The 68,828-nt window shown below is 40.3% G+C and overlaps 8 protein-coding genes and 1 long non-coding RNA gene across 14 annotated transcripts in view; 3 read left to right on the forward strand and 6 right to left on the reverse strand.

Annotated features, from left to right (window-relative positions):
- Nucleotides 1-844: 844 nt before the first annotated feature.
- On the reverse strand, nucleotides 845-2,839 carry LOC115743274. The gene is made up of 3 exons (XR_007197598.1): nucleotides 2,171-2,839; nucleotides 1,630-1,951; nucleotides 845-861 (listed from the first exon to the last, which is right to left on the reverse strand). It is a non-coding gene; the product is annotated as an uncharacterized LOC115743274 (long non-coding RNA).
- Nucleotides 2,840-3,385: 546 nt separating this feature from the next.
- Nucleotides 3,386-4,688, reverse strand: LOC115743272 (1-aminocyclopropane-1-carboxylate oxidase homolog 3-like). Its single transcript, XM_048273381.1, has 3 exons — nucleotides 4,468-4,688; nucleotides 3,781-4,009; nucleotides 3,386-3,637 (listed from the first exon to the last, which is right to left on the reverse strand). The coding sequence occupies exons 1-3, from the start codon at nucleotides 4,686-4,688 to the stop codon at nucleotides 3,386-3,388; spliced, it is 702 nt and encodes a 233-aa protein (XP_048129338.1).
- Nucleotides 4,689-11,093: 6,405 nt separating this feature from the next.
- Nucleotides 11,094-14,018, forward strand: LOC115743320. Of its 2 annotated transcripts, none has more exons than XM_030678046.2 (5): nucleotides 11,094-11,316; nucleotides 13,017-13,134; nucleotides 13,259-13,348; nucleotides 13,425-13,523; nucleotides 13,626-14,018. In XM_030678046.2, the coding sequence occupies exons 1-5, from the start codon at nucleotides 11,249-11,251 to the stop codon at nucleotides 13,725-13,727; spliced, it is 477 nt and encodes a 158-aa protein (XP_030533906.1). In that variant the 5' UTR covers nucleotides 11,094-11,248; the 3' UTR covers nucleotides 13,728-14,018. The 2 variants fall into 2 exon arrangements, with proteins under 2 accessions (XP_030533906.1, XP_030533905.1); XM_030678045.2 differs by having other exon boundaries at nucleotides 11,097-11,316; nucleotides 13,247-13,348.
- A 585-nt stretch (nucleotides 14,019-14,603) lies between these two features.
- LOC115743319 (enoyl-CoA delta isomerase 2, peroxisomal-like) lies at nucleotides 14,604-15,568 on the reverse strand. Its single transcript, XM_030678044.2, has one exon. The coding sequence runs from the start codon at nucleotides 15,476-15,478 to the stop codon at nucleotides 14,759-14,761; it is 720 nt and encodes a 239-aa protein (XP_030533904.1). The 5' UTR covers nucleotides 15,479-15,568; the 3' UTR covers nucleotides 14,604-14,758.
- A 4,422-nt stretch (nucleotides 15,569-19,990) lies between these two features.
- LOC115743271 (transcriptional regulator TAC1-like) lies at nucleotides 19,991-20,539 on the reverse strand. Its single transcript, XM_030678000.1, has one exon. It carries the CDS (start codon nucleotides 20,537-20,539, stop codon nucleotides 19,991-19,993), a length of 549 nt encoding a protein of 182 aa, XP_030533860.1.
- Nucleotides 20,540-29,643: 9,104 nt separating this feature from the next.
- LOC115743318 (cellulose synthase-like protein G2) lies at nucleotides 29,644-38,685 on the reverse strand. Of its 3 annotated transcripts, XM_030678043.2 has the most exons (8): nucleotides 33,458-34,134; nucleotides 31,814-31,912; nucleotides 31,529-31,660; nucleotides 31,230-31,442; nucleotides 31,035-31,134; nucleotides 30,750-30,928; nucleotides 30,317-30,664; nucleotides 29,644-30,226 (listed from the first exon to the last, which is right to left on the reverse strand). In XM_030678043.2, the coding sequence occupies exons 1-8, from the start codon at nucleotides 33,716-33,718 to the stop codon at nucleotides 29,678-29,680; spliced, it is 1,881 nt and encodes a 626-aa protein (XP_030533903.1). In that variant the 5' UTR covers nucleotides 33,719-34,134; the 3' UTR covers nucleotides 29,644-29,677. The 3 variants fall into 3 exon arrangements, with proteins under 3 accessions (XP_030533903.1, XP_048130928.1, XP_030533901.2); XM_048274971.1 differs by lacking the exons at nucleotides 30,750-30,928; nucleotides 31,035-31,134; nucleotides 31,230-31,442; ... (1 more) ...; nucleotides 31,814-31,912; nucleotides 33,458-34,134 and adding exons at nucleotides 36,825-37,109; nucleotides 37,204-37,416; nucleotides 37,533-37,664; nucleotides 37,763-37,861; nucleotides 37,949-38,685; XM_030678041.2 differs by lacking the exons at nucleotides 29,644-30,226; nucleotides 30,317-30,664; nucleotides 30,750-30,928; ... (3 more) ...; nucleotides 31,814-31,912; nucleotides 33,458-34,134 and adding exons at nucleotides 35,678-36,333; nucleotides 36,406-36,753; nucleotides 36,825-37,109; ... (2 more) ...; nucleotides 37,763-37,861; nucleotides 37,949-38,685.
- A 1,073-nt stretch (nucleotides 38,686-39,758) lies between these two features.
- LOC115743317 (cellulose synthase A catalytic subunit 7 [UDP-forming]-like) lies at nucleotides 39,759-43,751 on the reverse strand. Its single transcript, XM_048274977.1, has 8 exons — nucleotides 43,083-43,751; nucleotides 42,006-42,104; nucleotides 41,723-41,854; nucleotides 41,421-41,636; nucleotides 41,236-41,327; nucleotides 40,957-41,137; nucleotides 40,509-40,856; nucleotides 39,759-40,414 (listed from the first exon to the last, which is right to left on the reverse strand). Exons 1-8 carry the CDS (start codon nucleotides 43,695-43,697, stop codon nucleotides 39,869-39,871), a joined length of 2,229 nt encoding a protein of 742 aa, XP_048130934.1. The 5' UTR covers nucleotides 43,698-43,751; the 3' UTR covers nucleotides 39,759-39,868.
- A 10,018-nt stretch (nucleotides 43,752-53,769) lies between these two features.
- On the forward strand, nucleotides 53,770-57,409 carry LOC115743400 (protein WVD2-like 3). 2 transcript variants are annotated; one of them, XM_048285804.1, is made up of 7 exons: nucleotides 53,770-53,916; nucleotides 55,477-55,951; nucleotides 56,163-56,248; nucleotides 56,370-56,460; nucleotides 56,558-56,629; nucleotides 56,726-56,836; nucleotides 56,920-57,409. In XM_048285804.1, exons 2-7 carry the CDS (start codon nucleotides 55,481-55,483, stop codon nucleotides 57,187-57,189), a joined length of 1,101 nt encoding a protein of 366 aa, XP_048141761.1. In that variant the 5' UTR covers nucleotides 53,770-53,916; nucleotides 55,477-55,480; the 3' UTR covers nucleotides 57,190-57,409. The 2 variants fall into 2 exon arrangements, with proteins under 2 accessions (XP_048141761.1, XP_048141765.1); XM_048285808.1 differs by lacking the exon at nucleotides 53,770-53,916 and adding an exon at nucleotides 54,017-55,352.
- Nucleotides 57,410-68,649: 11,240 nt separating this feature from the next.
- Nucleotides 68,650-68,828, forward strand: part of LOC115743356 (calmodulin calcium-dependent NAD kinase-like) — a 7,628-nt gene continuing 7,449 nt past the window's right edge. Inside the window, exons 1-2 of one of the 2 annotated variants that reach the window (XM_048285568.1) lie at nucleotides 68,675-68,725; nucleotides 68,798-68,828. The exon at nucleotides 68,798-68,828 is cut by the window's right edge and continues 82 nt beyond it. In XM_048285568.1, coding sequence (XP_048141525.1) covers nucleotides 68,703-68,725; nucleotides 68,798-68,828 — 54 coding nt within the window. In that variant the 5' untranslated portion in view covers nucleotides 68,675-68,702. The other variant, XM_030678098.2, reaches the window with a different exon arrangement.

Genomic DNA, 68,828 nt, shown 5'->3' on the forward strand with positions numbered 1-68,828 from the left:
AACGGGAGTTATATATATAGTTATGGATCGATTTTGTTGTCATGGCGAAATTCGAGCAAAATTCGACTCCCGATAAATACACACAAACGCCCCTTTCTGAAGGGACAATTGCAACAACGAGGGACAATTATATAAGAAGCCATGAAACCTTATCTCGCTGTGCATTTGAATCTTAAAACTTTTACTTCATTCATTTCTAATCTTAAAAACTTGCAAAGTCCATAAAATGAGAGTGCTTTTGTTAATTCCATCGGATTTGAGTGGATGAAAATCTATGAGACATTTTATATTTTCCTTTCTTCAGCGGATACGTGGCGCGAATGTCGTGTTAAGTTTTATGCCACATGATAAAAATACCAAAAATATAATTAAAAAAATAGACAAAAGAGATAAAGAGAGAGGTCGAGATTTAAGGGAAGGGGCCATAAGGGTGGCGGCCCTTAGCCGGCGAGGGCTGGCAACACCCTCGCCGGGGTCATAGGGAGTTGATGTAGTTAGTCGAATAAAATGAAAGTCATACTGTTGCCACAAATGGAAGTTGAAAAAAAAGTAACCACCAGCATCAACCCTATTTTATTTAATTCTCTAACTAGCATAATTGCTTCTTAATTTCGGTGCCCTTTCTATTATATCTTCAGTTCTTGATCTAGGCCAGACTTGTCAAAGAGCTTCTTCCTGTTATACGAGGAGAAATACTCACTGGGCCGGAACTCCCTGTACAGCGGCAGGCTCTCTTCCGACGAGCTCCTTGATTGGGCCGTAGGCCCTCTCTGATGGGCCTATCCTTCCGGTCACAAAGCAGGCCGCAGAGACTCGCGGGCCCATTCGGTTCGCCGGCACCCTGCTGTTGTTTGATATGATCTACATCCCCAAAAGAGAGAGACAATGAGATTCAGCTGACAGATTCAAGTTAAACTTCTTCTCCATACACAAGAATAATGTTTGATGCAATTGACCACGATGTACTAAGTAACATAACATATTTCAATAGAGTGCCGAGTACGTTTCACTTATTTAAAGATTCAATATCACCGGTGTCTAATACAACATTGGATTCTCACGACGGTGGTTCGGAGGCGGGACAATGAGGTGATCGGACAAAAGGAGTTCATTTTGCTTAAAATCCGAATAATAGAGTATTCATTATTTGCTTGAATTAGTTCTTTTAAGCATTCATCAAAAAGGGCTTCGAATTTGATCGATTCAATTGAGGTATCTGGAAACAAGATTTTTTTATTATTTCGTCATTTGAAACGGAGTATTTTATTTCTGTATTCTTTTGAAATTCAAGGAATACCTACTGAATCACAAATAAAAAACAGGGAATGGATTCATAGGTCCGATGCCTTGTAATAGAACTTAGGGTTAATAGAAATAGTAGATCACATGGATTCAACAAATGAGGTGGGTTCATTAACAATTCAAAGATGAAAAGAAAAAATGGCAAAAAAGAAAGCATTTCTTCCTCTTCTATATCTTACATCTATAGTATTTTTGCCCTGGTGGATCTCTCTCTCATTTAATAAATGTCTTGTCTCAAAGGTTGCCAAATTATGCCGATGCCGAGGTTAGTTTTCTATTAGCATGATAAAGGAGATCGAGAGGCAGAGGAATCGTGGGAACCCTCACCTGAAGGAAGTCCCCAACATTAACGCCAAGGGTTCCAGGAATGGGCTGCACACAGAACCAATGGTCTTGCTGCAGAACTTGGAGGCCACCAATCTGGCCTTGCAAGAGGATGGTGAAAAAAGAAGGGTCTCTATGCTTTTTAGCTCCTAAAGTCAGCTCTGGCTCCGGGCACTCTGGATAGTAGTGTCACACAAAGTGGCATCCTTTGCTACACTCCAGCTCTACCAGGTGCTGTGGGTTGAGCCCTAGAGCTTCTGACAGCAATTCCAAGAGCAAATTGGCAAGCTCTCTCACTTGCCTTGTGTACTCCACAGTTGCTTCTCTGCTTAATCAGCCAAACACCAGTAAATTGAAGTCGGAAATCAATAAACCGTGCCTGTTGTAAGGTTATTTCCCTAGAAGATGTTGATGATCTCACTGCAGAACTTATGGAAATGCGAGAATACTATTTTTGGGTGAAGAAAAATAAAATGCTTGGTTTCATGCGTTCTTGAATATTTCGTCGCGAAGTAATTGGTTTTCTAATAGTACACGAAAATACCTGCAAGCAGATGGACTGTCACTTGGGTCGAGATCGTCCGAGACCTGCAAGGATATGGTCAAGGTGTCTCTCCAGCTGGCACATGTCGAAACATAGAGATCAAAGTTAGAGTTGAACATGACCTTCCTAGTCCTACCTCTCGAGTATTACTACTTCTTCACCTCAGGTCTCCCTCATTGAACCCCCGGATTCTGTTCAACATGCTATCCATCAGGCTCGAGGCAATCCCGTGATTGCTCAGCTGGAAGAATCCCCACTCAGCCGAAGCGGAACGGATTCTGTCAATGATTTCTTTACGGTTCTCAGTTATTTGGATTTGGCTAAGATCAATGACTTGGTCATTGAGCTTCGCTTCGAGTGCAGTTCAGGTCGTCTTCTGCTATCTCATCAGTCGGCCTAACAAAGATCTCCAGGACTTTACCAATCGTGGCGTCAAAGTCCTCTAGCTCCTTCTTTCGGTCGGAGCACAAGAATCGAAATTCTTCATTGTGGTTCAAAGTGAGGTTTATGACTGGTCTGTGTACCACTAAGAAGACAATTTGATCGGGGTTTTATGGGAAGAGCATGATTTATAGGAAGGTGGTTCTCATATGCATGGCTCATTCACATTTTTCAATTGGTTGGCAAGCAAAGAAAACACCCAGTTTTCAAAATGCTACTGCTTCAACCTTCTTTCTTTAGCACGAAGATTAAGATCATAGTGCCGTTGCTCAACTGCTGTTGAAGGTCGGCATCATTTCTTATACATTCAGGTAATCTCATACCTCAAAAGTACCACCTCATGGAATTAGTCAAAGTCAAAAATCTTAAGTAACATACCATTGAATCTAATGTAACTAAAGAACAACTGCAGCCTCACGAGCCGCGAGACAGAACCAGTGACATGATTATAAGGATTTACGGACAAATTGGGCTATCTTTCGATTTTCTTTTAAACTCGTTTTACCATCTGAAGTGGTCACTCATGAATCACTTAAATGTAGCTACTGATGCAGAACCAGAAACAAAAGTATAATTGTACAGCAATTCATATGTGGAACACCAGAAAGTGGAAGACGACTACTTATAATATTAGAAACACAAGCCAAACAGCACACCGATTGAAGACATAGGAGTAGATTCGCTAATACAGTCACAGTTTTGTCGACCCTGTCATATTGGATAGGAATGAGAAATCATAGAGCCCTTCGCTTCACAACAAGAGTGATCCAAAGTTCAAAGCCTGAAGTGTGGCAGAGCCGATTTGCGGGCAAGCCCTTTCATGTTGAAGTAGTATGTGTAGTCCCTCGCCGTGGTTTCTCTGTACTTGGGAAGATTGTTCTCCGAAAGCAATTCCTTGGTGGGCCTGTAGAATTTCGATGATGGCTGCATGTACATGGTGAAGAAGCTGGCCACCGAGATCCTCAATCTGACCCGGCTCGCCAGGCGCTGTGCTCGAAGCTCTTGAATTGGTCGCTCAATATTAAGCTGCAAAAAAAGACAGCATGAAAGAAATAGGTACGAGCTCCTTGCTTGGTGCTTTTCGATGAAGCAAAAAGAAAGCAAGGAAAAAGGTTTCACCGGAAGAAGATCGCCGATATCAATCACAAGAGCTCCAGGAATTGGAAGACCCACTGATCCTCGTGGAGGGCTTGGAAGCCACCAATTTGATCCTGGAGGAGCACAGTGAGGAAATGATCTTTCTGGTGCTTGGTTGTGCCCCTGCTCAGCTCAAGCTCAGGGCATGCAGGGTCTCTGTCCTTGAGGTGGCTTGGCTTCATCCCTAGGGCCTCTGATAGCAGCTCAAACAGCAAGAGCCCCACCTTGGTCACTTGCTTTTGGTACTCTAGCATGATGTCCCTGCAATTTTTCATGTCCCATGATCATTGTAGATGTAAGAGGAGGGATACTCTAGAGGTTAGGCCATGGAAAAGTTTATCATATGATTGATGTCAATAGAAGATGGTTTGGTTAAGTGTCCTATGTCTTTCGCTCAGTGTCTAGTGTTTCAACAAAGCTCAAACGCTGCCACATTCAGTCATAAACTCAACATTTACTCTAATTTCTCTTGGATTAACGCTTATTTGAACGAGATCTCTAATAACTCATCTCTTGCCATCAAATCTAGCAGCAACCGTCCACTCCACATGACAGTGATACTCCGATACTAGTGATGTGAACGTTCTCATAGACAAGTAAGCGGTAGAAGCAATGGTTTCCTCAATCACAATCACTTGTTGTGCCATCTCAAAAACTCAATGGATTAATCAAAATTGAGAGTGCTATAAGATAAATTAAGCCTTAATTAAGTCCCTCACATCTCTACAAGCGGCTGGGATCTCTTCCTATGGGGGAGAGCCGGGAGCAAGAAGGCAGTACATGTTCTCCCTCCAATCAGCTGCCTTGACTGATACATATCGAAGTTGCTATTGTCCTCAAGCGAGGGCAGCCCACGCCTAGGCCGGTGAGTGTCGTCCTCGCTTGGGCTGGTGAGGGCAGCCCTTCGCATATCGGCAAGGGCAAGGGTTGCCTTCACCATCCTAGGCCCGGGTGTGCCTCGACCGAGGCCAGCTAGGGTGGGCCTCGCCGATGACCCGTGGAGAGATAATGAAAAAAAGGAAAAAGAAGAGGAAAGAAAAGAAAAGAAAAAACATAAAAAAAACAAATAAATTGGAAAATCATATTAAAACGTCATTAAAAATTATCCACATCGGTGCTAATCGTGTCACGTAAGACAATCAACGTTTACTTTAGCGATTTTTGGTCAAAATTGACCAGATGGACTCAATTAGTAAAATGTGAAAATGTTTAGAACTCAATTGACAAAATTGAAATGTTTGTGATTGAATTGATAAAAATCCAATATATTTATAACTTTTTGGATAATTTTCCCGACATTGGAGAAAGGGATAGCACTAACTATGATACCATATTAGGTAATCCAATAAAAAATTTTAAGTTAATAGATGAAAAAATTACATTAATACAAAGAAATCGTAAATTTATCATAATTGTGCCTGTTTGGTCATAAATCTTTATTGTCAATTCAATCTTAAACCTTTTGAATTTATGTCAATTCAATCCATTTGGTCAATTTTGGCCAGCCGACGTTGAGGTGGTACTGCCGATATTGGTGTTGAATTTTTTTAATAATATTTTGATATTTTGTTGAACTTTTCATAATTTTTCTCTTTTCTTTTCTTTAGTTTTTTTCCTCCACTTAAGGCGAAAAGGGTCGCCGGCCAAGGCGAGGGCAAGTGAGGTCATCGCAGCCCTCATCGACCTTTAACCATGGAAAAAAAAAACTAAAGAAAAGAAATAAAAAAAAATAAAAAGTTGTAAAAATATTATTAAAGTATTATTTAAAAAAATTCCCGTTAATCTTGGCTGGCCAAAATTTTTGTCAAATGCATTGAATTGGCACAATCGCAAAAGATAAGATTGAATTGGCAAAAAATGAACAAGGTTTATAATTGAATTGACACAATTGCTATTGATTTAGGACTTTTTTGGTAATTCTTCCTATTGTGTTGGGAAGAGAGCTAGACTATTCTTGTTGTTGCTGCTGTTGTGATTATTAATTAATGTTGAGAGAGAATGTTGGAGAAATTTAGTTGTTGATGAAGCGAAAACAGTAATTTAAAGTTCTTTGATGTTTTGATGCATGATGACGAGTATTGTCTTTACAAATTATTTGCCCCTACTATTATTTCTGCCCGGCTTTAAACAAATATATCTCCATGATATATGCTCCAAAGTCATAGAGAAACCAGTCCAATAATTATTCAATTTCTCTCTTGAAATTTCACTTTAGATGTGTTATCAAACTTGAATGAGAAAAGAGAAGAAAAGATAATGTTGTTAAAAAGAGAGTCGTTGTTATTATGAACGGTTGTGATAAACAACTTACGATTAAGTCCTATTTGTAAACAACCCATTAGCACATCCCATGGAAACTTACAGTGTATGCCCACCATCGCCACTTTTTATAATCAACTATTAGTTCTCTTCATGTCAATAATCACATCTTTTTATATTCAATGATCACATCTTTTTATGAGAACAAGCTATCTTTACAGAGAAAGCTAGTCATTATTAGCTTATAAATTTTACGGGGAAGAACGCAAATTTCTATATTACTAATTAAGATGCTTTTGATAAAGTTGATCAGTATGAGACGAAAATGATAATTATCGTTGGCTTCGAGAGATTCGCCAGCTAGAAAGGTGTGCTTTTATTTGGGTGCTTTTATTTACTTTAGGGGTGATGTTTTGGACGCATTGGGCAAAGTTAACAGAAGTATTTAAGTCTTGACTAATGAAACAAGACGTTTCATTTCTTTATCTAATACCTTGTTTAGGATATCGTGAATAAGGCTAGGAGCATAAGAATTAAGATCCATGCTCCCTTTCCTGCAATCGTTTGGATATTTACTAGCACACGTAATATGAATCTCTCGCTATGGTAATATCATCTCAGCTAGTTACCCTCACCTGTGCAATCCAAAATCTCTTAAAGGCTTCATTTGTTTCGCTATGTGACGGTTCTGAAAAAAGTTTTTCGGAAAGTTATTTTTTAGAAAAATGATAATATTTTTATGGTGTTTGGCTGAGATCTGAAAATGAAGTGGAAATTAATTTCTTTCATTTGGTAAGAAAAATCTCATTTGAATTTTGTAAGAATATGTGCATTATTCATGCGCTGGTGGCTTGCGCATGGATAACCAAGCTCGCATCCGGACTCCCAGACACGAGCATGAACACTGGTCTTGGATCCACCAAAACTCGGCTCCTTATCACCTTGACTTTGGTCTATAAAGGTTGGGCCTAGATCCTCGATTTCCGTGCCTCGTAGCACTTATGCCTAGGACCCAGCACCAGGACTCTGGTACCAATGTTTGCATCTAGATCCATCGAGGCCAAAGCCCGAAGCAAGCGCTTGGGCCCCGTCCCTCATGCTTGAACCCCGCTCCATTGAGTTCAGGCCCAGGACCTTGGTGCCCATGCTCGAGTTCATTGAGACCTTGGTCCGATATCAAAGGATCGGGATGTGGGCGTAGGGTTCCCAAGCAAAGGCACAAGAGACACCGGCCTAGCCTCGATGGACCTAGGTAGGTGCACTGGGGCCCAAGGGTCGGCCTCGATGGACCCTAGTATGGGGGCGCAAGGACTTGAGCACGGCGATCAAAGTCTTAGGTGTGACCTAGATGGACTTAGGCCAGATCAGTAGGGCCTCTAACCTAGTGTTGAGTACCTGGCGGGGCCCCATTGCCAATGGCCTAGGAAAGAGCATTAGGGTTCATGTGCCCAAGCATCGGTACCTATTCATATTTTGAAAATTGATTTTCGATTTTTTCAAGAGAAAAATTGCTTCTTCTTCTTTTCTTCAATTTTGAGATTGATTCTACAGAGCTTGAAGTCTTTGTGATAATGGAGTACGATGCCATGGCTCGTCTAGGAACACCAATTTTACTCTAATTTCTTAATTTATGGAAGAGTAATGCGTTGAATATTGTTTGATACATAGATCGTGCGCCACACAATTTTAAGTAAATTGTTTTGTACAAAAACGTTATGAATTGATCAACTTGGTGCCAAAACTCATCCTTTTAGTGGAAAAAAGACTTTTTAAACTAGCTCATTTAAGTGACTCATGCAAGTTTTTCTTTGTCTCGCTTCTTTGATCCATTGTAAAAAATTGCGACACTTAAATTATAGTATAAAAAATTTTGACACAAAAATAAGCGGCGTACAATAATTTCGACATTAAATTATCCATTTCCTCTTTTATTTTCTTCTTTTGTTTTAGGAAAATTATAAAGAGGCAAAGACTGCGCTCGAATGAATATGCCGACTAAGCTAGCACAAGATTTCAGAATTAGTGAGTGGCCGGCCTAAAGATTAAAGAGAACAGTCACGTAAGTCCAAGTATTAATGGAACCAATAATTAGCAAAGTTAGATTTTTATTAGGCCCCGTTTGATTATTTTCCCCAATATTTCAATCGTCTAGATCAACTACGAAAATTATTCGACAAAAAAAGTCTTATCATTGACCGCAAAAAAAAAAAAAAAAACAAACAAACCCTAAATTCTAAAAAGTAATTTTGTTTTCTTAGAAATCTGAAGTCGTATTTAGGAATCCAACTTGACGTTCACGAACACCAAGACTAGGAAAAGGAAACTTTGGACCGGACCCAAGACCCGAGATCCTAAACTCGGGCATCAAAGTCGATTTTGTTCGTAAAAAATGTGAATTAAAAAGTTTCACTAGCAAACTTATGGAAATGGTTTCTAACTCATTCGAAAAGACTAACCATATACCGAAAGTTCACTTTTAAATCATTTTTTTTATTACCACGTAGAATATGGAGTCTAGTCTCAATTAAATCTTAATATGACCCAAGTCACGAATCCCGTGTATGTAAAGCTCTATGAAATTGAATAAATAAGTTAGGGCAAGAAAATGGTGTTGGCAAATCGCAGATAATTTCATCAAAATGTTCTAGAGAAATAGTGTACAAAAAGTTTAAAATAAAAATGCTAACATTATAATAATTATCAAAGCTATTTAAAAGAAGAGTTTGGGAAAACTTGAACATAGAAGTACAAAAAAAATCTAAAAAATGCAGAACAAAGAGCCGGAGTCTGCCTCATATATCTTTGTTTTATTTTCTTTTGGATTGCCTTTCTTCCTTTTCTTTTTATTAAGATATACTTTCCTCTAGATTAAAGAATACTTTCAAAACTGTATCTTAGCCGCCTAAATTCAAGCTTGTTCCAAAAGTCATTTGAAGCTTAAAGAACTTAAGAGCACAAGAAAGTCAAAAGATTCAATTGCACAAACAATGAAAGCTAAGGGGCTGCATGATAACACTTCTTTTTTTATTTCTCCGCCGGAAGTCAATCTCGCGGGGAAATCCGTTTGGTAAAAACTCTGCCGAAGTAGAAATCCGTTTGGTAAAAAAATTGACTTACGGTAGGATTTTTAACTTCCGGCAAGATTTTTAACTTCCAGCAAGATTTTTGGCCAACTTTGAGAAGCAATTTTTTTTTACTTCTCCACCTTAGAATTACTTCTTTGATCAAGCCGACCACCGCCGGTCGCCTATCGCCGACCACCGCCGGCCGCCGGTCGCCGGCCGCCGCCGCCGGTCGCCGGCCGCGCCGCCGCCGGTCGCCCGCCGCCGCCGCCGGCCGCCGCCGCCGCCCGGCCGCCGCCGCCGCCGCCCGCCGCCGCCGCCGCCGCCGCCGCGCCGCCGCCGCCGCCCGCCGCCGCCGCCCGCCCGCCGCCGCCCGGTCGCCGCCCGCCGCCGGTCGCCGCCCGCCGGTCGCCGCCCGCCCCGCCGCCGCCCGCCCGCCCGCCGCCGCCGCCGCCGCCCGCCGCCGCCCGCCGCCGCCGCCGCCGCCCCCGCCGCCGCCCGCCGGCCGCCGCCCGCCGCCGCCGCCGCCGCCCGCCGCCCGGCCGCCGCCGGTCGAAGTAAAAATTTGTTTCGGTTATCAAACGCATTTCTTTGTCAGAAATCAACTTATAAAGTAGAAATAGAAAAAACTACTTTTGCTAAAAAGCGAAAGCTGAAAAATTCACTTCTTGCCGGAATAACTTCTGGAAGAGAGAAGTGTTACCATGCGCGCCCTAAGGTGCCAAAATGGACTCTCATTCCTATGGATTTTTGCTCGTATTTTACATGGTAAAAAGCTTTCGTGTTTAGCAAATAAAAAATAGCAATCGTTGACGGCCGCATTTGTTGGGAAAAATTCCATGAAAAAGAAAAATACTTTTCGGGAAATCACTTTCTAAGAAAATGGTTAGTTTTCCTATATTTGGTGATATAGGAACGAAAATGTTTTTTTTTTTTTTCGTATTTGGATTTAAATTTGAAAAAAGATTAATCTCATGATTTTATCCCATGCTAAAAAAAATCGAACTTTTAAATTATTTTTATTCTTATTCTTTTTCTTTCTGCCTCCATCGCGATTGCCAGCAGAGTCCATAGGCAAGCTCGAGCTCGCCGACCCACCTTTGTAACCGGTCACCGGCTCGGAGAAAGAAGATAAAGGAAAAACAATACAAAAATTTAAAAATAAAAAACTCAAAATAATAAAAAATTTAAAACTAAAATATTAAAGAAATTAGACATGAGCAATTTCGAAAATTGCTTTACTTCTTTAGATTTAGGAAATATTTTCTAATTTTATGCATGAATTTTCAGTTGACCATAAATTGTTTTCCATTGACTAGGATATTTGGCCTAATATCCTCCCCCCTAAAAAAAACTCCACCTTGAACATATATCTCAATCATATCCCAACTTTTTTTTTATCTCATAAAATACCATAAGTTTTTACTTTTATCCCAATTATATCGCCTAATATCAAAAAATCCCTAACTTTAGCATCTATCCTAGCTATATCCAAAATTTTTTTGTCTCATAAAAACTCTCAACTTTTACTTTTATCTCAATTTTGCCATCGTCAGTCTTTCGTCCATAATCCTTGTTAATTGATTCTATATTGATATAATTGCGACATATGCTAAAGTTGAGGATTTTTTGGATATTAGGCCGGAAGAATTGGGATAAAAGTAAAAGTTGATGATTTTGTTCTGGATATTAGACCAGTAGAATTTGGATAAAAGCAAAAGTTTGAGTTTTTTTACGAGACAAAAAATGTTTTGAATATAATTGAGATAGATGCTAAAGTTGAATTTTTTTTGGTAATGTGCCTAAGTTATTTTTAGAGAACTAAATAAGTGAAAGTCCGAAAAATCAATTTCTGAAAAAAAAAAAAGTGCGTTCACCGAAACAAATGCACCAAAAGAAAGGCATTTCTCAATTTCCAAATTTTTTATTTCCTTTTCGAATTAAGTAATTTAATGGTCCAAGAGGGAGTCTTATAGTTGACTTTGACCGGTTTCCACGCAACTTAACCAACCAAAGCCCTACGTTCTCTCTCTCTCTCTCTCTCTCTCTCTTTCTTCAAGTCCTCCTCGTTGCGATCTCTGTCGCTCCGTCTCTCTTTCTTGGTTCCGAGGAGACCCGAGATTTGCTCCTCGTCTCTGTTCGTCTCTCTCTCTCTCGGTGGGGGAATAGCGAGGAAGAAATGGGTTTCTTCTCGTTCCTTGGAAGAGTGCTCTTCGCGTCCTTCTTTCTCGTCTCCGCATGGCAGATGTGAGTTCTCTCTCTCTCTCTCTCTCTCTCTCTCTCTCTCTCACTAGATCCGTCGAATCGATTAAGGATTTTTGGGGTTTTTGGGGTGCTGTTTCAGCTGAAGCAGAGCGTGAAATAGTTCTCGCTGCGGGTTCTTGCGTGCTCCCGCCTGTTGGATCTAGTTGACTGGCTTTCTCTCTTTCGTCCCTTTTTTGTTGTGTGAATCTCAGTCGGATTTGCTTCATTATTGGTGTCGATATCTGTGATTCTGTGCTGGATCTAGTGGTTTTGTGGGCGGTTATGCTTTTTCATTTGACGAGCTGATGCGCAAAATTAGTCTTGAATCTCGGGTTGATGTTTGTAATAACTGCTCACTACTTTGTTCCTGGGACAACTCCCTGTTTGGGTTTTGGGTTCTTGTTCTTCACCGCGTGCTGTTTAAATTTATTTGGGCGGGGCGATTTTGCATTTGTTGCTCTTGCAATGACTTTTAAATTGCACTTAGCGCCTCGGCGACTAGAGTTTGTGTTTAGCTTTGCTACGTAATGGGGTTTCACTGCTTCCTCTTTGGAAGTGGGTTGAGACTAGTCATTGAATGGATGGGAGATTGCATTTCCCCTTGAAAATGTGATACCGGTTTGGCCAAGGAAATAGGAAGTGGGTTGACTATTCAGAAGGACAGTTACAATGCAGTGATGACATTCAATTGCAGAAAGATAATTTAAGATCCTGTTAGTTTCCTTATCTTGCTTAAGAACTGATGATTGGGTTTGTTTCGTCTGGGGGATTCGAAGCAGACGTGTAGATTAAATACATACCTGTAGCGTGTATAATTATTGCCTGGACTACGGTTTAGTTTGCGTGAAAGTATTCCAATGGGACTAGGGTTATGAATTTGAGCATCCTCTTGAGCTGCCATTTTATGGAGTGCAGGTTATGCAATTTGTACATAGCTTAATAAGTCATGATAAGAACTATTGTGATACAAAGAGTGGTCAGCTTCGTTCTAGTTCAGATTGATTCATCAGCCTACGAACAGTATTCAGTTTAAACTTGTGCTTGCTTTCTCATTGAGCTAATTGCTGCAAATGGATGGACAGTTTAATTCGATGCAGGATCTTGAGGTTGTGAAGCATGTTATGGGTTGTTTTTGATTTCCCTGGCCTTACGGTGTGTTGTGCGCATGATACACGTGATGAGTGCCCTTAATCTTGAAACTTTATTTACAAGGGAACACTGAGGAAGTTGACTGAGAACTGATGAAGTTAGCTCTTAGGGAACTTTAAGGTGGTTTACTCTTTTTCTGTAGCTTCGGGCGGTAGCCATATGTCTGTCTAGCTTGAAGAATTCTAATTACTCTTTTTTCCATTATTGGAATTGTGTCTAGTGATTCGCTTTCAAGTTCAAATCTGTTGATTTAATGCTTTTGCAGCCTTTTCTCTCTACTTTTCATGAAGCAATGCAGCTTTTTTCCCAAACATTGTCATCCTCTTCCCTTGTTTTCTTCATGACTTTTATCTGAATTTATCATGAAGCAACACATTTGTGGAGTTAATGAGTCCTCTCTAATTTGTTACTGTTGAGTTTCATGGTATTTTTTTTTTTGGTTGTTAGAACAGATTCACCTGCCTAGTTTACTACATGGAAAATTCTCTCTTTGGATGATTTGGATTTACTAGGAAGTGATGGGTTTTCATCAAACATGTTTTGCTGTTCTGCAGGTACAATGAGTTTGCTGTAGATGGGGGTGCTGCGGCAGCTAAGGAGTTGCGCCCCAAGTTAAGTCTTGCCTTGCACCATCTGTCCTCCAAATTGGGTGTTGCAACGCCTGATGTTGATGTAGGTTTTCTGTCTTTTCGTGGTGCTCCATTCATCTTCCTTTTTGCTTAAATTTAGTTTTTTTTTTTCCTCCTTTTGCATTCTCTTACTCTATTAACCCCTGATTCTTCAGGATTTCATGCAGACTAAACACGTGGTCGCATCAATCTACATTCTTAAAGGCCTTGGAGGCATTTTGTTCGTGTTCGGTAGCTCATTTGGGGCTTATCTCCTGGTGGGTCTCTCATATGATTTCCTTCTTTAGAGTCGGCGAAAGTTGAAGACAAATTTTTAACTTACTTTGTGCACAGCTTCTTCAATTGGCGCTCACAACTCCAATTCTCTTTGACTTCTACAACTATGACCCAAGCAAGCCCGAGTTCGAGAATCTTCTTTACAACTTTACACAGGCATGCATATGTTCTTGCTTACTTTGCATCGGTTGTTTGATGTACATGTTTTGCACTTTGCGACAGACACCTAATAGTTGCTTTCTCCCTCTCTGCTTCTAGAACATGGCATTTTTCGGTGCCCTTCTGTTCTTCATAGGGATGAAGAATTCGATTCCGAGGAGGCAACTGAAGAAGAAGAACCCAAAAGTGAAACCAAATTAGAAGCGGAGGGGCGTCGAACGGTCTCAAGCATTTCCAGTTAGTGGGGTCTTCACTTGGGTGGTGGGGTTTTGAGTTCGCATGTCATGGGATCTCTTGCAGCATCCCCAGGTCGTAAACGATATTCGGGCTACTTTTTTTGGCACACATTGTTGTGATTTTTCGACTTCAAAGGTTATTAGGGTGATTCCCGGTTGATGGGAGTGATGATGTTTGGTCATTTTGGTTAAGTCCGTTGGTTCACGAAGGTTTAGTCCAGAAAGAGTTTGAATTTATCATTAGATGTTCAGGATTCTTGAGAGTCTCCTTGTACTGTTTTGTGTTGCTTTTTGACGGATCTTATGCAAGACTCGAACCCGACTAGTGAAAGTTTAGATTGAAAGAAAGAAAAAGGTGCTCTAGATTTTGAGGAATATAAATCCTTGTGAGGAACTCTAGGTAGTTAAATCAAATTATGCTGGAGGGCGGGAAGCCCGAATCCGGCATACTTGCAGAGCCAAGCAGGTTTTGAACTGGAAGAAACGTGATCGGGTGGCGGAGAAGCTGCGGCATTTCGAACCTGTTGATGATGTGCAAACGAAGAGAGCTAAGAAAAAGCATCAATGCCATTTGCTGGGTGTGACCGAGGCCTCTTACCACAGTACTGAACTAATGTCTCATCCTCTAGTACAGTAGCTCCATAGAATACAAGTATCAATGTGATGCGCCTGTCGGGATGATGATAGATCGGCTGAAGTTACCCCCATCATCGGGTACAGAGACACTGATGCCGATATCGGAAAGACTTAATTGAAACATAAATCAATGCATAGGCCGACTCAGAATAATACCACCCACCAGGAGATGGGGAAGAAGAAACAGGAGAAACAACCCCAAGGCTTCAGCATCAACAAGAACGCACTTTTCACTCCATGAGCAAGCAAACAATGCCAATTACATAGATTGGCTGGTAAACAGTTGGGAAATTACATAAGAGAGAGATACATATGAAAAGCCAAAACGCTTGAAGATTTCGATCGGGCTGAATCAACTAGTCAAATCCTAGGAGTGGCGATGACTTTGGTGGTCAAGCCCAACACGCCACACAACTCCGGGTACAAGCCCTTCCTTATCTCAGCGTACACCGCGCCGTCCCACCTCCTCCCCGCCAGCTCCTCCGCCAGCCGCGCGCTGGCCCCCGCCACCCCCTCCTCCCCATCGTGCGCCCCCTCCACGATCTCCATCGCCACCGCCTCCTCCCCCCTCACCTTCCTCCCCCTCAGCAGAACCTCCCTCCTGGCCGCCGGCGACCCCACCTTCGCCCTCACCACCGCCCCGAAGTAGCCCGGCAGCGACAGCCCGATGTCCACCTCGCTCATGTACAGCACCCCACGGTCGCTCCTCATCACCACGTAGTCGTGGCTCAGCGCCAGCATCAGCCCAGCCGCCGCCGCGTGCCCCTGCACGGCGGCGATCGTGGGCATCGGCAGCGAGATCAGCGCCGCCACCACCGGCATGAACTCTTCGACCATCTGGTGGAGCCGCCGCTGGGCCTCGGCGGGGGATCCGGCGGACTGGGCCCAGCCGAGGTCGAACCCGTTGGAGAAGAACTTGCCGGCGGAGGTGGTGACGAGGACAGAGCCGCGGGTGGATTGGGACGCGGCCTCGGAGAGGGCGGAGAGGATGGAGGCGATCAGGGCGGGGCTGAGGCGGTGCTCGTCGGATCCGGTCAGGGTTAGGTAGAAGATGTCGCCGCGTTTCTCGAGCGTGCACATGGCGGCGATCGGAGAGAGGCGACGGCGGCGACGGATGGGAGCGAAGAAGAGGCCGGGATTTGCGTGCGAAGAGGATATCGATCGATGTTAATTATGCGAAGAATGAGGCAAATTTCTATGGCTCTTTTTGGTCGTCGAAGTATTATTGTTGCGGAAAATGGCAAGAGGAGAATTATGACGTCATCAACCTCGAATTAAAAGCGATAATAAAATTGCGAGTCTAGTCGAATTAATTAATACTAGTATTTTAGGGTATTTTGCACTTTTTGACTGCACAAGCGATTTGCAAATTTTGCGACTTAATTGCACTCGGACTATACCTCTTTCGGCCCCTTTGATGTGCTTTCCTAGTGAACAACCTTATGTTATTGTCACAATGGAGTGAGTAATGATCGATTTACGGTTTTGAGATGAAATCACATATTACTAACATTTTTGTGTCTAGAGAGGGTGTTGGTGTGGTTGTTCTAACTACAAATGACCGTATGTCCACAAAGACAAATATGTTAATCATACGAAATGGGAAGCATCCTTTTATTAATGCTTAAGGAGAAAATTACCTAAAAAAAATGTTAAATAATTATGTGAACTCAATCATAAACTTTTTTTTGCCATTTTAATCCTAAACATTTTACATTTGTGTTAATTCAGTTTATTTGGCCAATTTTGACCAAAAATCATTGACTTGGATGCCGACCAACCTATGTGGTACCATTGGCGTTGAAGTTGACAACTTTTTTTTTTTTATTCTTTCTTCTGGATTTTGTTTATTTTTCCTTCATCCTTCGTGGTCGCCAACCTCCTTGATGGCCAATGATGGGCAACAGGCTAGGGCCGACGAGGCTCGCCCTCATAGGAGCTAGGTCGCTGGAGGTTGGCAAGGTTTGTAGAGCCTTGCCCGAAGCTAGCGAGGGCCAACCTCAATCGGTGGGCGAGGTCGGCACATACCGGCCCTTGCCGTTGCCGGTTTGTCGGCCATCGAGGAGTTTTGCAATCGTGGAGGAAGAAGGGAAAAAGAAAGAAAGAATGGAAACAAAAACAAATTTTTTTGAAACATTTCGAAAAACAATAAAAATATCAAAATTATCTACACCGATGGTGCCATGTAGGCCGGCCAACATCCATGTCAAGAATTTTTAGCTAAAATTGACCGAATAGATTAAACCGCACAAATGTAAAAGATTTAGGACTAAGTTGGTAAAAAAATGATATAACACTAAGTTGATACAATTACAATAAATTTATAATTTTTTTATTATAATGTTTTCAATGCTTAAACATGCATGGAATATGATAGGCTGGGCTTGAGTGAACCCAAGATGTGTCCTTGAAACATTTAATCGGTTCAATGTGATCCATCTACATGAGATTCATAATTGTCCAGAGGATAGAATACGAGATAGAAGATATTTCCTCAATATCTACCAACTACTTTTTCCTTGATAAATCTTGCAGAAATGTAGCCTTTTGCGGCTTTTCACTATGCTCATTGTAGAAAATTATACCCCTTAAATCGAAGAAAAAGTATCCCCAATCTCACACAAAATTAGGTTACACTATGAAGTGGCCAATTCACACCCGAGAGTGAATATGGCTCAGCTCGATTCGGTGTGGGTGGAAAAGTCGAACCGAACCAAATTTTTCGTATAGTTCGGTTTGAAACGGAACTGGATTGAATTTATGATTTCCGTGTTTTTCCTTCATCTTTCTAATTTAGTGCTCTTGCTTGTCATCCTACTCTCATCAATTTTGAATCGTTCGGTTCAGTTCGATTTGACGATGAGAATGGGTTATACTAGTAATTTGTCATTTCCCCGTAAACAGGCATCATTAAAATTACTCTCTTTTGCGATTGAGGTTGACTTAGGCTGACAGAGAGTAAAAGTCACGGCGGTGGACCTCTACCACCATTGACCCCGTGAAGAAAAGTTGACCGGTTCTGATCTACTGGGGACAGATTCGTCCTCGCCGACCGATTATTGGGCGGTTGCTTGTTTTGTTATGACGAAAACTTCGATTCTTTTGACGTTCGAAAAAACCCGAATTGAATCTTAATTCGGGCATGTATCTCTCACCACACACAAATGTTTATATGCTGCTCGAAGAGCGGACAAAATGTAAAACGAAGCTCTTTTATTTTAATCTTTTCAGTTGTGGAATATGGAAGGAAAAAAGTAATCATCAAATAGAACATGGAGTGTTTTAATTAAAATCTTTAATCCTTTCATTTGGCACAATACCCTCAAAAAGGGCAAAGGAGTAGAATGTGTGATTAAAAGGGGGAAACGTACAATCCTAAACCTTTTAATGCCATCGATTTAGTCCTAAACCTTTTTGTATTTGACCAATTCTGTCCATCTAACCAATCTAGGCCGGAAATCGCCGACGTGAACGCCGGTCGTCTTACGTGCCACCGCTGGCGATGACGTGCATATTTTTATATAATATTTTAGTTTTTGATTTTTTTAAATCTTTTTCCCTTTATTTTTTTCTTTTCCATTTCCTTTTGCCTGAGGATGGCCGGCCAAAGGCCATGGTCAATGAGGGCGCCCCTCGCAAGGCCATATAAGACGCCCGTCGTCCATGTTAGCGATTTTTGACCTACATTGGCTGGATAGACTGAATTGGTACCAATGCAAAAAGGTTTATGACTAAATTGACTTATTTGAAAGGTTGAGGACTTAATTTGTACAAATGCAATATGTTTAGGATTTTTTGGGTACTTTTCCCAATTAAAAGGAGGATAATATATGAAAACTTCTAAAAAGTTTGGGAAAGTGGAGCTAAGTTTGCCCAAAATCAAGGAAATGGGCTTAGAGTAGGATTAGTCCTAAAAAAAATTTGTTCTCTTAATTGATGATTGAATGTCCTACAAAATTTTGAAACTTGCAATAAGAAGAAAAATCCAAAAAAAAAAAAAAAGTGATTGAGCACTTATATGTTTAGTAAAACACTTGAAAATAAAAGAGAGGCATAGAAAATGAGATATGAAAATTGAAAACAGCTAGAAAGGGCAAATGTTGGTCATTTGTTTTCATCTTCAAAGTTTGACTTCTATAAATATCATTTAGATACTCTAATTTAATTCCATGAACAATTCCACTTTTGCTAAAGTTTCCTTGTACGTAATTTCACACTCTTAGTTATAGCTTCCTATTTTGTACATCAAAGAAGGAAAAGAACGACTCGAGTGACGGTTGAAAGAAAAATCAATCCATCTTAGCCCTCTATATCCCTAAACGCAAAGTTTGATCGCATTTAGATATTAATTAGCTAGCTATCTTAATCTTAACTAGTAATTTCATGTTCCATGCATCAGTTTGATTACCTAATCATCTTTCATTATCAACTTAAAAAAACCATAATCATGGACTAAATATAATGGAAGTTACTATGTCATGCACATGAAAGTTCGTCACATAAACATGAAGAAATTATTTTGCATATACACATTTGTACAATAGTAACACGATACATAACATGGGACGAGCTTAATCATACTTTCAGTTTTCCTTTTCAAGAAAGAGTTGGCATATTGTTTCGAAACACTATTATCACATATTAATTAAGTCGACAACATCCACGAATATCGGCTATATAAGACATAGTCAACACCATTACATCGTCCATCACTAGGAGAATTTAAAGAAATCGACCTTTGCCAAATACTTTCCTGTCAACAGGTGATCATCAAATTTTGACCAGCATTATTTACTAATTATGCAACCGTAAATTACCATATGATTTTTTAAGCAGATTATTTATGCAATGGAAGTCATGCGGGTTTTTTCATTGGTAAACAATCATCTCTCTTTGATCGACCAACACCCACATAATGCTTAAAGCGAGAGAATGACACACATTCTGAAAAATCGTTAAGCAAAACTGTTGATGAACAAAAGAATGTGAACGATCGAATACCTGGCATCGATTTTTACCTTTTCTCCTAAATACTTGGCATAAATTTGGATCACCAGCAACTGGTAAGGTAATCAGATGCAGTTTCTTGCTCGAGAGTAGACCTTCTTATAAAACCCTCAGGAAAATAAAGAGGCGATCATACAACAAGAGATCAAACATTAATTTGGATGCAAATTGCCATTTCAGATTCTGATGGTATCTTTGTTATGCATCTGGCAAAAATGAAGTTTTTAATCAAAATCTGCTGCGCCTCTTATCATGTCAATTGCTCTATAAGCTGTGTCGCCAAAAATGTAAAAAAAAATCTCTGAAAGCTGAACAAAATCAGCACATGTACGTTGCTTTTTTTAACTTGTGTTGCAGACAAAGCGTGAAAAAGAAGAACTCATTAGAGAAATATAGTCGCATTTTCATTACCTTGATAAAATGGTACTGAGAGCCAAGATTCAACTAATGGTATGCTGTAACCCTCCTTCGTAAAACCCTTGAAATCGACATTCCCACTCCTTATAGAATATGTAGCAAGCCCCAAAGAATATCATCTGTACAATAATCATAAAATTTCTCAAACCTAAATCAAAGCATAATAAATCACGGGTCACGGCCGAGTCGAAGCTCCAAATCGACTTCCTCCAGTTTCTCAGCTCGCTCCACTTCACCGGCGCTCTCCATGTTCGACGGGCCGACTCGCAGGCTGAGACTAGCATCCAATAGAATGCCATCTCCTCTTTGCAAAGAGTGTAAGCTCGGCACGCACTGACAACTTTCAAGATAATTCTTAGGGTTCACAGCAGATGCTTGCAAACCCTTCTGACTGTGATTCCTTTGCGTTTCCTCATCTTTGCCCTGGTCATAATTCAGGGGCACTCGGCCAGACTTCGATCCGATATGATTAGAAGCGATAACATAAGGATCATAGGTCTTCCTCATGGTGGGAGCAGCACCTGGAGCTTGCTTTCCCTTGGCTCTATCTTTCCGGTGGATGTTCATGTGACCACCCAAAGCCTGGGCGTTCGTGAAACCACGCTTGCAAAACGTGCATTCGTAGGACCGCTTGACGCTCCCTTCCTCCTTCGGTGGTTGCTCAATCGGATCGTTTTCTTCGCTAGACGACTCCGAGCACGGCTTCCCCGGTTCCATTGGAAACCCTTCTTCCCTCTCTCAAGATGAATTTTTTGTCTTGCAATTTGTTGTCCCAGAACTGCCAAGAAAGAATTTATGGGGAGAAGAAGAATATGGTGACGGTTGATAGCAATTGGAGAGAGAGAGAGAGAGGGACGGAGGGTTTTTATATGGAGAAAAAAGATGAGGAGGGATGTATGAAATGACGACAAGTAGAAGACATTAGCATTACCAGCGTGGATTTGAGCGGATATGTATATATAGAGACATAAAGTTTGGCGTTTGCTACGAGAGCCATTCTTTTGGCCGGCTCTTTGATGGGTTCTCTCTCTCTCTCTCTCTCTCTCTCTCTCTCTCTCGTGGTCATAGAGCTTTCGACCCAAGTTTTCTTAACGCAGTAGTTAAATGGCAAGTGACTGTGTAAGGTACGACACATACAGTAGGACAATTGTTCAAAAAGCCATAAACCTACTGTACAATGACCATTTCAGTCCTAAATTTTTTTATTGTGTCAATATAGTCCTAAACATTTTGACGATTTGTCAATTTAATCCTAAACCATTTGATAATTTGTTAATGAAGTCCTTTTCGACAATATAAGTTTCGGACTAAATTGGCAAAATTTCAAAAGGTTTAGGATTAAATTGGCAAAACTTCACAATGTTTGGGACTAAATGAGCACAATTGAAATCTTTATGACTAAATTGGCTGCCATACATGGATTTAGGACTTTTTGGACAATTTTCCCCTGATATGGTAGTCCGCAAGGTTTAGCTACTAGTGTTAGTAATGGTAACCCTAGGCTATGCACGAGAGAAGAGTCCTATATTTTGCATGTGGACTGACCTCAGTAGAATTTTTTTCACACTCCTTTTCAAGAAAGGGCCTTCTTATTCTACAGTCCATTAGGGCAAAAGCTCTTGAGGTTGAAAGGAAGTCATCATTCCTACCCATATTTAGTTTGATTCCCATGGTTTAATCTGTGCTAGCATTGGAGGTGATGCGAGCAATCCTTTTAAGTTCGAGCAAGCACTCATCCTGCCAAGGTGAAGTCGTCGCCATCTCAAAATCGCGGATTTACTAGTCAAGTTCTAACTAGGAATACTCCGAGAATAGTATTCTCACTCAAGGTTGAGGTTCATTGAGAACTTTTAAGTCGTCCGTGTCACATTTCACTCTATTTTTTGCTTCAAGACCTAACTTGATAAAACCAAGAGTTCAAGGGGTCTATCTATAAGGCATAACCGGAAGTTTCTAAAATGATCCGATTCAAATTATATTCCCGAAACGCGTGGTAGCACTATGCAATTGATTGTGCCAAATATAAGGCTAATAAGAACTTGCAAAAAAATAAAATAAAAAAAATCAGAAGATGAAACTTTTGGGAATTTTACCATCATCAGCTACATTTTCTTCTTTGACCAAAGTTGCCATCAATCAGCATACTCAAATGTCCATATTTGCGCTGAGGAGATTCTGCATATCAACTCGTTTTCACTTTCCAAACATTGAAGCGTACATCTTTCCTACAAATAGAAGATAATTTGTACCTAGGTGATTTGGTTTACAGAACAATATAACCCTAAAAACCTCTTCATCCATTTGCTTCTAGTTGTGAACCAAGGAATAAATAAAGTTAACCCATTTCTTGGAAAACCTCGTTCGTCCCATAATTTGCCACCCTTTTGCTTTAATTAGCGTAATCACCATTTAATTAAGATTGGCAAGAAACTTTCAACTGATGAACAAACTATCACAATTTTCATTAGCAGCGTCTGCTGGCTATAAGAAAAAAATGAGTAAAAAAAACAAAAAAATTCGAGGAGGAGCAGTTCAAAAGAATGATTTGACGTAACACATTTGTGTCCATATCATTTGTTGGGTTCATTACCATTATCTGGTGTCCGGTTGTGTTGCTGACTGGCAATTAGCGCGGGGTTTTACTAGTTCTTCCATGCATGGACATCAGATCTAGACGGCCTCAAAACGCGTTTTTTCCCCGCCAGAATTTGGCATCTATCTCGCACAAACTTCTTCTTCTCATCTTCGAGCTTTGACCTCGTCCTCCATTAATGGCGAGAGAGAGAGAGAGAGAGAAGACGGCTGCTGCTCATTTAGAGCTTGATAAACTTATTCGGACGGAGTCAAAGTTCGTAAGTAATGGGGCTTATGTCGAAGGCAAATGGAAGGAGGAAGCACATCGTCCGGTGACAGCAACATGAGTGCTGTCCTGTAACTGCTTCCACCGCCAGTTCCTTCTTAATTGAACCTTGGAACACAATCTCTACTTTTGCTTTTTAATTGAAGAAAGTTTGATCAATGCCTTTGACCCAGTTCTACACAATCGTCACTAAACTCGTTTTTTTTTTTTTTTTTGGTTCACGTCTTCTTTAAAGAAAGAATTAAGTATGCGTGTAACAATAACTTGTGTCGCCTGCATTTGACGCTCTCATGGTCCTTGTACGTGGACGTCTAAGTGCTAATCAAGAAACTTGCGGTCCAAGCAGAAATACCAGAAAATTGTCCAAAAAGTCCTCACTTATCACACTTTTATCAATTCAGTCCTAAACCTTTTAATTTTATCAATTGAATCATAAATCATTTCATATTTTGTCAATTGAGTCCATTCGGATAAATTTGGCTTGAAATCGTCCGTGTGGATGCCGGCTATCCTAAGTGACATAGACAATGCCAACGTGATCAATCTTCATTATATTTTGCTATTTTCCTCATTTTTATATTAAATTTCCTTTTCTTTTTCTTTGTTTTTTGACAACTATGGCCAGCGAAAAATCTCCTGCCATTGGCGAGGGCTAACATCCTTGTCTGTTGGCTGGCAAGGACCGCGAGTACGTGGCCGTGGTTGGCAATGGCGTCATGGCCCTCCCCCGGATCTAGGAGAGCGTCGTTGGCCCTTGCCTGTGGTTGGCAATGGTTGGCTGGCGATCTCGTCAGCCAGAGATGTAAAAAAAAAAAAGAAAAAAGAAAGAAAAGAAACATTGATAAAAAAGCTAATAAAAATTTCGAAAAATGTTGAGATCATCATTAAAGATTGTCCACTTCAGTGTTGGCCGTGCCACGCAGGACGGCCAGCACCGTGTCAACATTTTCGGCAAAAATTGATAAGTTGGACTCAATTGGCAAAATGTAGAAATGTTTAAGATTCAATTGGAAAAATTAAAAGGGGTTTTTTATTGAATTGACAAAAGCGCAATAAATTTAGTACTTTTTGTATAATTTTTCCGCAGAAATGTCACGACGAAGAGGACAACAACAACATTAAGTCATATATTTTCTCTTTTTAATTTTGCACATCGGGAGTCCACAAAAACAAGACGAGAGAAATCACTTTGTTGCGACGTACACGTATAATTAGCCACAGAGGATCAGCTGTACATGACAAGTTCACAAATTACTTTGGGGGCTTCTTTCAAGGTGGAGAATTATTCTGGAGCTCCGCTTGGACATTCACGTGGCTTGATTCCGATTTCCGACAGCAACCTCGTTAACACCGAGCTCCTACTGGAGCACAACATGTCGACTGCCTCCGAAGCACGTTGAAGGAAGCAAACCGCTTGCATAATTTCGGGGATTTGGCCCAATTCATCTTTCTCGAAGCAACGACCCTTGACGGCTCGATATGATTGAGAGTCGATCCTTGATGCCCTTTGTCCGTCTGAACTGGAATTGTTCACTTATTCTATGAATCCAACCCATGCTAGCGATTCCTTTTAAGACATATACATTGTCGATCTCCGGACATGTAATTGTTCGTAACGGGTTATTCGTGCCACCGTATCCCTACATCTGTCGGGTGATCGACCATATTCGTGAGAACTGTTAGAATACTCAGCCTAAAAACTTAACTAATAAATTGAAGGATATTGCATGTAGATAAGATATGTTACAACCACGTATGTATGCGGCATGGAATTTTACTTGACATTGTCCTTGAGTGTAGGCTGCTCCTTTGCACGTTCATGACTTGGCTCAATTTTTGGAGAAAAGGGTTGGGACTTTGGTCTCCAAATCCCATAATAAGATAAATGAGAAGTGAAGGATGGAGCAAAATCCAAACAAACATGTTTGTCTGATTTTTTTTTTTGAACAAACATATTCTTTTGGAAGATGTCTATTCGATTTCGTGACTCTTTATTCTTTTGGAAGATGTCTATTCTATTTGATGACTCTTCATTCTATTGGAAGATGTCCATTTGGTTTCATAACTTTTCATTCGTTTGAAAGAGAATTGTTTGGATTAGTGACTCTTCATTATTAACCTTTATTTCGTGACTCTTCGCATCATTGTCTATAAATAAAACATTTATCGTCGTATTAGAAATGACTGCCATTTTCGTCATTCATACTTTATTATTCATCATCTGTGCGAGTGTTTTGTGAAGTTGCATTCGAAAGTTTTCTCTGAAGAAGTACCGCGTCATAGGAAAGACGATCCGTTCTATCCTGGGAGGTAATTGTCCAAGAACCTTGGGTACGGGTCGAGGGGAAAAATTTGTCTTAAAGATACAACATCATTTCTTTGGGCTCGGATCATTCGTCTACATTCAAATTACTCATCTATGTTTGGTTTTAGGTTTGTCGTCAAAGTTATTATACATATACGAATACTTAGAGGCGACTACAAAAAGTATCACAAAAGTCCTAAACTTATTGTATTTGTACCATTTGAGTTCTAAACTTTTCTTTTGAACAAATTTACTTCTAAATCTTTTCACATTTGTACCGGCTAATTTAAGCTAAAAATTTCTGACGTAGATGCCATTCATCTTACGTGACACGGCTGACACTGATATTGATCTTTCTTCATAATTTTTTTTTATTTTTTATTAATATTTTTCTTTCTTCTATTTTCCTTCTCTCTTTTTTTTAAGCTAATATCCAACAAGCTCGCCAACCACTTGACGAGGTCGGAGCTCGACGCCGCAACCCTTGCCTAGATGTGGGTGAGGCGCAAGCATCCATGACAAGGTTTGCCTCGCTCGCGGTTGTTGAGGGCATGGCCGCCTTTGCCTAAGGCTGGCGAGGCTAACCTTGCTTAGTGGCTAGCGAGCTTGCCGGAGCTTAATGGAAAAAAAAAAAAAAGAAGGAAAAGAGGAGAAAAGAAAAAAATCAATAAAAATTTTGAACTTTTTAGAAAACTTTTAAAAAATCATAAAAAAAATATATGCCAATGCCAATGGTGCAATTTAAGAAGACCAACGTCCACATCAACAATTTTCGACATAAATTAGCTAGATAGACTTAATTGATACCAATTTGAAAAGATTTTGGACTAAATTGTTCCAATTAAAATGTTTAGAATTGAATTGGTACTCATGCAATAAATATATAATAGTTTTTTTGGGTACTTTTTTTTTTTGTCAAAATGGCACAACTTCTATTTTGTGTGAGCCAGCCACACTAGTGTTCGCTCTCTCGTCCTTCCCACAACCTTTACCTTTAGTATTGATTCAACAATTCTGGTCACTTCTTTCAAAAATCCAACCCACCATAAGACTCCTTGCACACCTTAAACTATTAGCTGACCTTGCACCCTACATGTTGTTAATGTTGGGAGCAGGTCTATGTCGTGAGTAAGCCCATCGAAAGAAACACGAGGAAGCTCTGAAATGGATTCTGAGGTTCGTCAGAGGAACAACCGACGTGGCTTTGACTTTTGAGAAAAGACAAGTCAAGAGGAATAACAGATCTGTGGATTTAGATTTTGCCCGTGCCCTGGATTCGGGGAGCTCCTTCACAGGTTATGTGTTCAACTTTGCGGATTATGACATTAGGTGGACTTCTCGCTAAGGTGAAAATTTATTGACTATGGCTCTAAGGGAAATCGATTTAATTTGGAATTGACACTAACTCGCGATTTTCGTGATACTCCATGTGTTTGCAAGGGCATGTAGATAGGGGCGGACGCCCATACTTACGAGGAAATTGCCTACTGGTGCTTGGAAGAATCAGGCCACCATGCAGGTGTACAACTACCGATGTTCCGAGCTACGAAGCATATCTCGATGCTCGGATAAAGCTGATCGGGCTCGCGGACAATGCCCTAGAGCTTTTATGTTCTTCAGTGTTGTAGCTGAGTACCCAACCCTCGATCTGGACTTGTTAAAAACCTTAGTGAGAACCCTAGAGAGTTTGTGAAATCTATCATTCAAGAGAGTTGAGAGCAGGAGAAATTCCCATTCTATCATTGGTTCTTGTGGGTTTAGTTGTTATCAAGGATTAGACAGTGCCTAATGTAAGTGTTTCAAACAATTGGAATTTTCTCTTTGTTGATCATAATATTGGGGTGTGATTCAAACTCCCCTGCGACATGAAAGCACGTGAGTCCCGCTTCACGATGAGCGGGAGGGGGTTTCAAGGGGGCAGCACTTGTTGGACATCAGAGGGTTTTTACGATTTAAGCCCATAATTTTTCATTAGTAGTTTGGGCTTGGACTTATGAATAGCTACTGATATATACATTTTTTTATGCTTGTAATTGAGTGATGTAACGAGAGGTGCAATGTGCTAATTATAGTAGAATCCTCTGCTAGACATAGTCCTAGTTTAAGAGTGAATAAGGATAAAATCTTGTGTTTCAATTTTTCTCTTTCTCGCTCGTTTTACTTCGCTGTGATTGTGTGTTGATCCTAACATTTGGTACCAGAGCGAGATTTGAAGTTAGGGTTTTCTTGGTGAAGAGAGATTCAAAAAATCGAGTCTTGGGAAGATGTCAACCGGTTAATCATGGATTGAAGTAGAGAAATTTGGAGAAAAAAGTTTTGAGTTATGAAAGTTGAAGATGGAGGCTTTGCTCGTGGATAAAGATCTGTGATAAGTGATCAAAGAAGATAAAACTGAGGTGATTATCAAGGAGAAGGCGAAGGAGGAGGAAATTAAATTCCATTAGACTTGTTTTATCTGTAGCAGCTGTATACAATTTGGAGATAGAGTAGTTCGATATAAAAATAGCTTTCCTATATAGTGACTTGGAGGAGAATATTTACATGAAGCAACTAGATGGGTTTGTCGTCAAAGGAAAAGAAGATTTTGTTCGCAAACCGAACAAGTCTTGGTATGGCCTGAAACAATCTCCAAAAATGTGGTAGCAGAACTTTGATTCCTATTTCTTGAAACTTGGTTTTGTTCACTGTGATGCTGATCATTATGTTTATGTGAAGAGGTTAGATGATGATTTTGTTATCTTAACTTTATATGTTGATGATACGCTGTTAGTTGGGAATAATATGAGAATGATTAACACTGTGGAAAAACTATTAGCAAAACAGTTTGAGATGAAAGATCTAGGCCTAAAAAACTTCATCTTGGGCATGCAGATAAAAAGAGAGCGTGAGAATAGAAAGTTGTGGCCAAGTCAAAAGAAATATGTTGAAAGCGTGTTTAAAAAGTTAAACATGACAGACTATAAACCAGTGAAGACCCCATGTCTACAAGTTCTAAGTTATCAGAGCTCTAGTTTCCTAAGACTGAAGATGAAGTTGAAGAGATGGTAGCAGTTCCATATGCAAGCTCGGTGGGGACCTTAATGTGTGCCATGGTGTGTACTCGTGCAAATATTGCGCATGCAATGGGAGTATTGAGCATATATATGTCCAATCCGGGGAAATAGCATTGAATAGCTACAAAGAGGGTGCTTTGTTATCTTCGCGGTACGTCTGATTTTGAGTTATGCTATGAATGCGTGAAAAGCTCAAAGAGAAAGCAAGCGTTAGAACTAAAGTGTTTTATTGATGCTGATTGGGGAGGCAACCTTGATAGTAGGAGGTCGACCAGCGGATATGTCATTTCCTTATTCGGCGGAGCTGTGAGTTGGATGAGTAAGAGACAGAACACGGTTGCTTTATTTACTACTAATGTAGAGTACATGGCTCTTACTCACGTTGCTAAGGAAGTGATCTGAATGAGCAGATTATGTAAAGAGCTTGGTTTTACACAAAGAAGAGTGAAGATTGGGTGTGATAGCCAGAGTATTATATTCTTGGCTAAGAATCTTGCATTTCATACAAAAACAAAACACATCGACATACAATATCACTTCATCCAAGAGAAAGTACAACAGAAAGATGTATTGCCGGAAAAAATTGACACACAATTGAATAGTGCAGATTTTTTTACCAAAAAGTTTTGAATGGTGTACAACTATGTTGGGTCTAAAGAAGCATGAGAAGTATTCACCAAGTGGGAGAATGTTGGGATGTGGTTCATGCTCCCCTACGACAGGAAAGCACGTGGATCCCACTCCACGCCGAGCGAGCAGGGGTCCGGGGGAGCCGCCTTGATCGGGTCTCAAGACACCAGAGGACTTTTACGATTTAAACCCATAATTTTTCATTAGTAGTTTGAGCTTAAGCTCGTGAATAATTACTACTATATACTCTTTTTCACTTGTAATTGAGTGGTATAATGAGAGGTGCGAGGTGCTAATTATAGTGAAATTCTCTATTGAATGTAGCCCTAATTTAGGGGTGAACCAAGATAAAATCTTGTATCTCAATTTTTCTCTTTGTTGCTCGTTTTACTTCGTTGTGATTGTGCGTCGATCTTAACATATAGTAGAACGATCTTATTAATTTCTGCCGTGTGGAGTAGGCGCACTGCCGAACCTCGTAAATCAATTGTGGTCGGATTTCATTTTACAGTTTATTTCTTACTCGAATCGCATCGTTTGTTTGCTCTTCCCCGCTAGTCCCAAGAGATAACATACCAAACTATTTGCCTCTTCAAACTCTCTTGAGTCATATAGTCAAAAGTAATCCCATGCCATTTTCAACGATTAAGCATGGAATGCTTTTGCCCCTTAGATGACAAATAGCATATTCAAGCTCTGAGCTTCGACCTTGACGATGCCCACTGATATGAAAGCATTGCAGAGTTCACAAGTTGCGTCAATTCGATGACTCGGCTTTGCTGTTCTATCTTATCAGCTACTTGCCAAGGTAACAATTAGTCTCGTAAAAAAATTTATTGAGTGACACATTTTGTCGCAATGGTCCCGTGAATCGATTAAAAGTTTGCAGAATTGCAGTACAGGATAATAAAGCATCACTCCTGAATATTTTCTGCTGATTGTACGACAATTATGATAATTGAGGAACTGATACAAAATGACCTATAACTTCCTATACGCAACGTTCATTACCTCATGAGAAAACCTGAACCTAGCAACAACAATGCTAAGGAAAGAAAAGCCGACAGTGTAGTGACTGATCGTGGAATGCGTCCTTTGTCCGTCCTCAATACCATCCCTTCAATCACAGGGTAGGTCATCGCTAAGATGAAAAACGACAGAACAATCTGCATAAACAGTTCGTCGCCGCCTCCCAAGGTAAGAACTCTGGCGACTCCTACAATGAACGAAGCCATGTTCAATATCACTAGAGTCACCATTGGGGCCAGAAACAGTATGGACGTCTGGAAATCGAATATCCCCATCTCGTATCTCTTGGATTGCTCATCATCGTCAACCTTATTAGTAGGCAAGAAGCTAGCTCTTCTCATGCCGATCTGCGTCATAACAGCATCTATGGTTCCGTATACATGACTAGTTGTTGACTTGATCATCCAGATTCGTTGCTCGTTCAAGAATGTTTGGACTGTATGGCCACTGGCAACCACTTCATGGAGATGCTTACAAAGTGATGATAGGAAGATGAAGGCAAATAGCATGATATATGAACTTGAAACCTGAACATGAAGAAATCATTGATTCACTCTCCCAGAGATAATGAAGGCACTGAGAATGTAACAGTTCTAGAGCTAGGAGTCAAAACTTACCTCAGGGTATATGGAGATGCCATTCACTAGACAGATCTGAGGAATAGTAGCGAAGCAGCAAATTGGCAAGCAATAGAAGGGAAAAAGTGCAAGTTGAGCATAGCACATGCTCTGAAGGATGGGCATCCTCAACGAGCCATAGACCAGAGGACAAAACCTCGAGATGCCGACTTTCGACAACCCGGAGCTCCATCTCGTGCCTTGAATCAACAGGTCATTCAAATTCGTGGTCGCGGTGCCTAAAAATTGCGGCTTTGGCGGGTTGTAAAACACTGAAGTCCAGCCATTGCAGTGTAAGGTAAAACCTGTGAAATAGTCTTCCACCACAGAATAGTACATGAAGCCCACCTGAGATCATGCCAACAAAACTCAAATGAAGAAAGAATGTAGTCATCTATACCAAACAACAAGGACTCATTGTAATTATACTTGCCTCTTGACCCCATTTTGTGCCATTTTCATAGCCACAAGAGGCTAACAGTTGGGTTTCTTTCCTTAATGCTGCGGAGTCACCAGCAAAGGTGTCCTTGCTTGGCTTCTCTTTTCGCCAAAGATGTTTGATGAATTCATTCGAATGGCCAAAGAGTTTCTTTAAGTCCATGAGATCAGAACCTGTTAGATTCGCAGGAAAACGAGTGAATTCATTCATTACTGCATTTATTTTTTCTACCATACTTTCTTGTAATAAAAAAAAGGTCACGAGCATCGATCTACTTGCCTTCCTGTGTGGGTTTACGATACAAGGATTCTCTCTTAATGTAAAAGCAAGTACCAGATAAAATAGGTCCCTTCAATCCATCCATTCCATACCAACATGTCTGAAACAGAGCACATATCATTTGCACTTGATAAGATAGGAATCTCTAGAGGCACATTAAAAAAAAAAAAAAAACCATATGTTAAGTTCATTTACCCAAAAGTATGATCTGATCTTGCTATCGTAGATGTCGTTCTCACTGATGTTATGAAATCTCTGAGGAAATTGAACCAGCGATAGCGAACGGGATAATCTCGGATCCAAATGGAAACACATCGCCTGCCGAGCCGAAGAATGGTCGTTGCAATACATGTCGCAATCCAACAGTAGAATGTATGGCGAGTTGCTTATTACTCCCGATACCCGAAGCTGCACGGGACGAGCAACAGTGAATTATTATCGAATGGACATGGAAGAAGAATCTGGTTTTGAATGTGAAATGTGGAATGGCGTACAAGAGCGTTGAGAGCTCCAGCTTTGAAGTGATGGTGATGAGAAGGTCTCTTTTCTCTCGAGACGTATATAAGCTGAGGCATGGGCTCTTGGTGGGCTTGCACAACTTCATCAATGACATCTCCTCGGACCACCTGTCGCATCCATTGATTTTTGTCATGTACATTGAAACTTATGTCTCGCAAGTTTTCTTTACTAGAGCCTATTCTTAGCTCACTTATTTAAATTTGTTAAATCGAGTTAAAGCCTTAGAAATTGCAAATTCCCAATTCAAAATTTAGAATTACCTCGATGGTAGGCGGATGGTCTTGGCCAGTGTGGCTCGAGTCACCTCGGTGCCTCTTTCGATGCTCACTTACTCGTTCTTTGAACAACTCATACTTTTCCTAAAAAGAAGAAAAATAGTTAGATCAATATAAGCAAAGTACGCCACATTAATACTGCCCATGCATTGAATCGAAGAGTGTGAATGGAGTGGTTAATTGCTATTACGCTCCTCCACCATCGGCAACTTGCATTAGAAGTTACAACTGATAAGTAGCGCGGAAAAAAAATGAGAAGTTGTTCTTGTTAATCTCCGAGTTTTTACTATTTTTCTAATAAAATTTATAGCAATTTCAATTTTCAATCAAGGCTTTCTATTTGCACAAAATGTTTAATCTAGTCCCTGCTAGATAAAATCCAATCAATTTCAACTGACGTGGCTATCAAAGACGCTGGAGTGTGACGTGAATTAAATATTGCTACATGCAACCACATGGATAATACTCAATTGGCGGATACGTGTAAAAGCCAACTTTATAATACACAAGGCATCACACTTTGAGATCTCAAATCGTCGGGAGTAAATAGTTATGCCGATCGCGTTGCATCATTCTTCAACATAAAATTAAATAAGAAATCGCTTCCCTAAAATAATTTAAGCTATTCCCTTACCAAAAAAAAAAAATTTTTAAGCTATTGGAATATGACCGGACGTATATAACAGGTTTTTATTGACATGAAGACTAATTTTACGACAAAGGCACTTAAGTGAGACGGGGAGAAATTATTCAGAAAGTCATCAACCTTTTGCACTTTAACTAATTCGGTAGTGAACCTTTTGATTTTGCTAATTGAGTCATAAATCTTATGAAACTTTGCCAATTAAATCCATCTGGCTAATTTTAATCGGAGATCGCTAATATGGATGTCGGTTGGTGCCACGTAAAATAGTTGATGATGACGTTGATAATTTTTTTATTTTTTGTTTTCTTTTTCTTTATCTCTTTTCCTTTTTTCTGTCAACTTCGGCAAGGGCCATAGATCGTCATCGGCCACTAGGTGAGGGCCGGGACGCCCTCGCCGGTCACTAGCGAGGGCCGTGACCCTCGCCTGCTGCTAGCAATTCACGATGTACGGGCGAGGGTCGTGAGGCCCACGACCCTCGCCCGTGATCAGCAAGGACTTTTTGGCCCTTGCCTAGTGGCTGACCCGGCCTCACCGGATTTGACAGAATAAAAAAGTAAGTAAAGAAAGAAAAAAGACGGGAAAAACTCAACATATATTTTTATAAAAAATTATAAAGTTCTTTCGCGCCAGCGCCGGTCATGTCACGTAGGACATACAAGGTCCACATCGTTGAATTTCGGTTAAACTTGGTCAGATGAACTCAATTGACAAAGTGTGAATTTTTAAGACCTAATTGATAAAATTAAAAGATTTAGAACTAAATTGACCAAAGTACCATAGATTTACGATTTTTTGGACAATTTTTTCAAGTGAGAGAGCTCAATGAATACGAGTAAAAAGACCTTTAAGTCATTAAAGGAAGGCACCGTTTAACATTCAAATGTACCACAATACCATTCAAATGTACCACGATACCATTTTTAATAGAAAGTGGAAGGGCAGGCATACGGACATAAGATCACCGAAAGGGAAAAGCGTACCTTGACTTTCTGCTTCTCTGAGTCAAACTCGGTCTCGGAGCTCATACCAATCCCCTCATCATCCTCTTCTTCCCTAAAATATGCCTTTGGACACCTCGTCTTTACTCCATACCTCTTACAAAAGGGCAGCCACCATCTCGCGAAATCGTAAGCCTCCCTCATCCCATTCAAAGTCAGCGGCGAGCCGCCGTCGTCCGAGAGGTACACGTGGAGCTTCTTGGCCGGATAGTCGAGCGCCATCGCCGACACCACCGTGTTCATCACATCCACAGTCGGCTCCTTCTCCGGGTCCACAGTGCACACGAACACGTCGATGGCCGGGAGCTTCTCGTCCTCCGGCAGTCACCCGGGGAAGGCGGCCCTTCTCACGGGCCGCCACTGGTAGGCTTGGTTGAGCAGCCATAGGAAGGACAGTATGAGCTCGGCAAGGAAAATGAGGAGCCACGCTAAAGTTGTGGCTTTGTTTCTCGGATCTTCTCCATGGAAGAAAAAAGAAGCTCTGTAGTAGAGAAGAGCGGACAGAGCTGCGGCATGAAGGAGCGTGTGCGTCCGGTTGATGATGACTGATTTTGTGAGGACGTGGCAAAGATTGAGAGGGCCCGAGGGATGCTCCATATGGTGTGATCGGTTCTCGATAGAATTCTTCTGCTATGAAGAGGAAGAAGCTCTCCAGGGTTCTTAGTACATAGTGCTATCTGTACCCCACATATATGTTAAATATTTATGTACATTTATATATTGTTTGTCCATAGTAGTAGGTTTGGACAAGATTAAGTTGACTGATGGATGGATAATCGCCCTCAAATGAAAACCTAACCGTGTGGCGGCTGTTGTGCACGTAAACCATTCTTTCGCGACACGTTGTGATATCCTCTTTCTATCTTACGGCGGAGGATCACCGGTGGCACATTCTACCTACCCGTTACCACTTAAAATACGTCCGACCACCCCTCGCCCGCATCGCTATCATTCATTGTTGAGTCTTGCCTCTTACGGTCTTACACCTTACTCGTCCGCCCCCTTGACTTTTGGTTCCAATAAGTGCGTGCAAGAAGATTACTAATGGTAAATTTTCTTGAAAAGCACAACAAGATCTTAAAGTTTATAAGAGAATAAAAAAAAATCAGGTAATTTTGAGTGACTGAAAAAGAGAGGTGATTTTATGAGCATATGTGTGTTCATTTGAATGGGCCACCTCCTCTGCTGTTTCCGGTGTTTTTGTATATTTATGGACCAAGTGTTGGATGGTCTTGGACTCACCAGCCCCTTCCACATTCGACGTAAAATTACCTCAAAAATTTCCGCATCACAAATCGAATCCTGGGTCGGCGCTGCAACAACCCGCATCACTTGTTAGTAAACTGAGTTCTGATATCGGTATTGAGTGGTTTTAAACCTCTCTCATCTCAAATGCTAGCTCAAATGATAAAATTTCTCGTTATATTTATAAATCGATCATCAATCCTTTTCACATTCGACGTGAAATAACCCCAATACTAAAGGCCATATTGGTTACTTGTTTGATAGGATTACGTTGTTATAATATTTTTTAATCCTGGACATTTTTTGTCTCATTCAATGACGTGAGTTGAGATGGTCTGAACAGCCTCAATTTTCTACGGTGGAATTTGACTCAGCAGACACACGAAAAGTCTGAAAATGATTGCCATCATAGTATAATCCTCCTCTTTTTCTTTTTCTTTTTCTTTTTTCTCTCGGCCACTCTCCGGCCTTGTCCTTATGTGAAACATGCAAACCATTTCTCTATGAAAATTTAAGTTGTAAAGAGACAAGCAGAATTGCACTCTTTTCCACGTACAAGCGGGGCCTGTTGTGTGAAATATAAGGATATAGGCGTAGCCACATCGATGAAACATTTTCATATAGAGAAGAGTAAGTAAAAGAGGGCGCCCCAAAGTCAAACTTGTGACTCATGACAACCGTGCTATGATACTGTGACACTCGCGTTAACTCATTCGATAAAACTTTTGACCAAATCATATTGAGCTTTATAATTTTGTCTTACGGACACTCGACATTAAATCATCTGAGCACGCTTAATTATTTGATCGTCAAGACGCATCCTATGAGTCAACTTCCATTTCACTCATATAATCCTATCAATCTTTCCATATTCAGCTCTTCATTCGATTCACGTTTCATCTGCATAAAAGACACTTGTGTCTTTGAAATATTTTTAGAAAAAGGAAAAAGAGTGAATTGATTGCAAAGGCTTGAGATGAACCATACAATTCTCCAGCTTAGGTTTTCGAAACAAAACTTACCTACGGTCTTTCCTTCGGACAAGGGTCATCTATTATCATCACTTAGTACCCAAGAAAGCATGAACTTAGATACAACAATGCCGAGGAAATTACGGTCGACACTAAAGTAGCTGATCGTGGAACGCGTCCTTTGTCCGTCCTTAGTACCATCCCTTCGATCACGGGGTAACTCATCACTGTGACAAAAAGAACCAGAACCATCTGCATCAGCAATTTGTCCCAACCTCCCAGAACAAGCGCCCTAGTGATTCCTCCAACAAAGGAAGCCACGTTCAATGTCACTGCAGTTGCCATCGGAGCCAAGAACATTACGGATGTCTGGAAATCGAACAAGCCCATCTCGTATCTCTTCGATTGCTGGTCGTCGGCAGCCTTGTTCGTCGGCAAGAAGCTGGCTTTTCTCATGCCAAGTTGCTTCAGGATCGCATCCATTGTTCCGTACACGTGACTAGTCACCGACCTGATCATCCACATCCGTTGCTCGTTTACGAATGTTTGAACCGAGTGACCGCTCGTGACAACTTCATACAGGTGCTTCCAGAGCGATGAAACAAACACCAAGGAAAATACCATGGAATATGTACTTGAAACCTGGCGGATAGAAATAAGACTAGAGTGATTTTTGACTATGTACTAATCTAGAGCTTAAGAGTGTCAAGTTACCTTTGGATATATGGCGACGCCATTCAATAGACAGATCTGAGGAACAGTGGCAAAGATGCAAAGGGGCAAGCAATAGAGTGGGAAAAATGCAAGTTCGGCGTAGCACATGCTTTGCAATATCGGCATCCTCAGCGAGCCGTAAATCAGAGGACAGAATCCAGAGAAGCCGACTTCGGCGAGCCCTGAACTCCATCTTGTACCTTGAATCAGGAGGTCGTTCAAATTTGTTGTTGATGTCCCCACAAACTGTGGCCTAGATGGGCTATAATACACCGATGTCCATCCTTTGCAGTGCAACGTAAAGCCTGTGAAGTAGTCTTCTGCCACCGATTGATACAGGAAGCCCACCTAAATATCGGATAAACGAACGGTTGAAAGAATTACCTATGGCAAGTCAAAATGTTACTAATTATACTCACCTCTTGACCCCATTTGGTGCCACTTTCGTATTCACAAGAAGCTAAGAACTCGACTTCTTTCCTGAATGCTGCAGAGTTGCCGTGAATAATGCTCTTGCTTGGCTGGTCGTTCTGTTGGAGATACTTAATGAATTCTTTCGAATCGCCGAAGAGCTTTCTTAAGTCCATGGCATCAGTCCCTATCGAATTAGTGATGGATTTACCATTCAATGACTCTCTCTTGATGTAAAAACCGGTACCAGATAATCCGGGGCCCTTCAGTCCATCCATTCCGCACAATGATGTCTAAAACAAGGTCGAAATTCATATAAGTTAGAAATCATAGGAACTTTGTACACGCATAACCGAAAAATTTACAGTCTTTCATCATTTTCCTCACCCAAAAGTACGACCGCATTTTGCTATCGTAGATGTCGTTCTCGCTGATGTTATGGAATCTCTGAGGAAATTGGACAAACGATAGCGACGGAGATAGTTTCGGATCCAAGTGGAAGCACATTGCCTGTCTCGCCGAAGAAGGATCATTGCAGTACATGTCGCAGTCCAATACCAGAACATAAGGCGAATTGCTTGTCACTCCGGAGACTCGAAGCTGTGCAGTGGAAGGGCAAATATCCGAATCACCGATCAACGAGTCATTACAAAATTAGATTCCTTTGACAATTTTGCAAAGAAAGAGGATGTAAAGTTCGATTTTTTGTAGCATACAAGAGCATTCAGAGCTCCAGCTTTGAAGTGATGATGGTGGGAAGGTCTCTTTTCCCTGGCGACATATACAAGCAGAGGCATGTCTTGTTGGTCTGCTTGCACAACTTCATCGGCGGAACTTCCTCGGATCAACTACAACAATATAATTTGTAAGACACGTGTTGATTTAAATGCATATACGACAGTCAAGTTCCATAAACAAAAGGAAAACTAACAAGATTTATAAGTACCTCAACTGTAGATGGATGATCCCGACTACGAAGACTTGAGTCTCCGCGGCACCTAGCTTTGTATCCATTTACTCGTGCCTTAAATAACTCATACTTCTCCTGCAAAAAATAATAATGAATAACTCACACTTATTTATTATTATTATTATTTGATCCATGGACTGTGTGAAATTGTGGAAGACCAACCTTGACTTTCCGCTTCTCCGAGTCATACTCATCACTAGATCTCACGTCAACTCCATCGCCATCCTCTTCTTCTTCATCATCCATGAAATAAGCTTTTGGACACCTCGTCTTTATCTCGAACTTCTTGCAGAACGGCAACCACCACCTCGCGAAATCGTACGCCTCCCTCATCCCGTGCAAGGTGAGCGGTGAACCCCCATCGTCCGACAGATACACGTGGACCTTCTCTGGTGGATAGTCGAGCGCCATCGCCGATATCACCGTGCTCATCACCTCCACGGTCGGCTCCCTGTCGGGGTCCGCAGTGCACACGAACACGTCGATCGGCGGAAGCTCGCCGTCTTCGGGCAACCTCTCGGGGAAGGCGGCCCGTGTGACGGGTCGCCACCGGTAGGCTTGGTTGAGGAGCCATGAGAAAGACAGCATGAGCTCGGCTAGGGATATGAGGAGCCAAGCCAAGGCCGGGGGTCTGTCTGCGGGATTCATCTCAGTGAAGAACAAAGAAGCTCTGTAGCGGACGAGGACGATCAGAGCTATGGCATGGACGAGCATATGTGCACGGCTGATGAGGATGGATTTTGTGTTGACGCGGCAAAGGGAGAGAGGTCGTGAATGGGGCTCCTCCATAGTTTGTAACCCTAAAGCTGTTCTTGCGAATTGTGTAGGAATACGAGGAGGCTGTCCAAGATTCATTTTCATGCTATGCTAGTGTTTCTTATGGATATCATAAACACGCAATCAAGATTCATTCGTGCACGTAATTTTCCTTGCGCACCACTACATCTTGCTCCCCACGGGAACGGGGGGCCAGCTGCTTTACGATTCCAGACAAAACCGGCTGCTCTTCGACTTTTCAAACTTTTAATATTTGTTCGTGATCGATCAGTTGGGCGAACGATCTTGACGTCTTGACTGGAGCTCGGTCAAATGTTCTTTTGTTTAGGAGGACCACCTTCGTCCGTGAGCCTCTTACCTGTATGTTATTTACGTATATAATAGCATCGACAATTCATAAAAATCAATCATGATTCGTCAAGCGTAAATAATACGTGACATGAGTTCACTCGTGCCCAAATCAAAGCCAAATATTTTTTCCTTCACAAACAATGGGGGAAAATTATATATAAAAAAAGGAAGTCATAAACTTATTGCATTGACTATAGTCACTGGTGGCCCTCGGGCCGGACATCGGACGAAGCTCGGTGGGGCCAGTGGATCCTGGACTATAAAAAAAAAAAAAACTTATTGCATTCGTGTCAATTCAATATTAAACCTTTTAATTTAACCAATTCGATCATAAACCTTTTAACAATATGTCAATTAAGTCATTTCGATTAATTTTAACTAGAAATCGCTAACATAGACGTCGGTCGAGTCCGATAGGCTTGATCCTAGTGCAAGTGTTGATAAGAGGAAGGACAAATCAGTTCAACTGGGAATATAGACTACTTATCTTGGATTGCCTGAAGCTCTAATCAGCCCATCCAAAAATCCGTCTAGCCCTTTGTCCTAGGGCTTCTAATGCACCTGCGGATTGGGTCACGAAATCTCATAGTAAAGAAACATTTTTTCCACCAGAAAAAAAAAGTCAAACCCAACTCCAAATGACCCCTTGCCTGGTTGATCGATGGGAGTTCCTTGAGGAAGATCAAGCCCATGTGGGGATCCCATCCCAGCCCGATTGATCCACCAGGCTTTGTGTTTCGGAGTTAATTCGGGCCTGGGGCCCGATCCGCATTTAGTCCGGGAGGTTTGATTCTAATCTCCATTTTTTTTTTAAATTCTAATCTCAAACCTACAATTGGTAGGCCAGGATAATAATGCATCACTTCTAAATATGTTCTGCAGAGAGTACAACAGCAATGTCCATTATTATTACATGAGAAAGCTTGAAGCCAGCAACAACCATGTCCATTATTATTACATGAGAAAGCTTGAACCCAGCAACAACAATGCCAAGGAAAGAATGGCTGACTGTATAGTGACCGATGGCGGAATGCGCCCTTTGTCCGTCCTCAATGCCATCCCTTCGATCACAGGGTAGCTCATCACCAAGACGAAAAGCGACAGAACAATCTGCAAGAACAGTTCTTCCCAGCCTCCCGAAATAAGAACTCTAGCGAGTCCTCCGACGAACGAAGCCGTGTTCAATATCACTAGCGTCACCATCGGAGCCAGAAACATTACCGACGTTTGAAAATCGAATATCCCCATCTCGTATCTCCTGGCTTGCTCGTCATCGTCGACCTTGTTGGTAGGCAAGAAGCTCGCTCTTCTCATGCCGGTTTGCGTCATAATCCCGTCCATGGTTCCGTACACATGACACGTTGTTGACTTGATCATCCACATTCGTTGCTCGTTCAAGAATGTTTGGACGGAATGGCCACTTGCCAGGACTTCGTAGAGATGCTTACAAAGCGATGATAGGAAGTTGAAGGCAAAGAGCATCATATATGAACTTGAAACCTGAACATGAAGAAATCATTGATTCACTCTCCCAGAGATAACGAAGGCATTGAGAATGCAACAGTTCTAGAGCTAGGAGTCAAAACTTATATACCTCAGGGTATATGGAGATGCCATTCACTAGACAGATCTGAGGAATAGTAGCAAAGCAGCAAATTGGCAAGCAATAGAAGGGCCAAAGTGCAAGTTGAGCGTAGCACATGCTCTGAAGAATGGGCATCCTCCATGTGCCATAGATAAGAGGACAAAACCTTGAGACGCCAGCGTGCGACAACCCGGAACTCCATCTCGTACCTTGAATCAACAGGTCATTCAAGTTCGTCGTTGCGGTCCCTAGAAACTGCGGCCTCGACGGGTTATAATACACAGACCTCCAGCCTTTGCAGTGCAAGGTAAAACCAGTGAAGTAGTCTTCTGCCACGGAATAGTACATGAAGCCCACCTGAGATCATAGCAACCAAAAGTCAGATAACAAGCAGAAAAGAAGAATCATTTAGCAAATGGCAAGGATTAAGCGTAATATTTCTTTTAATTATACTTGCCTGCTGACCCCATTCTGTGTCATCTTCATAGCCACAAGAAGCTAAAACTTGGGTTTCTTTCCACAACGCTGCAGAGTCGCCAGCGATGGAGTTCTTACTCGGCTTCCCGTTTCGCCAAAGATATTTGATGAATTCATTCGAATGGCCAAACACTTTCTTTGAATCCTCGAGACCGAAACCTGTTAGATTCAGAGGACAACGTGCGAATCAGTTCATTACTGCACTTACATTCTTGAAAAGAAAAAAAAAAAAAGTCTTTGTGGATCAATCTACTTTCCTTCTTGTATGGATTTACGATACAAGGACTTTCTCCTGATGTAGAAGCAACTCCCAGATAAAACAGGTCCCTTCAATCCATCCATTCCATGCCAACATGTCTGAAACAGAGCCAAAATCATTAGATAACGAAAGAAAATTTGCACTCTAGTGCACAATAAAAAAAACTCCTTATAATTCTTTTCGCGTACCCAATATGCCCATCTGTGCTTGCTGTCGTAGATGTCGTTCTCACTGATACCCCGAAATCTTTGAGGAAATTGAACCAACGTTAGCGACGGAGATAATCTCGGATCCAAATGGAAACACATCGCCTGTCGAGCCGAAGATGGGTCGTTGCAGTGCATGTCGCAATCCAACACTAGAATGTACGGCGAGTTGCTTATTACTCCCGATACCCGAAGCTGCACGGGATGAGCAACGGTGAATTATTATCGAATGGACATGGAAGAAGAACTTGGTTTTGAATGTGAAATTTGGAATGGCGTACAAGAACGTTGAGAGCTCCAGCTTTGAAGTGATGGTGATGGGAAGGTCTCTTTTCTCTTGAGACATACACAAGCTGAGGCATGGGCACTTGGTCTGCTTGCACAACTTCATCAGTGAGATTTCCTCGGACAACCTGTCCCATTACCTTGACTTGTGTGATACACATGAGGCATGTCCTAAAAAGAATTCTTGCTAAGGCCTATTCTCAGCTCATTGAATTAAAATTTGTTAAATCGAGTTAAAGCCTTAGAAATGGCAAATTCCAACTTTAAATTTAGTATTACCTCGATGGTAGACGGGTGGTCTCGGCCACTGTGGCTCGAGTCACTGCGGTGCCTCTTTTGATACTCAATTACCCGTTCCTCGAACAATTCATACTTCTCCTAAAAGAGAAAAACAGCTAGATTAACCAAGCAAGTCACATAACATGAAGATAATTAACTAAGATAATTTTAAGGAGAGAATCTATGTTAAAATTTTCTTGTTCACCTTGTCTTAAATTTGGTTTTTAAAATTTTAAAGTGAGAAATTTGCTCCGTTTTATGCCTAGCTTTGTGATAGTCCAATCAATGACCCCTCATACATTAAGTTTGGGTCATGATTAATCAAATTCAATTGATGTTTTAAGGGATTTTTATTGAATTAATTGACATTGGTTATGTAATCACTTTACCATTCAACTTATTGACAAGCAAGTGATTACGATTCCAATTGATGCAAATGTGGTCAACGATCAAAACCCCATAAAAATCAAAGTTCAGGGACAAAAAAAAAAAAAACTTGAAAATGTTTTCTAAATTAGCTCTAAACCGTCAAAAATGGTCCAATTTTTTAACACAGCCCTGCCTTTTCTTCTTTTCGGCGTTAACTAGTATAACACTGTACAATGTGCAACATGGAAATTCGTAAAACGACTTGAAGTATAGGGGTCGTGGATACGAAAGCGATTTTTAAAGATGATTGTCACAACCCTCGCGACCGACCGGTGGAGGCAAATAAGGAGTAAATATAAAAGAGAAAGTAAAGAGAAAAAAAAAGAAAGCAAAAAATTTACAAAACTCATCCACGTTAGCGTCGGTTGTGTCACCTAGAACGATCGGCGCCGACTAGACCGCCACATTAGCTATCTCCGCCCAATAATAGCCCGAATGACTAAATTGACAAATCATCAAAATGTTTAAAATTAAATTGGCAAAATATCAAAAGATTTAGAAGTCAATTGACACAATTGAATATTTTAATACTAAATTAACCAAATTAAAAAATTTCTAGACTAAATTAGTATAAATATAATAAGTTTAAGATTTTTTTGGTAATTTGCCCGGCATATGGATATAAGAACGCCCTAAGGGAGGGCGTACCTTGACTTTCTGCTTCTCCGAGCCAAACTCACTCCCATAGCTCATACCAATCCCCTCATCATCCTCTTCTTCCCTAAAATATGCCTTCGGACACCTCGTCTTTATTCCATACCTCTTGCAAAAGGGCAACCACCATCTCGCGAAATCGTAGGCCTCCCTCATCCCATGCAACGTCAACGGCGAGCCGGCATCGTCCGAGAGATACACGTGGAGCTTCTCCGGTGGATAGTCGAGCGCCATCGCCGACACCACCGTGTTCATCACATCCACGGTCGGCTCCTTATCCGGGTCTGCCGTGCACACGAACACGTCGATGGCCGGGAGCTTCTCGTCCTCCGGCAGTCGCTCGGGGAAGGCGGTCCGCGAGACGGGCCGCCACCGGTAGGCCTGGTCGAGCAGCCACAGGAAGGATAGTATGAGCTCGGCGACGGAAATGATGCGCCATGCTAAAGTTGTGGCTTTATTTCTTGAATCATGTTCCCGGAACAAGAATGAAGCTCTATAGTAGAGAAGAGCGGACAGAGCTGCGGCATGAATGAGCATGTGCGCGCGGTTGATGATGACTGATTTTGTGTGGACATGACAAAGATTGAGAGGGCCTGAGGGATGCTCCATTCTTGAAAGAATTCTTCTGATACGAAGGGGAAGTTCTCCAAGATTCCTAGTACTTAGGGTTTTGTGTACCCCCATATATACATATACATGAACCTATGGGCATATGTATTAATCTAGATTAGCAGGTTTGGAAGAATTAGGTGGACCAAAGTGGACATGCCTAGAAAATCTTGCTCCTAACAATGGCGGCTGATCTCCATGTAAACCAACATCCACTTCTAGCATCATTTAATTCCGAACCGTATCACTCCTTACCCGTCGGCCGGCGCTGATCTCGTTTTAATAAATGCGGGGAGTCGGAAAATTTCGAAAGGATGATGAACCAAAAGTCTTCGAAAAGTAAATCAAGTGATTCCATTACCATGATGAAGGAATTTTAACATAGATCTTTCTTGTACTTGCATGACAATTGGTTCTGATGTGAAAAATAAAGTTGATATACTTTTGTTCTATACACACGACTAGCCACCGATCTGATCATCCACGTCCTTGGTTCGTTTATGAATCTTTGAACCGAGTGACCACTCGCAACGACTTCATACAGGTGCTTGTGCTTGCAGAGTGATTGAACAAACACCTAGGAAAGTACCATGGAATATGGACTTGAGACCTGACCGATTCAGAGACAACTAATGTTACTCGGCATCTAGTTAGCCGAGTCAATAAACACCAAAACTAAATCCACCGTACAACAGATTCAGGCCCTGTTTGGTTCAGCATTCCAAATGAGCATTGGGACTTCAAAGTCCCTTGACCAAATACAAATGTTGTTTGGTTCATTTTTTGGCTCACTTTGGGGAGATGCAATTGCATCTCAAATGCTTTCGAAAGTCCTTTAGCCCAAAGTACCTCTAGAGGTACTTTGGGCTAAAAGACTTTTGCGAAATGCAACTAAATTTTTTATTATTTTAATTTTGTCACCTCCACTTGCCGCCGCCGCCCATTGGCCGCCGGCCGCCACCATCGCCGGCCGCCGTCGCTTGCTGGTCGCCGGCTACCGCCGCCTTTTTTTTCAAAGAGAAAAAACATTTTACAAAGTTCATTTTTCATCAAACAACATTTACGTCAAAGTTGTTTTCCAAATGTGTTTTTAAAATACACTTTACGAAATACTACTTGCATTTTGAAAAAGTCCTTTAGCCCAAAGGTATTTGCATTTTTTCAAAGTCCTTTAGCCAAATGCCGAACCAAACGGGGCCTCGGGTGCACAAAGGTCAAGTACATTATGATCGATTCTAAATAGGAATCTAATATGTTTTTTGCCAATGTACTAATCTAGAGCTTAAGAGTGCCAAGTCACCATCGGATAAGAACTGGGTTTCTTTCGAGATTGCTGAAGAGTCGCCGAGAACAACGTTCTTGCTCAGCTGGTGATTCAGCTAGAGATGTTTAATAAATTCTTTCAAGTTGCCAAATCGCTTTCTTTTAAGTCCATAACATTGGTCCCAATGAAGTTAGCAGGAGATAACATTAACGTCATTGTTACAGTGATAAAGGAAAGTAGTTTGTACTTCATTGATTAATGAAAGAACATTCTTTGCTTTTCACAATTTTTAGTAAGTAAATTTATCTATCGATTTGCATGCCTTCGAATATGGATTTACCATTCAATGACTCTCTCTCTTGATATAAAGGCCGGCACCAGATAATACAGATCTCTTCCATCTGGGCATTATCATAAGGATCATACCATTACGAAATATCCGGATAGAACCATAGCTACCATGCACCATCAACAACAAGAAAATCGAAGATAGGCAGGTCCATTGCAGGCGTGATTCTCTTGTAGTTTCAGCTATGAACATCCTTAGGCCCACATGCATAGTGCAAGGAAAGTAGCAAACATAGCTTGAACTCTTCCAGCCACCTAAGAAGAACATCTAAGGGTGCCTCTGTTTGGGGGAAATTTTCATGTTAAAAGAAAATACTTTTCAGGAAATCATTTTAAAGAAAAATGGTTATTTTTCATTTATTTGGTGATATGTGACCGAAATATTTTCTGGTATTTGAATCTCATATGGAAAACGATTTCAATCCTATTGCTTTATATCAAGGAAAAAATAGAATTTGTAATTTTTTTTCTTTTTTTTTCTTTTTCCCTTTTTTTCTTTTTCTTTTTTTAACTTCTTCCTCCACCACGAGGCCCGTCTACCGGCGGATGGAGAAGAAAACAGAAAAAGAAAGAAAATACAAAAAATACAAAATAAAATAAAAAAATAGAATATAAAAAATTAAAAAGTTCTAGAGCCTCAATTTCAGAATTTTTTTTTTACCTCTTTAGATTGAGAAATTTACTTTCCTAATTATATGCATGAATTTTCTGTTAACGGGAAAGTGTTTTCCGTTGATTATGTCATTTTATGACAAATCAAACAGGTGAAAGTCAGAAAAATTAATACCCAAAAACCACTTTCACTCAAACAAACTCACCCTAAGACTGTGAAAAAGGGTGGCTTTAACTTTGGACTAGGTGGAGCTTGACGGCCAAGGCTTGAAAATTCTCCATCGGTCCCAATGAGTCTAAGCATGACGAACCTAGAACGAGAAACATTGCCAGAGCTTATAACATATTCGCTCATGGCCAAGACCAAATCCCCATACCTATTGCTGTTGTTATCATAGTTGTTGTCAGGGAGGGTCTAAACCCACATCTTAGTCGGCTTGAGACACACCCTTTTAATAAAAGAGACTAATACCCCCAATAAAAATGTCTAGTTTAGAGATCAAAATAAATTGACTCCTTAATCGTTAACTCTAGAGCTTTTGTAATCAAGCTTTTCAAAAACTTCCGAAAGAATCACGTGACTAATGTGTCCATCTGTTAGAAAGTCCAATCCAAAAGCTTAAGTTAATAAATTATGGACCAACATGAATATATTAACTGATCTACACCACTTCGATTCTCTGATGTGGGATTTACGTAACACAACTCATTCACACATCGATTCTCCGATGTGAGACTTCTTTAACATAACTCACTCACACGTGTATCCTAACAATCTCCCCTTCACATATGAGCTCGGTGTTAGGTCCGCTCCCCATTAATTCAAGTATCATTCCACATCAACTTATCTCAAGTTAAATCTCCATCAAAACCCAACTTCATAACCATGAAGTCTACCTTTGAGCCCGCTCGATAACCGCATTGGGCACCAATGGTAGGCTATGATATCATGCTTAGTACTAGGTAAAAATACCAGATTAAGCGTGAGAGAGAGTGTTAAAGTAATTAAAAATTAAATGACACATTCATGTAACAGATTAAACTTTTAGAACAGTTGGTAGTGGTCCCACAAAATCTCACACCATCGACTAAAGCTTTATAAAACTTTGAATGCAGTTTTTTTTTAATTATTATTATAGTTTGAATAATATGGATAAGTTATTGGCTCTTCATCTGGATGTTTGAAAATTATTGAACATAAATTGAAAAAACGTTGTAACGTTTGTCGTCGATATAATGATGTATCGTCAGTGGATTCCATTCCTTTTCAAAGAAAATCAGATTTAATATGCCGTGCGCATCGCGGGCTTTTAACGAGTCGGTTTTTGACGGAGAAGAATGCCTCCCTCTCTTTTGATTCCAATGAGATCTATCTTCCAAAAGAGACTCCAGTTACCAATATGCCTGACATAAGATCGCTTATTACAATTTCCCGGAAAGCAAAGGACAAAAAGGAGAGGAAAAAAAGAAGAAGAATGAACTCGGCTCACAAAGTGAAGACTAGGAAACATAGGAGAAGTTATTATATAAAATTATTCAATGGCTGTGATGGTGTTCGTTTATATAAACCAAGTCTATATAACTATTTTCCAAAACGTAGTAGTTAAGGCTCCATTTGATTCTCGAAAAATGAGATATTTCTGGAAAATATTTTCCAAAAAGTTTCGAAGAAAATGACGATATTTTTCGGTATTTGGCTATAGCCTGAAAATGAATATGAAAATATTTTCTTCCGTTTGGTATGAAAAAAGAATTTTTTCAATATCGCCATCATTTCAAATGACATATTTTTATGGAAATTTTGCTATGTTATCTTTATATTTCATTGCCCTTTATATGTAAATATAATTTTATTTAATATAATATAATGATTCCTACATACCATTTGTAAATTAAGGATGGTAAATTACTAAAGCTCATCGATAAAATTTGAAAGAAATTGCTACCTTATTACTTTATCGTCATGTTGGTAAACTTATTGTAGTGCTATACTTGTAAATTGCGAAAAAAGTTGGTAATTTGCTAATTTGTTAAAATAGTAATAAATTCGTTATAAAATTTGGAGTTTACTAATGGAATATTGGTATGTAAAGTAGATATTCCACTAAGCAAACTTGTAAAATCTCAAGAAAAAGAGTTGATAATTCACTAATTTATTTGGGATGGGGATAAATTCCTCATAGAGCATCTAAGGTTGGTACTTTACCAACCAGACTTGTAAAATTTCAAAGCAGTTGGTAAGTTACTAATTTATCAGAGTATTGGTAACTAGATAGTATTGATAATTTATTTACTATACTTATAAAATTTCAGAGTAGTTGGAAACTTACTAAATCTTTTGTAAGTTTCAGATGTCTTTAAATTCATGATAATATTGGTAATTTGCTATCCGGTTACCTGATAATAAAGTTACAGATACTTTTTTGACAATAGGTATTTGAAATTTACCAACAAATTCCGAAACTAGGGAAAACTGTTCCTATTTTACCTTGATTAAAACCTAGGATCATCCCCGATCTTTACAAATCAAAATTACACATGAGAGAGAGAGAGAGAGAGAGAGAGAGAGAGAGGGGGAGGGAGGGAGGGAGAGAATTCATTGACGTTAGTGCTATAATCAAAGATTAGAATATCTCCATTTTCCTTCTCTGATTATTCAAGTAGTTACAATCTTATTTTAAGGGAAATGTGATACAACAAACGCCGAGGTTGATATGGATAGCAATGCCTCCTTTGCAGGCCCTAACCAATAGTAGGAACTCGAAAGACATATCCAGCTCTGTCAACCCAGATCCAAACCCTTGTGCACACATAATCAAGGAAGATAGCATCTCCTTCCGTAGCAATCATAGCCTTCACATTATGATTCTCCGCCTCCACCGTCGCTGCCGCAACATGTCCTTTGACTCCCACCAGCTCTGGCCATTTGCTCTTACCTGCTCCATCTCACAAGGTAAAGTAGAAGGCAAAGAAAGGAAAAGAAGACCAGAAGAAAAATAGAAAACTTGCTCATCTGCTAAGGTTGGGTGATTTATGCTCGGAGCCTTGGATTTCACTTAGCTAAGTGATGTGGCAAACTGTCGATGGAAAAATGAGTTTATAGCTCGAATTAAAACATCCATTAATAGTTTCCCTCATACAGTTTACATACCAAGACTTATTCCAATGACCATTTTTTATGTGGCTTTTTCATGAAGTATGTGTATAATGAGGGACTTAAGAATTTAGATCAGGGAGGGCAAGATAAACAAATTGCATCTTTTCAAAAAAGTCTGAGATATGTATACCAACAGAAGGATTAAATTTTTCTTCTTGAATAACCAAGGACATGGGCGTGGAGAACCGGTTGCCGGAAGCCCCATATAACACCCGGCATGTCTCAACTAGAACATACTCAATTGGAAGTTGGAAATATGTGTATTTAGCTACTTAAGGGAAATTGTGTCCATCTCCAAGAGCATCCACAATCCCGTTTCAATGAAGAAAAAAAAAAAAAAATAGATCCACACGTGATAACAGAACAGGAATTGGAATGTTGGTGGTCTCCGAATGAATTCTAGCAGAAGACAATAAGTATCATCCTCAGAAAGAAACCGACTAACCGAGTACCCAAAGAGTAAAAGTGGAGATCACATCATGCACTTTACCTTCGCATCCATCCGCCAAACCTCTTTCCAATTTGCTTTGGGACGTGCAGAAGTACATGTTCTCCTAGCTATCGCACTCTGATGATGTGAATTGTGCAAGGACCGGGCGTTGGATACAGTAGCTCGGTACAACGATTGGGTCCATTTATGACATTTGGAATCCTCAACAAGAACGAGAATTTTGATGCCAACCCTAAGAAATGTTGGAGCTGGGCCCGACCGGGCTCATCAGACGACAAGGTGATCCAACGTGAGACGGAAAAAATGATGAAGAAAAATTACAAAGCAAGCGAGAAAGGAAGTTAGATATGTACAAAGTATCCCGGGTGAGCATATTCCTAAACTTGATTGTAAATTGTGAGTTTACGTGTTTGCCCCCATCGATTTACTTTACAATTGCAATTCATCTTTAGGGTGTTGGATACAGCAGCTCAGTGCACCGATTGGGTCCATTTATGACTTTTGCAATCTTCAACAAGAACGAGAATTTCGATGCCAACTCTAAGAAATGTTGGAGCTGGGGCCGACCGGGCTCATCAGACGACAAGGTGATCCAACGTGAGACGGAAAAAGTGATGAAGTAAAATTACAAAGCAAACAAGAAAGGAAGCTAGATATGTACAAAGTATCGCCGATGCGGATATTCTTAAACTTGATTGTAAATTGTGAGCTTACGTGATTGCCCCCATCGAGTTTACTTTACAATTGCAATTCATCTTTAGTAACTGTCATGTAATGAAATTTTTGCATTGTACCGAATGATCTTATGAAGTGAAAATGGGAAAAAGTACCAAAAAATTCTAAACCTATTACATCAATATCAATTTAGTCCTAAACATTTCAATTGGACCAATTAAGTCCTAAACATTTTTAAATTGGTATCAAATCAGTCCATCCAGCCACTTTAGTTCGGAACTCGCTTACGCGAAAGCCAACTATCCTACGTGGCACAATCGATGTTGACGTGGATATTTTTTTTTTGTGTGATTTTTAAATAATTTTTTTGAAATTTTTTTCCTTTCCTTTTGCTTTTGACAATGATCGGCCGGTGATGACTAGTCTCGCTCGGACAAGGGTCAGCCACACCAAGGCACAGATGAGGCCTCTCTTGGAGATCTAACGAGCCCGCCCTAGCCTACGCAAGGGTCGGTGGGCCTTGTCGGCGCTCACCAACGCCCGGAGAGGCAGCCCTCACCAACCATGGCCTATAGCCGATGTCCGATAAAGAAAAAGGGAAAGAAAAAAGGGAAAAAAAGAAAAAAAAATTCAAACAATTATTTAAAAAAAATTACTTTAGCGCTGGTCATGCCATGTAACACGGCCGTCATCCACGTCAGCGATTTTTCGGCCAAAATTTGCTGATGGAATAAATTGGTACAAATACAAAAAGATTTAAAACAAAATTGACCCAATTGAAAGATTTAGGACAGAATTGGTACCAATATAATAGGTTTAGGATTTTTTGGTAATTTTTTCAGTGAAAATGATATGCAAAATACTCTCTGGATACGGTGTTATTCTTGCGGATATCCTCTCCCTTTCCTTTTCATTTTGTGTTTAGATCCTCTCGCTAGTGTTCTTTCTGTTCTCTTGGTTACCTGCATGCTTAGCTCATCCACCGATATAATACAATTACACGCCCTTAATGGTGAAGACAACCCCACCCGGTCGCTAGCACGATATTTTCCGTTCTTACCGCAAATGATTGACGGCTTTCGAACTCACTACGCTATTTTAAGGTTGCGCAACCACGGCACAATCCATTTTGGATGACCTGGCCACCATGCATGGAGGTCCCGACCCTTGAGCCGAGGTCAACTCAGGAGGGGTCGTGCCTGCGCATGCTGGCGCTTAGAGTTAGAGAGAAAGAGAGAATGTATTAGGATTTGGGTTTCTGCGTATATTCTCGTGGAAGTAGAGACGCTTTACCCTCTAGGGTAAAGCTCATATGGTGCAGTTGCGCCTAAGATTACTACGGCGGGTTCAAATCCATGTAGGTAAATAGTAGGACAAAATCGGGAAAAATGACGTCACAAATGCTAACTTTCGTCCGGCGCCACTTAAGTGTCGGAACATTTTTTTTTTTTTTTCAAATCATTTGAGTGCCATGTAACTTTTTAATGGATCGCTCTAACTTCAATTACTTTTTAAAAATATTTACTACAACTACTATGTCATGTGGGAATTTGGGCTCCTGGGTGACACTCAAGTAATCGGATGGAAGTTATAACACTCAAGTAAACGTTCTTTTAGAAGTCACGACACTCAAAGTGGTTGAAGTGGTGTCCTATTCTGGACAGTATCTAATTGCTTCTCATTTTCTTGGGCTGCATGAAACATGTGAATCAAATTTTTTGTACAAAATATAATAATTCCATGACTTGCAACTTTTTTGTTTTTTCCATTTTGTAGTAAAAAACCATCCTATTAACGCCACATAGGCATCACATCGACTACTTAATACCCATTTTGGTTTGGCTTAAGAAATAGCCTTTGAGAAAATACAAAGGCCGAAAGCCTAAAGCCCTTTGGAAAAGTGCAAATTGTGTTAAGTCAAAACTCCTTTGTAAAGTAATTTTGAGTTAAATAGTGTTTGGCAAACTTCTTCTTGCAAAGGGCTTTGGCTGCACTAGAAAAATTCAAACACCTTCATCGAGCCAGAGAAGGGCTCGGGCTATCGGTGAGCCAAATGCGCCGACGGTCGTCGCTAAGGTCGTGCGACCTCGGGCGGCCCTCAAAGAGGGCAGTCTAGGTTGTGACCATAGACGGCCCTCGCTTGGATAGCCCGACCTCCATGAGGGGTTGCGAGACCTAGATGACGATCACCTAGGGTGGTGCAACACCCCGGACAATCGTTGCCTAGGTCGCATGACCTCCTCAACCCCACGCCGGCAGATCTGGTCTCGTCAGCCGCTCTTGCGCAAATAAGATGAACAATAACAACAAGGGCAATACTAGAAAATGAAAAAAAATTATTGAGGTTAGTTTTGAAAGAAAAAAAAATCATTTAACCCTAGAAATGACATTTCGCCAAATTCTGAAAGCCAAAGCAAGCGGGGACTTGCATTGGGTTTTCAGCTTTGCCAAGGCTAGTATTTGGTAAAATGCTGAACCAAATGCCTCAAACTCCATTGGGAAAGCTTAACCAAATAAAATCATTATCCAATTTAATGTATAGTTACGCAGAAGTAATGGAGGAGGAGAAACAACTCAACTGTAGAGAAAGCTGCTTGGCAGATTTGGCATTCGGAAGCTCAAAATAATAATAAAAAAAAAATTCAAATCAAATCGTCAATTAGGTGTAAAGAAATTGGGGCTTAATTAAATATCTAGATAGGTGTTATGGCTTTATCAAAAGGGGTTAGAAGGAATAATCAAAGATGGGTCCTCTTGCAATAATTCGATGAAACCTCCTCTCTTTTAATCCCTTTTTGGTTAAGATATGAATGTTTCCCATGAAAGTCCATGACCCCACTTCGTGGAAGCAACTAATAAACGCCGTTTCATCCATTTCAAGGTTGTTATCCACTCCACTTGGATTAGATTGACAATGAAACTGTCGTGAATTAACTGGCTCAATTGCCAATAATATCGGACAAAGTAAAAATCAAGGGACCATGATGCGCATGATAACTCGCTTAACATAATAAGGACCCATTAATAAATAGTATTATTCCATATAATTTGTCATTGCACTTTAATTACGTCGTTTACGAGAGTTACATCGATTGTGATCATTGATTTTACAAAATAGCATTGGCGTTGCGCACTCTCTCTCTCTCTCTCTCTGAAAGTTGAAAGCTTGACCTATTTTATAATACAGTAGTTGAGTATAGAATCAAGATTATACATCTTAACTTTTATTTTATCCAAACTTTGGTCCTCACTCTTTATTTCATCACATTTTTAGGACAGGCGACTCAAATTTTAAAAGCATCCCAAGGCCACCCATGACCAAAATCCAAAAAAAAAAATGAAAAACTAGGACCTAAAACTGAATTTCCTTAAGTACCCAGAACAAAATTAGAAAAGAAAAGTTGGACTGATTTGGAAATAAAAATTACTCATTGCCAAAAAAAAAGGAAATAAAAACGGCATTATCCAGAAACAGATAACGGGACTGATTTGGAGAGTTTGCTAACGCCGTTAAGCTCCAACCAAAAGCCGTGAAATTGCCAACTGGCCACTTCACGTAGAAAAGAAAAAAAAAAAAAAAAGAAAGGCAAAGAGTAACCGAAACACAGCACACCAACAGAAGAACGCAAGCACGGGCCAACACAGAGCCAAGCTAGAGGGCCACCCGGAGGACCAAAGCTCCCATTTTTCTGATAGATTGAGCTCAAGGAATGTGAGTCGATTCGCATCTTTCTCTGGGTTCTCCTCGTACTTGCGTTTCGTGATCTGGTTTTTCGTCTGATGCGCAGCGTAATGTGATTTGAACTCTTGTCCCATTTGTCCGGTTTGATCTGCGTGAATCTTTTCTCGCCCGTTCCCGAATTGATATTCATTGTTCTTTGCTTGATGTGGATTGGGTTTTTCTTTTTGTCTCTTCTTTGTTTTGCTTCCATGTTTTCTTGTGTTTATGGCATTGGATTTGGTTTTCCGTGTTCCTGTTGCTGGATCATCAGATCAAGTTTAGATGGTCTTGGTTGCTGTCGAAATGTGAGACGTCTATGTTGATGAGCTGATGGAATGCAGGATGATTTGGGTAGATTTCGACGAGACTCGTAAGGATGAAATGGGCCTCAATTAAGTGTGCCTTGCTGGTAGATTCTCTTTAGCCTCTCCTATTAGAGCCTACCCTTTTACTTGTATGGGTCTGTGATATTAAGAAGCAATGTCGATTCATTCATGAGGAATGTGGAATACATAAGCCGATGAAATGTAGGATGATTTGGGTAGATTTCGGCAAAATTCGGAAAGGTGAAATGCGCCTCAATTAAGTGTGCCTTGCTGGTAGATTCTCTTTAGCCTCTCTTATTGGAGCCTACTCCTTTACTTGTGTGGGTCTATGATATTGAGAAGCAATGTCGATTCATTCATGAGGCATGTGGAAAAGATAAGAAGGATTATTATATGCTTGTCTTCTTCTCTTTTCGTGAATATGTCATTTAGTTACCTGTTGGACAAGTTTAGAGCCTTATGATGAACTTTTGATTCTTGTGATAACTCTTAAATGGTAGGCTTGATTATGAGATTATGTCTTTACTCTTGATGTGATTCAGTACTCTTGAAAGCTATCAATCTTGATGTTGGTAGCAGAAATTGCTTCCTGTGCTTCACTCTTCCCTACTCTCTCTCAGATTTTCCTAATTGAACTGATCTCATTCCTCACCACGTGGATTCCTTGATTCATGCCTGTGCATAATTTACGACTGCCTTAAGTATCACCCTGATTAATTAAGGGGAAAAAAGAATTTATCATCTTGATTTATCTTCAAAAAAAACTTCTGATAATGTGTTTTCTTGATATTTCAGTATGCATGCTTAATAAAACTGATCCCTTCTCTTACCCAAGATGAAAAAGCCATTTAGTAATTCTGAAGATCAGTCCTTTTCACATGATTGTGTGAAACATGCTTTCTTATGCTTGAGACCATTTAATTGTTCCTTTCATGACAAACCATCCTGCAAAAATTGCTTCTTTCATTGTATCATCTGCTCAGAGGAACAACACTCCAGAATGAGATTATAATTTTAGAGTTATCTGTTAGTTGAGAAGTAACATCTCAGCAGCTTTCAGCCTAATCTCTAGCCATCTGATTTGGGAGTTATTGTCTTAAGGTAGCAACTAGAATTCAGAGAAGGAAAGACAAAATTTCACGGGGGTTCAGGCCTCATAATTGGGTACCTTATGCTTGCCCAATTTGTGGAACTAAAGTACCGCGTTGTGTTCTCTGATATGCAGAGCGATGAGAACCGAAGTAATTGATACATGCACAGTTAAAGAGCCAGATCATGTTGCTGTAGGTTCAAATGACTCGATCCATCAAAATGAGGAAACAATGGAGATGAAAGAATATGAGGTCAAGGAATGCACTGCTGAAGACTCCATGTCATCATCTGAACTTGGCCTTGAAGAAAAACATGAGGATGGCAAGACTATGGTGACAAAACACCGTGGGACTGGCTTGCATGATGAGAAGGCCAAATCGGAAGCTCAGAGGAAAAAGGACAACGGCAAGTCATCAGTGCCGGCAAAGCACGGGACGAAATGCAATCGAACGCAGTGTACTGTCCCACAACCATTTTCCTTGGCAACTGAAAAGCGTGCTAATGGCATTCGCCAGAGTGGGGCTGAATCAGATGGGCCGAAAGCTGCTGTTAAGTACATAAATGGGAACTCAGTGAAAGCACCAGATAATGACACGAAATGTAATCAGGTAAGTGCTTTTGCTTAAGCTAAGTTCCGTTCTTCAGCATACTGGTTTAACTAGGGACAAAAAGATCGATTGTGTAAATGTCCTTTCTTTTCTGTCTTTTCTTTTTTGTTCGTATTAAACATTGCTTACTTGGGAGCTATAAATGAACTTGATGTACTTAGACTTTGACTTTGTTTTCTCGACATTGGTAAAATTGTCACGATGGCTACAGACACCACCTTCATTATCGAGGAAGCCCCTGCAACCAGATAATAAGAAAAATCCCGATGAGGAAGATTCGTGTTCCATTGCTTCTGTGTATCCTCTTGTACATACAGCATTAGTTGTTAAGCTTTTATTTTTAATGCATTTTTATGTTTTCAAGATCGTCATTTCTTTTTTCATTTGAAATTTGGAATTTCTCGTTAACCCAATTTAGCACTTCTGGATTGGCTCATGTCAAGTCCCAAATGACCATGGCATCAGCTCCCCTGTTAAGATGCACTGAACGTGCAGAAAAAAGGAGAGAGGTAATAATATCTTCTTCTGACCTAGATGTGTGCATTAATGATGTCCGTAAGCTGAAAAAGCTACAATAAAGAGCTCTATGTTATTTCATTTTCTCAGTTTTACTCCAAGTTGGAAGAGAAACACCAAGCAATTGAGGCAGAGAAAACCCAGTCCAAGGCAAGGACCAAGGTATGGTACATTATTAAGTTTAATTCCTCATCAATCTTGGTTTGGCGATTCTGTTGTTCCTCTTCATTATAGTACCTTCACATGTCAAAACACCAGGAAGAGAGTGAAGCAGCTATTAAGCAACTGAGAAAGAGTATGATGTTCAAGGCGACCCCAATGCCGAGGTTCTACCACGAGGGGCCTCCTCCAAAAGTCGAACTCAAGAAGGTACATTGAGTCCGAGAGCATTAAGTGTCAATTTATTCTGTGATCTTCCTGGATCACTTTAAAAACTTATTTCTGGATGGCAGGTGCCACCAACCCGTGCAAAATCACCAAAACTGGGTCGAAGGAATAGTCATGGAAATTCATATAGTTCTACTCGAAGAGATCTGGTGAAAACAAGTTCTCTTCAGGGAAATCGTCGAAGCTTGAGCCATTCCGAACTAGGCAACACTTCCAGTGTCACTCTTGATAGTTTTCACAACTCAGAGGATGATCTCACACAAGTTATGGTAAGAGAAAAGTCCACTTCCCCGCGGACGAATGGACTTGGGACTGGAGATCAATCTAAAGAGTGAGGTGGAACTTCAAGAGAGAGGCCGGGAGAACAAAATTCTCGAAAGAAACCATTTTATCGAGTTCGATTCTCCAATACATGTTGCAGATGTTTGTGTAAGTTAATGAAGTGTAAATTTCCTGTAAGTTATATGGTCGTACATATAAAAGATTTCATGACTTTCCATGATCATATTTTCTTCTATTGTCATCCAAATAATATGGGTTCTTTCTTCCCCTCCTGTATTCTTGCTTTGAATTTTACCCAATCATCTTTGATGACTTTGATCTCCGACTGTGTCCTGAATACATGTCGGCAAATGGGGCAAAAGAGACAATCCTTGCGCATGCACATATGAATTAGCTATAAGCTATTGCAAGTATTTTTTGCTGAATACAGACTTACTGGTTGTACTGTATGAAGGCATGAAGCTATAAACAAGTGCAAGTATTTTCTTTTTGTTTCAGTGAAGCAACTGTCTCAGATTCACAATGTGGGATATCATGACTTACTGTGCATGTAAAGTTGCGAAAGGCCGGCGTCAACAAGTGCTTTGTGATGACAAAAATTCTTGCTCATTATACTTGTTTTCGCCATGATGAAAAGGTATTAAAGCAAAAAGATAAAAAGAAGCCCCTGCTGCGTAAAGGGCCTTATTTTCGCAAGCTTTGTCTCGCTAAACAGGAGGAAAATGACCTTTTGAAGACACTTTGCTTGTGAAAATTCACAATGCTTTACCTTTTTTCAATGCTTTGAGCTTTAAATTTCATCATAAGCATTGAAATAATACTTTGTTATTGCTTCCTTTTCTGCTCTTATGTCATTTTTGTGCTGCTGTTATTTCGAGTTTTTCTTTTGAAATGGTACCAGCGGGTTTTTAGATTCGTAAGCCTCTCTGCGGCAGAATTATCAGTAGCATAATTGCATATGAAGAACACACTTACTAATCTACCCAGATCAAGGATTGATACCGAAATGAATCATGATTTGAACTTATCTAGGAACAACTTGGATGTGAACTCTAAACCAAAGGTTAGCTCGAGAGGTAAACATGCCGCCGCCTTTTTACATACGAAGCGTGAGTTCAAATCACTACTCCAGTCCTTCTCCTTGATCGGCCATGCGCCTATTTGTATTCCGATAACAACTCGAGGAATACCACTCTAAGCATGTGAATTACAACAAGCATCTGTATTTTTTCTCCTACAAGTGAAATTAACAACTCCCCAATCTAAGCTCCAAACTCCAGCAGTTTAAAACCAATATGACTTAGCCCCTTCACTTTAAGGCTATGTCATCATAAGATGCTGCTAAATGAAGGGATCTTATCAACATCCATGGATGATAAACGTAGATTGAACTACCGAATCGGAAGACCAGGGTGCTACCATATAGTTTTGTATCGGCTAAGTTTGCGAGTTGGAGATAAGAGGACTCGAACCTCCGACATTCAGCCATAGGATAAACCACCGCCCTAGTTCTACCATAGAGGCCAAACAATAACTCCCGTGCTACGTTTGCAAAACAGAGGAAAATGAGGTTGATGAAAATTTGAGTGGAAATTGACTATTTTGTAGGTGAAAAAGAGGGAAGATTTAACATTTGTAGATTTTTTCCTTCCCCATTGCTTCATCTACGTTGCTCTCAAACATATGTGCCCCACTGGCGAGATGGGTTCATGATCAAAATGTCTTTTTTTTTCCCCCTCTCTAGATGAACACTGAGAGGCATAAGTGATGATTTTGGATCACGATGGTAGTTGTGACTGTCATCTTGATATTTAGACCACATGAACAAATTCTTTCGCCAACTGACACGCCCCATGTTGATGAACGAAGTCACATGGAACAATGAAAGTGTCTTATCATTGTGAGGGTTTATCATAGTGGATGGACTTTCGCAGCACTAGAAACTACAACCGAAACATCCGGTGATCCAAGTGACTCAGAGGCGTCACTTATCAATGTGCTTCCTTTATTTTCCCCTGCTTTTTGAACTACTCTGTGCCCACTTACTCCTTTTTGATTTCTTTGGTGGGGCCAACCAGCCAAAAGGCTTTCCATTTAAGCTTGGAGTCAAATCAATTTTGGGAATTTCTCCTCATTGATGGATAGGTTTTGGCATCTCTTAAGACTTGCCACTGTTTTTGGCCCTAGGTGGGTGGGCAAAAGGAGAGACTTTCACTGAAATTGGCCATTAGCTTTTGCACTGTAACTATGTCCTGACCCAGTATTTTATGTCTATGTGTAGTTGATATGCCATGTACGACTAATTCTTGATGAGCATTTGCTTCTATTTCCTACTCCACGATTTACAATTGTTCATGTCAATTGTATCATGAGCACAAGGGTTCAATAGAGACAAGCGTATCGATTTATTCAATTTTATCTTACCTAAGGAAGTCGCACTTTAATAATATTAATTGTAGATCTTCAAACATCTGAATATCCATTGATTCTTTCTGGATCTCCGGTTGTCTAAAGAAAAAAGATGCTCTATATCTCTGTAAATTGCCTGTTTTTGGAGAGCATACTACACAGAAATTAGCAGACTTCAGGTCAACTTTGGTCAAGTTTTTGCTGCACTGAAAACAGAAACTTTTCAAAGTTCCTCATTCAAGAACATGCCTCGTGTATACCTAGTTGGAAATTTTAGTGAATTGTAGATGAAGCGATCAACGGATGGGTTGAATATGTGATTTACTTCGATACACCTCTGTTCAAAAAAGCATGTTAAAGCAGATTGAAGAAAGAAAAGCATGTTGTTGTCTACATGTGATCTTCTTGACCCACAACAGAAAGTCTCATCCTCCTCACGTATATAAGGGCCCATGAAAGAACTCTGAACTTCCTCCATCATATCTCTCTCTCTCTCTCTCTCTCTCTCTCTCTCTCTCTCTCTTAGTTGAGGGGGATGCTGTCTGGTTCGAGACCGCTCGAGCTTTCGGGGGGGAGTGACACAGCGGAACGATCTCGGACCAGGCTTCATTCCCCTCAACTCGAAACATCATGTGTGCAATAAATGATCTACTCTCTATAAGACCCTTCATAGAATAGAATGAGAGTGCCTCGTGTTTAGGGTTTGGGGTACCTGTTTCAGCTAAATTTCTTGGATGAACTAAGTTGTTCTGCTGTTCTATTCGCAGCCAAGAAAAGTTGAAGATGCAGCCGCTGCAAAATGACAACGTCATTCTTTTCGATATCGAGGGACAACGGTAAGAATTCTAAATTGAAGTCATTTTGTGTTCCTTTTTTTTTTTTCGGATAAGTACAGAAGTAACTTTAGTTATCTATTGAACTGCAAGTGATTTTTGCTATGCATTACAAATGCTTTACGGGAGTCCAAAATTCTATTTCGTTGAGCATATCAAGTTTGATTTCGATGTAAATGTCACTCGATCATGAGATTCTTATGAATGCGAATGCGCCACCGGCCCGATAACATTTTTCAAAGTAGGACAGGAAACCTTGGAACTTTGGAATTGTTTTCCTTTTCCTTTTCTAGTCAGTTTTTTTCCTGGATCTTCACCGGTGTAGGAAATGACTCCTAGAGAGCACCATAAACCATTCAACTCATTACCAAATTCGTTGAAAAACATCTACACCAGTGTGAAAACATGATTTAAGAGGGAGAAAAAAGGTTTAAAGAGAGTTAAGTTCCGGCTTTTCGCGGTTGAATGCAATCCGTATTTGGCTTTGCTTGTGGAGAGCAAGGAAGAATAAATGAGCCCGGGGACTCTTTTCGCTTTTGATTTGTTGGATGAGAGCAAGTACCATCACCAATCAAAGAGCTGCGGGCCTGGAACTCACTGTGCTTTTGCGAGCCCCTTGAGATTTTCACCATCATGAGATCTCCTTTGATTAGTCTCGGCCTATTCTTCGCTTTCTAAAAACCATGTGGGTCTCTCTGATTCAACCCAATGTGGGTCACAGTGGCAAAATTTGCATCGTAATACCATGTGGATGTGTTCTCCAATGTCTATGTTTTTTCCATTGCTCTACTTTTGTATGTACTACTATGGTGGGTCTGGTCTAATGGATGAGCGCTTTTAACTTTCGGTCAATTGGAAGTGTCATAATTTTCTAAATAACGAGAACCCTTTTCGGAGGAAATGGACAGAGATGCTCAAACATAATCCCTGGAACCAAATTGGAGTGTAATTTATCGCCATCGAAGAGGGAATGCTTGTCCTTGGCAGGGCTAACGAATTCCCTGAGATCAGCGATGCAGAACACTCCGATATACGCTATCCTTTTCCGGCGCTTGCCCAAAAGATGGTGTGAGAATGCTGATAAACAAATGTGGCAATTTTGGCGGAATGTGGATGAAAGCGAGTCCCATAACCTTGCACTAAAGAGCTGCAACTTCATTTGCAAACCGGAAAATGTGGGAGGCCGGGGGTGTACAATTTAATGCTGAGTTAAATAGTGCACACGATGCCACCAAACTAGGATGGTCCATGTTGAAGGAAAAGGATTTGTGCAGGCTAAAGAGTGTGGAAAGCTACTGCCGCTAATAGGAACATCATCCACCAGGTAGTTTTGTATCAGATGGGCAATGGTGAAACAGGAGAACTGGGGCCAACTAAGATGGTTTACCAAAACCGAGGGGTGGGGAGAGTAATGTTGCTTCTGATGAGACGATCAAAGAACTCCCGAATCTGCGACGGAAGATGGTCTTATTTGATGGCCTGAGAATTCTGGGGACTCCTCGGTCAAGTCGGGCTATAGGGATGTCGTTGGCTGTAACCTTACAGCTCCCAATGAGAGACTTTGGCGTTTGATTTGAAACACTAATGCTTCGAGCTATATGATGCAGCTTGGAAACAGGAAAATTTCAAGCTGCTGTTGTTGCTAGGAACCATCAAGGACATGCGCTTGGTGCTTGGTGCAGACTTACAGTCAGTCGAATCTCCCCTCGAAGCAGAAGCAGCGTGGACATGGACTCTCGATGCTAGAAGCTACCGATCGGATAAGGAGATTGCCAAATGCTACGCTCGTTTGTCTCAGCGAAGAAGACGGGATCATATTTGGAGGCTTCATCCACTTATTAATGATTTGAAACATTGTTAACTGCCAGATGTATTTCTAGTTTAATTTCTCATGCATAGTAATCTTGTTTCCTTAGTTGTTGTTGGTAACGCTGTCATCGCTTGACTTCGGATTTCGTACCCTTTTCGAGGAAATCAAGAAGCAAAAGCTTGTTTCAACTACATGAACGATCGCTGAAACTGAAAATGTTCCAAGAAGGACCATGAATCTGTGCAAAGCTCGGGGTCATATCTTTGATTCTTGTATCTCTAAACTTTTGCCTAGAACGATGAGACGCCATGGCCCAATGGAAGGCCCAAAGCTTTCTTCGAACCAGTTCTATGTCAAAGCCATGGTAAGAATAGATCCAACTTCGAAGCTTTGGAGTTATCGTTAACATATTTCTCAGTGAATCTCGTTATTCAACTTTGTATTGAAAGAAACAGTTTGTATTGAAATCAACTTGTGTGACATAGACTCGCTTTAAAAAAACAAAACAAAACAAAATAGAGGTTACAAACAGGGATTATAAATGGCAGTTACAGAAGGAGTTTATAAAGGGAAGTTACAACATAGATTACAAATGGTTATCGACTGTTTTTCCTACTCCATTACCGTCTCAATTCCACTATCTTGACGGGTATTTTATTCCACCACAATAACGGCTACTTTTTTCACTGTTGTATATAAGATTATAGGCTCCACTTTTTGTTGATTCTTTCAAGTTGTGGATTCATCAAGTTGTAGATAATCCTATTCTTTTTTTTTTCAGGGTCAAAGATAAATAATCCTATTCATAAATGACCAAATCTTGCTCTCCTCGACTAAGCCTATCACATTCAAATAATAAAATAAAATAAAAAAAGACAAAGTCTATCACATGTCAATAATAACCACAAATCGATAATTTTTTGGTGCATAAAGAAGCCAAGGCCATACATTTTTTTCATGTTACTCGTAAGAAAAAAAAAAGAAGAAATCTTTTGAAAAATTTACCAAAAAAGTTATTAATCTATTGTACGGATACCAATTTAGCGTTAATCCTCTCTGTTATACCAATTGAGTTCTAAACTTTTTTATGATTTGCCGATATAGTTATTTAGGCCAATTTTGATCGGGAATTGCTGAGGTCGACATCGGCATTCTTACTTGGCATGGTCGGCACTAACATTGACTATTTTTTATATCTTTTCTAAAAAATTTTAAATTTTATTTTATTTTATTTTCTTTCTCTCTTTTTTCTTGTTTTTTCCTTCCAAGTTCGGCGAGGGTCATTGGCTCTTGCCTATGACCAACGAGGATCAGTCAACCCTTATCTATGACCAACTAGGATTGATCGGCGACCCTCATCGAAGGTAGAAGGTAAAAAAGGAAAAAAAATTTAAAAAAAATTTAAAAAAATCTGAAATTTTAAGAAGAATTTTAAAAATATTATAAAAATTGTTTATTGTTAGCGCAAGGTTGCTCCTGTGATTATAGGACTACCTCGGCTATCTTAGCTATAGAAATAAAATATATTGCTGCAATTATACCATGTCCGCACATGGTCTTATCTGTTAAAATCTTTGTACTATATAAGGCTGTGTCGGCAATTTTCCGGCCATTGACAGGAATGATTACATTAGCAAATTATCATAAAGTTTAAAATCTAATTAGCAAAATGAAAAGATTTAACATTGAATTAACATTAATGCATAATGTTTATGGCTTTTATATTATTGTTATACTGAAATGTTTTTGTTACTTGCCATTCGTTGCATTTCACAAACAAACACCCACTTTCTTCACGTGATTCATGTGCCATCGTATTTCTTCCCCCGTGTCATTTATATCCCTCTGTTTTCTCCTCCAATCTACGCTCTTTATCTGTCTACCTTTCGTGGAAGTCTGAATTTTTTTTATTTTCCAAAATAACATTTCGTTTCTCGAAATGTAAGAGAGAAATATCCTATTTTAACTGCAAATCAAGACAAATTTCAAATAGCTTCAAAACAAAACAAGTTCCAAATAACAAGAGAAATCATCGGACCAATATTATGTGACACTCGCTCAAAGAGCACATTTGTGACTTCTTCGTACTAAAATCGACGGCCGATCTCTAAATTCGTCTTCGATAATGAGCACTGTTGACACCTAAATTTTAATAAATATTTTTCAGTCATTTATGTATAAAAAATTAGAACTAATTTTAGTTCTTGTCAAAAATAATGAAATCATTTTTCATATTAATTTTAGCATCCATCATATTACATTTTTGCATTCAAACCGGACCGGCGGTGGATGGATTTAAGTTAATGGTTCTAAACCTAACTTAGCTAGTTTGGACTAAGCCCACGGTGAGGAAACTTCGGTCAAGCCTATAAAACTTCACGTTGGCTGAAAATTGTGCTACACGTGTGGATTGTCGTGGACGCGGAAAGATTACGGGGCAATAAGGCTAATAAATCTCATGGAGAATTGATGTTATCTACGTGGATAATATTACAAGAGATATTTGATCAGATTGGAAAAATCAGTAGAGAGAGAAAGAATTATCGCCCGGGCATGAAAGAAAAATGAATGCTAATCAAGAAAGTATGCTCGTCCGTTTTCAAAAGGAAAAGATCATATCTCAATTGGGAGACGGAAAAAAGAGAGGAGAATTGTCACGGTGGAAGAGGAGAAAAGGACAAAAAATAGAGAAAAGTCTCGTTCTTGCGCGCCAAGCTGCAGACTTGTTGCAGTTCTTTTGGTATCACCTCGTGATTCTGACGAGCAGCCTCAACAGGCCAAATGCCTCCCAAACGACCTTGCGGCCAGTCCTCAAAGTCGTTTTCGTGTTGCCGTTTTGTCATGGCAATCACACCACGGATCAACGTCGCAGACAACCAGCATGCAGCCGATCTTTTCACATTGAGACGAGTGACCTTTCTTCTTGACATTGCAAGTTTTCTGGCGCAGAACAGCTCACCGTGCATCAACATACTGTGAGTCTGTTCGCCCATTGGCCGGGTCACCGCATTGTCGACTGAGTCACACAAGCTCCGTGCATCGCCGTGAGACCCATCACTTGGAGCCATCCGTGCGCGAGTCCTTCGAGAAGCGCCAAGCCGATCCGTGGAGGTTCCCACACTGTCCGGATTAGCAAACTCGATCATCGAGTTTTTGCACAAGTTCAAAAGAGGAAAAGAAATCTTGTCAATCTAGGTAATTTTCCTACTTTGAAACTCGAGATATTTGATTGCATAATCTGGTTGATTGAATTCGCATATCTAAAAATTGTGTTGCAAGATTGAGAATTTTAGATATTCAGTAGCTTTAATATGAAGATTGCACGTTAAACTTGGATATTGAATATTCTTTGAATCTCGCAAGTATATTTTGTGCTTGAATCGAAAGATGGCATGTTAATTTGAATATTCTAGAATTTTTCATGTAATCTTATGAAAATTTGAAAATCTCCCGAGGGTACTCAAGATATTTAAATATTTAAAAATGCGATTGATTAGGAAAATTTCCTAATACGCAACCGCATAAATGTAAATAAGTCTATCTATTAGACTTTAGATGGAATTATTTCCATAGTGGGTATTTCGAATTTTAGGGTCGATTCGTCGGGCTTCGGATCGAAACTTAATTCGAAAGATTCAGCGGTAATCATTTTTTCATTAAAATATTTGCAACTTGAATTTAAATTCATTCATAAAAACAGAAAATTTGAAAAAAAGAAACAAATAAAAATCATTCATCACTCATGTTAATTTTCATGTCACAAAATCTCAAAAAATAAAAAAAAGATTAGGAAGATATGGCTTCTTAAAAACCACATCTTATCAATTTTTAGAAATATAGGATTTTCTAGAAATCCTATCTTATGGATCACCTTCGATAAACAAAATCTTTTGAATCCTTTCAAAAGGGTAAAAAAGATATTCTTAAAAATTTTGGGAATTAATGCAAATTGAATCCGAAAAATTTAAGATAGTCTTGAACCAATTCACCATCATTTTTCATTAATTTTTAATTTCGAAAATTACACACACAAAAAACCCAAAAAAAAAATCATAAAAAGAATACCCAAAAAATTTGTACCTTTTAAGCTTCAAGTCGGAATTCATCAAAATCGCCAAATCGAACTTTTTCATGAAATTAGTACCGAAATGGCATTAATTTTATAAATTAATGTAACCAAGTCCCGAACTCAAGATTTCTTGTTCGTAGGAATAAAATAGTTTTCTCCCACTATTTTATTTAGGTTTATAATCGACCTACCAAAAATGATTAGTAGCAGCTCCGAAAAATTAAAAAATGTTTTGAAAGATAATCATTTGAATCATAATTCACGATTTGGTAGAACTTGGGAGAGTTCGAGCTAAATTAATTAATCTAATTAATTAATTTGGCAATCCATTAACCTAAAATTGGAAAATTCGATTTTTATGTCGCGACAAGCACACACTAAGATCCCCATCTATTGGAACTATAAATGTCAAACGGGTGAATCGGGTCAGATTGAATATGATCCAATCCATATTGAACCATTTAATCCGTTTTTATCTATTTTCATGTAGTACAAACCCAATGACCTCTGCCACATCCATATAACTAAAACATTTTCATAATTAATCTAATTTAGCAAAACTTATGAATTATTTAAAAAATTATATTACTAAAACATTATGGGTAATTTCATAATTTAAAATAAAGATAAAAATTGATTTTTAATATAGTTAACTAACCCAATTCTGATCCATTTAAATTCCACTTAAGATTATTAAGTTGTTAGTGACCCATAATGAATTTATGACCCACACTCATAAATATGGGTTCTTGACCCATTTTGCCACCTCTACTTGCAACGCCTTTGTTTTTCTGCGGTGCGCGCCTAGATTTGGCATTCCCAACACTATCACCAAGTAGAGTAAAAATGTTAAATGACCTGTGAGAGCAAAACATTTATGAAACTCCCCCGATCTCCTTCGAAACTGGACTTGTATACCAACGAAACGGACGAAACCGAAACTCCGAAGTCATACACACCAAAAACCCCAAATCTAAATTAGATCGGGATAGAAATCTCTCCAAAAAGGGAGAGAGAAGCTTTAAGATCCATACTAAATCAGAAAAAGAAAGCTCATATATGGGAGAAAAAAAAAAGGAGATAGAGAAACAAAATAATTTAAGAAAAAGGGGAAGGGAGGGAGAGATCTAGTTCAATTTCTTTCTTTTCATAAAATTTGTGAAAATAAAAGAGAGAGAGGAGAGAAGATGGGAGAGAAAATTAGGCTGGCGACCTTTGACGCAAGTTCTTGAGTTCTTCCTTCATCTCCCATCTCCGCTTCTTGTACGCCAAAAATTGGGTGCCCGTTCCTTTGGATCGGGGACTTGATGAAACTGATGACCAAGATGGGCTTTTTTTTCTTTTTGGTCGAAAGGTCCGAAGAGACTTAAAATAGGGGATGATGTCGGAATTCCCGCAAGCACATGTTCCCTTTTGATTTTTTCCCCCCTTACAAATCACTTTGTGAAGTGGCACAAACGTACATAAGTTGGGCAATCGAAGAGAAATATCGTCCCTTTGCTTGGAAATGTCATTGTTTGATTCAAAGAAGGGCAATTCACAATAATTCCCCCCACAATTAAAAAAAAAAGAATTTTTCCATTTGGGTTTCTCGTGGTTTGGTTATACTGCGAAAAGATAATCTTGGGTCTCCCTATTTTGTGGATTTTGAGGTTGTGATTGGTTGGTTTTGGGTCAGAAGTCATTAGACAATGATCTCAATGAGCTAGCCACATCATCTTCCTCAATCGAATTTAGTGCCATTTGACTTTAACAAAAAAAAAAATTATTATTCCCTTTCGGGGGAGACTACTAAATTTTCCTTGGATTACATGTCAAATCAACTATTTCGCTCAGACCCATTTCATTTTTTTTCATCTGCTCTTCAAAAATGAGAAGTGGGAAAAAAAATAAAAGAAAAATGAAAAAAAGGAATTTAACAAATTGAGATTGTGATGGAACCCAACACAGAACGCGAAGTCGTACATAGTAGTACAGCGGGGCTGGCCATGTGTGGAGGTCACCGGACAAGGCCAAATTTCCCTCAGGACACATAGCATGAATGATGCTAATGAACGATCGATACTCCTGTCCTTGTTAAAAAGTGTCGACACTTGTTAGAAGGCAATTTTCCCGGTGGATGATGATTACCGTGCCGGAGAGGTTCCGGCCGGTAGCTAAGGTGTCCGGCGAAGATGACGATGATGAGGATGGTTTGCTATGGTGAAGCGGCAGTGAAGGTTTTGGCTGGTGCGACTTGAGGCGGTGAGGAATTGGGGACCTACAGGTGAAGAAGCACGTGGGGTTCTGAAAAATCTGAAAAAATGGGATCCGTATATAACACGTGGCAACCCACGATTGGGCCGGGCCACATGGTGACGTGGAGAGGCCGGGCTTACCCAATATTTCCTCACGATTTGGAGATGTCCAACTCCATTCCTCGCTATCTCCACAGTACTGGGGAAGATGCACCGCGGGATCACCCTCGCCCATATTCTCACCGCCTCCCTCGTGGGGCTCGCCGCTGCCGTGGCAAGCAGCCGCCCGTGGCAGCGAAGCCGCCCTACTGAACCGGCAAAGGGTCCTCATCCT

Source organism: Rhodamnia argentea, chromosome 1 (assembly GCF_020921035.1).
Source record: "Rhodamnia argentea isolate NSW1041297 chromosome 1, ASM2092103v1, whole genome shotgun sequence".
NCBI lineage: Eukaryota > Viridiplantae > Streptophyta > Magnoliopsida > Myrtales > Myrtaceae > Rhodamnia > Rhodamnia argentea.

Coding starts and splice junctions, on each gene's coding strand:
- LOC115743272 (XM_048273381.1), bottom strand. CDS start 4,688: ATGGTGAAGGCAACCCTTGCCCTTGCCGATATGCGAAGGGCTGCCCTC. Junction 4,010..4,467: donor TCCCAGCCGCTTGTAGAGAT/GTGAGGGACTTA, acceptor GAAAAATTGCAG/GGACATCATGCTAGAGTACC. Junction 3,638..3,780: donor CCCTCCACGAGGATCAGTGG/GTCTTCCAATTC, acceptor CTTTTTTTGCAG/CTTAATATTGAGCGACCAAT.
- LOC115743320 (XM_030678045.2), top strand. CDS start 11,249: ATGGGTTTCTTCTCGTTCCTTGGAAGAGTGCTCTTCGCGTCCTTCTTT. Junction 11,317..13,016: donor CTCGTCTCCGCATGGCAGAT/GTGAGTTCTCTC, acceptor GCTGTTCTGCAG/GTACAATGAGTTTGCTGTAG. Junction 13,349..13,424: donor CATTTGGGGCTTATCTCCTG/GTGGGTCTCTCA, acceptor CTTTGTGCACAG/CTTCTTCAATTGGCGCTCAC.
- LOC115743319 (XM_030678044.2), bottom strand. CDS start 15,478: ATGTGCACGCTCGAGAAACGCGGCGACATCTTCTACCTAACCCTGACC.
- LOC115743271 (XM_030678000.1), bottom strand. CDS start 20,539: ATGGAACCGGGGAAGCCGTGCTCGGAGTCGTCTAGCGAAGAAAACGAT.
- LOC115743318 (XM_048274971.1), bottom strand. CDS start 38,647: ATGAAAATGAATCTTGGACAGCCTCCTCGTATTCCTACACAATTCGCA. Junction 37,862..37,948: donor CGGAGAAGCGGAAAGTCAAG/GTTGGTCTTCCA, acceptor TATTTTTTGCAG/GAGAAGTATGAGTTATTTAA. Junction 37,417..37,532: donor CTGGAGCTCTGAATGCTCTT/GTATGCTACAAA, acceptor TCCACTGCACAG/CTTCGAGTCTCCGGAGTGAC.
- LOC115743317 (XM_048274977.1), bottom strand. CDS start 43,697: ATGGAGCATCCCTCAGGCCCTCTCAATCTTTGTCATGTCCACACAAAA. Junction 42,105..43,082: donor CGGAGAAGCAGAAAGTCAAG/GTACGCCCTCCC, acceptor TTTCTCTTTTAG/GAGAAGTATGAATTGTTCGA. Junction 41,328..41,420: donor ACAGATGGGCATATTGGGTA/CGCGAAAAGAAT, acceptor TTTCAGACATGT/TGGCATGGAATGGATGGATT.
- LOC115743400 (XM_048285804.1), top strand. CDS start 55,481: ATGAGAACCGAAGTAATTGATACATGCACAGTTAAAGAGCCAGATCAT. Junction 56,249..56,369: donor TCGTGTTCCATTGCTTCTGT/GTATCCTCTTGT, acceptor AACCCAATTTAG/CACTTCTGGATTGGCTCATG. Junction 56,630..56,725: donor AGTCCAAGGCAAGGACCAAG/GTATGGTACATT, acceptor TCAAAACACCAG/GAAGAGAGTGAAGCAGCTAT.